This window comes from Pyrus communis, chromosome 8, assembly GCF_963583255.1.
Source record: "Pyrus communis chromosome 8, drPyrComm1.1, whole genome shotgun sequence".
Lineage (NCBI taxonomy): Eukaryota > Viridiplantae > Streptophyta > Magnoliopsida > Rosales > Rosaceae > Pyrus > Pyrus communis.
This window is the reverse complement of record NC_084810.1, coordinates 18,321,060-18,393,148: the sequence shown is the minus strand read 5'-3', so window position 1 is coordinate 18,393,148 and position 72,089 is coordinate 18,321,060. Positions and strand designations below refer to the sequence as shown.

The window sequence follows — 72,089 nt, the reverse complement described above, 5'->3', positions numbered from 1 at the left end:
AAATTCAATTCCTTTCTCTCCTACATTTGTTTGTGGCTTAAATGTCAAAATGGTCCTTGTGTTGGCCAATTTAGTCCCTGTATTTTCGGTTTGGCTAATTTAGTTCTCGTGTTTGTCACTATTAGCCAATTAAGGACATTTAATTCAATCTCATTTAAAAAATTCATAAGAAAAATTATATAAGATATATTACCCTTTCTCTTTATAGAAAAATACAAATCAATGATAAATAACACATATAAGAGATAAAGTTTCCAATCTGTAAAAATGATTAAGGTTGTGAGAAAAGAGAGAGGGTAATGTTAGGGAGAAGAATAATCAAAATTCTTTTAATTTTTAATTTTATTTCATTTTTAAATTTTTTAAATCAAATAAATATGTTTAAAAAAATTTATAAAAAAATTTGTTATAGAAATTAGATGGAAATGTCCTTAATTGACTAACGAAGATAAACACAAGGACCAAATCGGCTATATTGAAAACATAGGAACTAAATTGATCCAATGACTAAAACGCAGGAACTATTTTAACATTTAAGTCTTTGTTTGTCAAAACAAAAAATATTTTTAAAAAGCAAATGATGTCTTACACAGTGAAATAAATCAATCATATTATGCAAGTGAGTCTTTACCACAGTGGTGAAAAGGTGTTAAGCCCTTGCAAACAGCATGAGTTCAAGCCCAGTCGATGGCTGATCTAACATCTAATATAACAAAACCTATCATTTGGCAAAAAAAAAAAAATATAATAATAATCATATTATACATTTTGGTGTAAGTTCGATTCTCACCGATTTCATTTTTCCCTGCCAATTAATCATCTAACTCCGTTAATGCTAACGGTCTATTTCAAACATATGTAAAAACATATATTTCTTAATGTTTTGTTCGGCCTGTGGACCGATATGGATCGTCCATGTACAAAAACGAAAGGTCCAGAATGCTACTAAAAATGTGGAAGGTACAAATTAAAACTAACATTACACATTGGAAAACAACTCTTACTATAATAGTGACGTAAAAAAAGAGAATGTAGATTACGAGGCACACAAGCCACATGGTGAATAGTATACCAAACATATACCAAGACTTAGATACATGCCTCTCTTGTTTGATCGGAATGCTACAATGTGAGCAAGTAATTTTAAGAGTCTGTTTGATAATTATTTTTATTTTATTTCTCAAACTGAGAACTTGTCTAGTAATTATTTCAATTTTTCAGTTTTCATTTAAATAACTAAAACCAAAATCTAAAAGCTAATTTTGTGATCTTCAAAATTTGGCTACATTTTAAAATAATTTTTTAGTTTTTGGGATCTAAAAATTAAGGGGGTGTATTCAATTGAGATTTTAAGAGATATAATTCTCTGAAAGTCTAGATTCAATTAGAAATATTTTAAAGGGTTTTAAAAAGTTGGGGAATTAGAGAGATTTCATGGTGTATTTTAAGCATTCTCAAATATCACCTCTCTCCTTGGGAATTTGAGGGAATTCACTCAAAATTTTACATAGAATATCTAGAAATCCCTCAAATTTTAATTAAATACACCCCCATAAAGTTAGTTATCAACCAAGTTATCAAAATAAAAAAATGAAATGGTTATCAAATGGCCCATAAGTTCTAAAATCCGAAATATAAAGTGAGATTTTTGTACTCTCATTTTCTTCTTTTGTATTGTTTCTTGCCTTAGGATTGATTAAATAAAAGGAAACTCAATAAATTATAAAATAGTTGGATTACACTTTATGCACAACGATAAAAATATACTCAGAAATGTACATAACAAATACATTATCAACGAGTGACTCACAATTGTAAGCCATTATCATCTCTGATAATTCTCATCTCCCATTCAATTCCTAAACGAGGACGCTATTTTCATTCTCCAGCACAAATTCAAGTCTTTCTCAAACCAAGACCAAGAACACTAATCGTCGTCGTCGTCATTATACTCTTCCACTCGCTCCTCGATCGTCTCCAATTTCGGAGAGCTAGAACCCTTCCATGGTAAATCAAGAAGGGACGGTGCAACCTCAATCCAAGGCTTCCTCGTATGCACGAGCTCCTTCGGCATTGCGACCTTGTAACATAACATCATCATAGCTTCTAAGCAAATATGAAGCGAAATCGTAGGTTTTGATGTCGAATTTTGTATGTTTTTGTGGTGTGGGGAAGATTTTAGCTAAACGGATGCCTCTCTTTCTCCTTTTGGTTTTTAAGGTTGAGAAAGAGAGAGGAGGCTGGGAAGGGATTTCAAGAGATTTGAGAATTGGGGTTTTTAAGTGGATTTAGATTTGAGGGGGTTTGGGGGTTTATATACGTTTGTGTTTTGGTAAAATGGCCATGCTCTTAATTAAACCAAAAGCCCAACTTTAGCAGCAGAATTCTAAATGAGAATCTACAATCCTTTTTTTCTTCCTATTATTCGGGTAGGGACATAAAATCGCCTTTGGCCAAATTGATGCCTAACCATGAATTAGTAGGATTTCGTTTTGACTGCCTTATCTAGAAGGTTCGACCAAAATAAGCAAACTTTTCTATATGAGAAGGTATGTTTTAGGTTGGGAAATGACTTCAAATCACGTTTTCCGCTCCTTTTAAACAACCTTGTTTATTTTTGTTTGTTGATTTTCATTTTACTTGAAATTTGAGAAAGGTCCACTCAATAAAATCAAAATATGATTTTCAGAGGTAAGGCTTGATTTTACGTATCGGACACATACGTATCCATGCAAACAAGTACTGTTTCAGTATCCAATATTCCAAATCCCACCCAAAAAACAAAAACGAGATTCTAGTGCAAAGTGCACATTTGAAGAATTACCATACCAAAAACATGAATAATCCAACCATTGTCTATGGAAGTCTTATCAACTTGGATACATAACTAGAACCAAAAGGAGAAACCACATTGCCAATGAAAGTCTAATCTAATCAACTTGGATACATAGCTAGACAAAGCACCTTTAGTCTTTTTTCCTGTTGCCGACTGCTCGTTCAACTTGAGTCTCCCAAATCTACAGTGGCAAAATGCATCTTATTAGCAAAATTGTTCCAAGGGAAGATATGTTTTACTAGTGCAAGATACATTCAGCTCTTTTGTTTTTGCAGTTTCTTGAGCTCGTTGTAACTTGCAACCCTTGTAAAGATAGGCATTTCCAAGTTTTCCAAGGCCATTTCAAGGAGGGGAACCTCCATATTGGTATCTGACTCGTAAAGATCCCACAAAACCTCCAGCTTTATCATGAGTTTGCAATTCAATCTATATATTAAAGATATCAAAGCAAGAGCTAAACCAAGTGAAAACTTATACATATCTGCTAATTATTTATATGCGATTTAACCTTAACATCTCTCTGCATTACTTTTTGCTTTATTAGTAAAACTCCTCCAGCTCCATATGGTAGACCAGGTGCCGAACATAACTCAAGAGAGCAAGAAGGGATCCTTCATATCTTTATGGTTTGAATCAATAGTTCAAAATGATCACACCTGACGACCTTTTCCACAGCAGCATTAACTATGCATCTTTCAAATGATGATAACAATTTAGAATCCTTTTAAAATTAGGATTTCTCAAAAGATACCTTATCAAAGGTACACATGAATAACGTTACTCTTACCACAAAGATTGATACATCCTAATGATCAAGTACATAATAAAAATCATTAGGTCCGATCAAAGTTTGTGGCAAGAGTAACATTAATTTATGTGTCACCTTAATCAGGTACCTTTTGAGAAAGACGAAATTGAAAAGGATTCTATATTTCTATCATCATTTGAAAGATGCATGTTGATGCTGTTTTGGGAAAGATCATCAAGGGTGATCATTTTGATATAGTGAAACTAAAGGATAATAAAATGACTATATCCAAGTTGATGCTGTTTGGGAGACTCATATATGTTGAACGAGCAGTCGGCAACAGAAAATGGGATTTAATGATCATCAAGGATTCTAATCTAATCACTATATCATGTTGATGCTGTTTGGCAAAAAATAACGTACAAAGATGTTAAGGTTAAATCTTATATGTTTAATTAGCAAACATGTATAAACTTTCACATGGTTTTGTTCCTGCTTTGATATATAAAAGTTGTATCTTAAGACAAATTAAATTGGAACTCATAATAAAATGATAAAGTTGGGAGGTTTTGCGGGATCTTTATGGGAGTCATATACAAATATGGAGGTTGCCCTCCTTGAAAATGACATTATAAAACCTCGAAATACCTCTATCTTTACCAGGATTGCAACTTACAATGACCTTGAACGAGTTCAAGAAACTGCAAAAACAAAAAAAAACAGAACGTATGTGAAGCTGCATTGCATACCTACACCATTAAACATGTCTTCCCCTTGAATCAATTTTACTAATAATATACATTTTGACATTGTAGATTTAGGAGACTCATGTTGAACGAGCAGCCGACAATTTAGGAGACCCATTGTCTTGTGTATTCTCTCAACAGCATTCCAAACATGCTACCAGATGAAAAAATAAAATAAAATAAAAAACCAACATCAAATTAAGGTTATCACATCGTAAGTGGGACAGTCTAAACTAAAATTGAACTTAAAACCGACAAAGGTAACAAGGATTCTAGGTGCGAAATAAACACCACAACACAGTATAAGTACTTCTACAACATAAACAATGCTTCAAGAGGTGCTTTGCAATAGTGTACAAGACAAAGCTTTCAGAAAAGAACTTTAATATATACAGTAAATATTTAACAAAAAACAGAAATCATGGAAAAATAGGTAGGGAAATGACAAGTTGCATTTGAACTAATCAATCGTGCAGCGTTCTAGTTTAAAATACGACTAGAGGTGTAGAGAAGAGGGTTTTAAAAAATATGTACGAAAAATCTCAATGAGAGGTTCAAACAAAACATGTGAAAGCACAGTTGACAAAGAACAACACAAAGTAAGACTTAACTACGACTATAGAGGAAGGATCAGTAACTAAAAAATATAGCAGATTCTAAATCTTCGATTAAAAAAAGTGAAGGTTCATTTCCTCGACCTACAAAAGCTTTTATATACTCCGACCAAGGTTATGAAAATTCAATAACAGATTGAACACAAAAGGATGATATAGTGAAACACTACCCCATTTTCTCAGCTCAACTCTCAACTGCCAAACCCAGTTTCATGTTTCATCTCACCTACATCTGCTTTTGCAGCAGCAAACTCTTAAAATATGATTTAATCCAAATAAAACCCACATATGATTTCTTAAGCCGATAACCATTTACCAAAAGTAACATAATTTGCATTCAACAGATGAACATTCATATGGAAATCCAAAATAAAAGCGAACAAATCAAAGCATTATAACTACCAAAACACAAAAGTCAATGTACTTCCGAATCCTAACAACATCATAATCAACATACCCAACATGCTAAAAATGAGATCCAAAATCTTGCAACTCATCTAAATTACCAAACGAGTGATTAACGATCTGACCAATGTACCCAAAATTAATCCCCAAATTATCCGAAATGACATACACTTCAAAACAAAATTTTAATTCAGCTAAAGAAAAAAGAAAGAGCCTCACTGCAGCAGCAGCTCAATCGAGAGGGATTTCCACATCGCCATCGGCGATCTCCTGTTGCAAATCCTTGGGGTCCTTGCCGTCGACCGTGCAGCCCACTGAGACGCAGGTGCCTAGAATCTCCTTCACCGTGCCGGCGAGCTCCTTGGCCATGGATCTGTTCCTCATGACCTTGGCGATCTCAATGACGTCATCCAGTGAGATGTTGCCGCTGTGCTTGATGTTCTTGGTTTTCTTGCGATCGCGCTCGGGCTCCTTCAAGGCCTTGATGACAAGCGCCGCCGCAGACGGCACAACCGAAACCTTGGCCTGCCTGTTCTGGACGGTGAGCTTGACGGTGACGCGGAGGCCCTTCCAGTCCTTGGCGGTCTCCTTGGCGATGTCTTCTCCGATCTTCTTTGGGGAGAGACCGAGAGGGCCGATCTTCGGGGCGAGAGAACTGGCGGCTCCTACCTCACCGCCGGTGACTCGGACGTAGACGTCGACGACCTGTGAGGGATCGAACTTTGGCGGCATTGTAGCTGATGGTGGCGAAGGACAGAGAGTGAAAAGCTAGGGTTTCCAACAGAGGCGACAGACGGAGTGTGGGAAATTCTGTGAATTATATGCTAGGGTTTTGCGGGGATGGATATTTTAAACTCTCGGAAATGACCTTGATATTTGCGGAGTTTTACAAAGAGGTTTTTGTGTGCGAATTTGGGCTTTTGCTGCGACGGTTCGAGGATAAATTTGTCTTTAGGATATGGGCTTCTTTGTTCGTGGTATTTTGTCACAACACTAAGATTTAGTGGTATTTTTCTTTAGTTGATTCATAGAGTCTCTCAACATAAATTCTCACGCGCCTTTGTGTAGGATATCATTGTATCAAAATCATAGCTCGTCAAGCTTATTGAGTCAAAAAACATGTTGCGTTACATTTTGCTATCAGTAATGTTTTCAACCCTAAAGCGACCAAGGAGCAATCAAGTATGTCCTTTGGCTTGAATTGAACCGTGCCGCGAGAAGTCACTTGTTCACTTACTTTAGAGAGGCACATAAAATATGTTCATCAACGTAGTTTGTTCAAAGTCGTAAGTAATGGTTGGAGAAAAAACCAGTTCGAGATTCAAAGTTAAGTGTTTATTCCTAAAGGAAGAAAGTGGAAAGATACTAAGGAGAGGAATATAATCCCTTGATTTTAGTGATCACCAACAATGTATCTTTTGTTCAAAATGTACGACATTAAACAAATGTTACCGTCATGCACAATACTTTTTTTTCAAGTCTATATACGATTTTTTTCAACCTCTAATACAGATAAGGAACTCGCATATATTGTATGAGGGCCAATCAATTTGGCCCACAACTGTTGAAGTCCACAACGCAAACCCCAAATATGTGTTTGCCCTAATGATAAACCCTAATTTCATTTCCCTCCAAAAGGCTCTCACTTTACTTCCCTCACTCACTCTATAATCCCTCTCATCGGTAAATTCTCTCTGATTCGTAACTGTCATCCAACCAAAACATGAACGAAGACAATGGGTAATGTTGCTTTCTCTCTCTTCTTCAGCTTTATTGATTGCTTGATGTGATTTTATATTATTATTATTAATCTTCCTCTTGTTGTGAATAACCTGCTGAGTGCAAGAATGCTCCAGATTGATTTCTGGCTTTTGAGTTTTTATATGGATGTTTACACAAAACAAAAAAAAAAATAAAGTACATGTATGTGTATGGAGGATCGAGAGTTCCTCACATATGCGCGCACACACTCATATAGCAGGCCTTTTCTTTCCTTCTTCTTCCCTTGTTCTTGTTGGTTGCTTCTTACTTGTATTGTCATGTACTGATTTAGGGCTTACAAGAAGCCTTGTCATACTGACAAGGCTGTTAGCATCATCAATGGCAGTGGCTGTCCATCGAAATGGGCAAGTCTTCCAGTAAGCTTTGATGTTCTGGATAAGCTGGTGGAACCCATTGACCATGTTCGTTTTGCTGCCGTTTGCAAGGGCTGGTGTCTTCTTTCGAAAGAGTATAATCAAACAACGGGACGCTGGCGTAAGGTACTTCCCATGCTCATGATCCCTACCAAATCTTCTCAAGAAGAGGATAATAGCGAGACCAACCAATGCATTGTGTACAGTGTTTATGAAGGACACATCTTCAACAATATTCAGCTATCGGTTTGTGATGGTCAAAAGTATTGTGGCTCTAGCCATGGTTGGTTGGCTGTGGTAGATCAAGGACTAGATTACCTTTACGTAACTCTCATGGACCCTTTCAGAAAATATGTGGCGCCCATTAATCTTTCTGGCATTGATTATTATGACTTAAACCCTGATCAAGAAGATAACTACATGACTGAAGATCGGTATATGAATTACCTTCCAAAGGTTATCTTGTCTGCCGATCCATATTTGAAACCGAAGGATTATTGGGTTGTTCTATTTTACCAAACGAATTTGAGGTTGTGTTTCCATAAAGCAGGACAGACATATTGGTCCTGTTGCAAATTTAAGGAAATAACGTGTATTTCTGATGCTGTATTTTATAAGGGCCAGGTATATACAGTTGGAACTCGGGGAAAAATTGTGTTATTCGATATCAAGAGCAAAATTAAGCATCCACGGGTTCCAAAAGCCACACGGCTTACAGGCTCAGTGTTTGAAAGGTCTGCACGTAAGGCATATCTTGTGGAATCAACCGAGGGAGACTTGTGGCATGTTCGAAGAACTGTGAAACGAAAGGAAGGTTGTGATGGAACTTTGACTGATAGCTTCCAGGTTTACAAGGTGGTGTTTGATAAGAAAGACAGATCCATAGTGGAGCAGGTTGAGGTCAAAAGCATTGGAGATGAGGCTTTGTTTGTTGGTGACAATCATTCGATGTCTTTCTTGGCTTCAAACTTTGCTGGGTGCCAGCCTAATTCCATATATTACACATGTGATCTTCTGCATTTTCAACATCCTGAGCGCAGGCCATTTGATATGGCTGTCTACAATTTAGAGAACGAAACCATTACACCATTTTACTCTCTGACTTCTTGGCAGAAAGGCAACCCGCGCGCAGCTTGGATTTGTCCACAGTTTAATGGACTCTGCTAGGCGTAAGCTACTCTTCTATTTGCCTTTCATATTTTGCCGTTGTTACTCTCTGTTCAGCCATTTTGTGATCAACAACCTCAAATTAAGGAAGGGTAACTCTCTTTATCTCGCATCGGAGTTTTATGAGTTTTCATCAGTACTTGATAATTACTCAGTGTACTTTTGTCTATTGGCATGACTGGATATTAGCCTTGATCGTTAATCTATTAGGTACGTGCACTTGCAATCTAATTCAGTATTTTCTAATCGTTTGAAGCATTTTGCTGCATTAGAATGTTTTGAAATTTCAGTTGAGCACTCCTCGTTCATCTTGAAATTAAAATTAGAACAAATTTTGGTCTTATTACCGAACCTCACCTTAGTTGAAAGTTTTCTTGGTTGATTTGATGTCATTCCACATAGGACAGACTCTATTGTACTTTTGTCGATCAAAAAGTGAACTCATCCGCAAGAGTACACACTCACATCAGTGTTAGAAACCTGGTGCTGCTGATTTTCTAGTTGTAAATCTACAACTGTTAGCATGTCTACATAAATATCTGAGATTACAACTATCTCGGCTCTACATTTGTTGCGACTATCTTGATTTCGCAGCTGTTGTCACTACCTTAATTATCTTGGTCTTCCGCGATTATCTTTAGCTTAAACTGGGTTATCGTGTCAAGGAACTTATAGCTCGAGTGATTAAGTGCATTTTACGCTTCCGTAGTTCTTTGTTTAATTTATTCTCCTCGGTCACTACTTATATCGAAGTCCTTTCAACTCCAAAGGAATCATTTAATTGAATTTTAAAAGAGTCATCTTTCAATGTGGGACATTGGGACTTGATCGTATTGGGGTCATTTCAATTGCCAAAAACATATTCAAAGGAAAATAATTGCGGGTAAAGGAGCTTCGATGTTTTGAACGAGTGTTGAGCGAGTGAAGTGCCCCATAAGCTATAAGAGTGAGCTATATGTTTTAAGCTACAAGTTACAATTTATTTTATTTTCTTGGCTCTCTTTGTTATCTTGTAAATTTGTTTGACGATCGAATGTCAAAATTATCTACTTTTCTAGGTCATCCCTAAAAGATAAATTTTGTAATTCAATGTTAAGGGAAAAATATGGTTCATCTATTCATTAATTCAATGTTAAGGGAAAAATATGGTTCATCTATTCATTAGATAATTGTTGAATGACTAAACGATATCATATTTACCGCTTAATTATCTTTACAATCTTTGTTTTTTAGTTTAAATTGAGTTACATTAGCAAATGGCTTATAACTCAAGTAGCTAATAGCAAAATTCGCTCTTATATCCAAGATCAGGAGAAAAGAGAAATAGATTATCTTGATCATTGTGACTCCAAAATGAATCATTTTATAACATTGTTTAAAACAAGTCATTTTTAACGAAGGGGAATTTCCGCATTCATTTTCTTTCTTTGAACGCCTTTGTTCATGTTTGGCCTCATAATTGTGCACAATGACAATATGTACGTAAATCATTTACCTTTTTAAGAGTTGGAGCTAATAATATTGGGGTCATTTCAATTGCCAAAAACATAACTTTCAAAGGAAAATAATGGTGCGTAGACAAAAGAACTTCAAAGTTGCAAGTTACAACCCCACTTAAGGAAATCACCCTCCTATCACTCTCAAATAGCATTACCTATCAATCCAAAGGTCCACAACTCACATCAAAACTTTATGCTTATGAAAGTGATGTAAGGCTTATCTCACCCTTTCCCCTTCCATGCCTTTTAGTAGACATAGACTTTCAAACGTCTTGTTAACCAATAATATAGCATGACCACACCATCTCACAAGCAAGGTTCTAAAAAACGTTAGACGCTAGTTGGACGGCGAGCAGGGGCCTAGCGCCTAGGCGAGGTCTAGACAGGTGCCTAGGTGGATTTATTATATATATTATAAAATATGAGTATATTTGTAAAAATTTTAGGGTTTTTTATGTTAGTTTTATAACATTGACTCAACCCACATATTTTAATTATTATTGGACTTTGCTTCTTTTCTTGATCAAGATTGGGCTTTGCTTTTCATTTCATAAACAACCTTATTGTTGTGAATAATGTGGATGGCCCACATGAATAATTTGTTACTATTTATGCACAGTAATTTCACTATTTATTTGTGGAAAATTTGTAAAGTGAATAGTGTTCTCTTTGCTTATAAAATGAACGAGAGATGAAGAAGAGAGAAAAGAAAGGAAGAGGAGAGGAGATAATAGAGAGAGTTATTTTTGCACTCCTATTATTTTATATAATGAAAGCACCAATGTTGCCCGAGGACATACTCCAGTCACACTGACTGTAGAGGAACCTCGTAAATTTTGTGGCTTGTTTCTTTTATTCCACTGCACACACCATTGATTTTACAACACATTATCAGCACGAGAAGCTCTCATGTCAGTGGAAAGCATAACACCATAAATTCAGACAAACAAAGGTACAACAAAACAAGAAAAGGTATGTCCATTTTTCGTCTCTCCCACCGCGCAAGAAGCACCCCACCGAATTTCAGTGAGAATTGAAATTTACAACGACTTGTAGTCATCACGAGATAAGAAAACTTGTACCTGACAACTGGTTTCCAGAGATCCAGAAGAATCTCATCAGATTTGGAAACCCAAATCGCGTCATTTTCGACGGATCTCGAGAACTCCTATGAATACTTGGTTGTCTGAGATGGTGATGGTAGGACTGACTCTACACATGCCTTCCTCTCTTGTACCTCCATCAACTCCGCTATCATCTATGTCCCTATAGGGAAGTTCTTGCTTTGCGATGCCATGTTCTCTAGGTCATGCAAGAACAACACCAGTCTCTGGTAGCCTTATTGGATTGAATTGGTTCTGTGTGACCTCCACAACAACCCAGATGGCCTTGGGTTTGAGACTGGTAAAGACAGACAACGAAGAAAAAGGAATGAGAGATTATGGAATGGTGTTTTCAGGCACCGTGTGAAAAAGGATTGGTAAAGTGGAATTTTTGGTGTATGATGCTGACATGCACTAAAAGTTTATGAAATATGTATGGCACCACAAGGACAATAATAATAATAAATAATAATAATAAATAAATAAAAGGAGATGGTGCATCATCAGGTGATAAGGGAAAAAAACTGATGAGCTTGAAAGAAAAAAAAAAGGTAAAAGGCAAAGGAATTGTACAACATGTGAGAAAAGGTTTTGAAACTTGGTGCCGACAGAAAAAAAAAATAACTAACAAATAAAAAGGACAAAAGGAAATGGCAAAATAAAAGGTTCTAATACTTTTTATTTATGTGAATGGTGTTAACTTAAAACACTTTCACAAGTTTTATTTACTTTAAAGCAATTTATTTATCAGGAACGGTTTTACCGACTATTACTTTAAGTTTTGATTTATGTGAATGGTGCTGAATTAAAGCCCTTATCACAAACTTTATTTACTTAAATGCAATTTATTCATTATGGCTGGAATTACTGCCTATTGCTTTAATTTACGTATTGTACTTATCTTTTGTTACGATGAGTATATACAGGACCTGAAGTTCCTTGATCAGATCAGAACCTGCAGTTTCTTGATCCTCATCATATAAAATGATTGGACCCGAAGTTCCATTGTACAAAAAGATCGGGCATGAAGTCCCTTGATCCTCAAGATCAGAACATAATGTTCCTTGATGAGTACAGTAAGTTTGAAATGCCGCAGTGCCTCAACTTAATTGTAATAAAAGCCATAAGAGTCTCAGTTTAGAGACTATTAAATAAGGACCAGAAGTTCCTTATATCCATACTCAAAATGGTTTAGCATAAATGTTTATTAAGCGGATGAAATTGATTACCTGCGCTCTGCTCATGAAAATGAAATTGCCAAGCTTCTACATGGGGACATGTCATTTTACATGATGCAATATTAATTCGGTTGAGACCTGTTGCCAACCATCAATATCTCTCAGTACAACTCGTGTTTGGGCACCAGCCAAACATTACACATTTACGAGTTTTTGGTTGTGCTATACATGTGCCTGTTGTACTACCATAACGTACTAAAATAAGGCATCAATACAAACTGAGAATTTATGTTGAATTTGATTCACCATCTATCATTCAACATTTGTAACCCTTGATTGGGGATATGTTTACTGCGTGGTTTGCAGACTATCATTTTGATAAGACAATTTTCTTACCATTAGGGGGAGAAAATAACATCGTTTCAGAAGAACGATGAGAAAATATCATTCCAAAAGAATGATAATAAAAGACCGTTCCAGAAGAACGAAGAGAAATTGCCTTATTTGATTCATGAAGCAATCAATATAAAAACGAAGTGAGAATAATTGAATGATGCAACGATATGCAAATCAAATGCCATATACATTTAATGATGCAATGAAAGTGATGAAATCACATATACTTGTTGCAAATGTGCCTACAAGAATTGATGTCCCTGTTGAACAAAAGTAATGATGCAGTAAATGATTTATTTGTTGCAGGCCTAAAGCGTGGCAGACCTTCAGACTCTAAAGGTTTAGTCATTTGAAAGAAGAAGAATATGACACTACTGAACAATTACATTCCCGAAGCATAACTGTTGCATGCCAGAAGCATGACAGTCGCCGTGTGGATATATGTCCCAGAAAGGATAATCCGCGGACATGAGAATGTTGATGTCTCATGCATGAAGCATGATAGACATATAGGTTCCAATGACTCAACTCCCGAAGTGGAGATTAAAATCCAAGCTCTATAACGCTCTATAGGAGCTTTATGACTATCCTGGAAGAGATAGTGTAATGCCCTTGAAGAGGCAATGGATATCCAAAGAAATGAAAAGCTTTTATGCATGCGCATGCACATGAGAATATGGGATCACCGATTGATGATAACCAATGGTAATTTTGGTTTTTATAAGTAGCTACTAAATTTATCAATGAGCTGTGTTGATATTAAGTCCCGTTCTTTTTCTGTCAACAAAATTATTGGTCAAAATAGAGAAAGGCAATTCCATTACAATTTTATAAGAACGTGGAAAAATAGACTTATATACTTGAATATAATACAAATAGCCAAAAGATGTTGAACCTAGAAGGTTACATATGGGCATTTGTAATACCGTGAAACACACTCACATGATATGACGCAAAGTTATAAATGAGTTCATATGAATGGAGAATTATATACGAAGGGTTGTGAGTCGCCCACATCATATCTCCATAAGTAAATCCCTCAAGTATACATGGAAGCAAATTGCTCTGTATAAATCCCAAAGGAAAATGTGTCATGAAATGTAGAAAATCCCTGAAGGATTCAAATGGCTTGAAGTAAGCCCCCGAAGGGTAAATCATAAAATATGTACTTAATACCAATGAATGGTATAAATTGCCTTAGTGAGTACTATTGCAACATACTAAAATCTCTTGTAAGAGTCAATGACATTAAATTAGAACTCCTGAAGAGTCAAGAAAGATTATAAAGTGTTGAGAGAAATATTATCTCGAATTACAGATCGAACAATATGCCAACACGAATCTTATCCATGATGTTTATGATATTAAAGAATCATATGGATTGAAAATTATGAGTTGAATACTCAAATGATGTAGACACTAAGAATGATTATTTATCTTTGTGAAGATAAAGATAAATTGATATTTGGTCCAGAAGTACCACATTTTAAGGAAGTATATGCTTTATTGTATTTGGTACAATACATTGAATGAAATAAAGCTTATCTATTAATATCTCTAAGAAATTACATATATGTGCATACACATGAGTTAAAACAAACAAACAGGAAGAAGCCTTCACAAAGGTTGCTTATGTAAAGCATCAGTACTAGGCAATACCCCCAAAGGGGGAGGCACTGGAGATTGATCATGTAGCACCCTAGTACTTGACAAAACATCAGAAGGGGAAGACATCAGTTGCCTCCAGAATCTAGCAACGAACCTTTGGTAATCACTTTGAATTCGACTTTCAGATTCCTGTAGCTGGTCGAGATCTCTTTTCATGCTCGTCGAGTAATTATTTGCAAGCACGTGTAACACTCTATTCTTGTGCTTGAGCCATCCGATCTCTTGTTTAAAATTTGCCACCTCAGCCATCAATGATTCAACTTGGTGAGTTCGAGCAAGTAGGCGTTGGCCTATATTGGATACAGAGCCCGCACATTGAACATTGAGAGCCAAAGAATCTTGAACGGCCGACTTATCAAACCGTTTTCAAAGGATTCTGTTATCCTTTGGGGTGAGAAAATTCCTAACCACCACAGTAGCGATTATGTTATTCTTCATCACAGAGTCCCCAACTGTAAGGAGACCATTAGAAGATAAGAAGGACGCGCGCCATATATTATCCTGATGCTGCTCGTTTGTATCACTCATAAGACTCAAATCTAAGGAAATGTTAGATGGGCAAGCCATTTTCAGAAATGATGAAGGAAAAATGAGGTCAAATAAAATCTCAGAAATGCAAGAAAGGGAAAATTTCTACAGGTAGCAACTTTCTGAACATACTCTTGAACACAATTGATGTCTCTATAAAAGAAGAGGCAATAGAGCCACTTATTCAGAGATCGAAGAGGCACCGCTTTCCGAATTTCAAAAGCCAGATTTTCCTGAATAAAGTTCGTTAGCATTTTTCAGACGCAATCTCAGCTTTTCCGAATATCGTGTGCAACTTTGTCAAAGATATCTGACAAAGTTGAAAACACGTAAATCTTACTATTCTAATTACACCACAATTGCTAACAAGAGTAAAGGCATAGCACCACTACTTGCTATTAAAAAATCTTTATATATGTCGAACTTCGTTCTCCATAACAAGGCACACTTACAAGAATACCTAACTCTTCCTCATCTCCGAGAATGCATCTTCAATAAAGCATTTCGAAATACTCAGTTTTCTTCCTCTCCGAGAATACCTCTTCAAAACCAGTCACACCAGACCAAGATTATCTCATATCATCAGGGATGAAAGTAAAAGTATCTCATATCATGCAATCTCCTTGTCCTTTCCTTTGTCCTTGTTCTCACCTGCAGGATAAAGAGAAAGAGAGCAATCAGTCGCCACATGGAATCAAGCTCATGATTTGGAACTGATTGCCCGGAACCTTTGCCTGGTTGCTTACCTTGCATTGCTCTCGAATACTCTTCTTCAACTGTTGATATGATGTTGGCTATTTACACTGAAACTGCCACGCATGGATAAGTCACCAAGAAGTGAAGGATCATTCAAATGCAAGGTTTGCATTCCACTCCTGCATCGGAGGACAAATACTACAAGAAAAGATGTCAAACCTGCATAGGGAAAATACCATTTCTGCAAGGGGAACAGATAAGGCAAGTGAAAATGATACATTGAAACATGTGGAGACAAGCACAACAAAACACGAGCCAGTTCATCCCCGACAAAGCCTAAGATCACTTGTCACATGAAGCTCCTCATGGTCCAATTTCATTCAAGATCAAGCCTAAACGATCCTTGAAGAAATCACAAGTCCGATTCAAGATCAAGTGTCCACCACCCTTGAATCAAATTCAGCTCCAGATAAAAGTAGTAAATTCTGACATTTAGAGGAAGTCTAGCAGAAGACCCTTCCCAGTTCAAGAACAAGCCTGTGGAAAGTTAACAACAAGTAAAGCACCTCTTTCAGCAACTCTTCTCGCTAAGAGACTGAAGCAGAAGGATCAACGATCAGCCTAAATGATTTGAAATCAGGGGGAGATACTTATCAGGGGGAGCATCCAAAACATATCAAGATTTTAACGAGTCAATCGAAGACTTGTGGCCATCCAAAGGGGAGTGTTGTGAATAATGTGGATGGCCCACATGAATAATTTGTTACTATTTATGCACAGTATTTTCACTATTCATTTGTGGAAAATTTGTAAAGTGAATAATCTTCTCTTTGCTTATAAAATGAATGAGAGATGAAGAAGAGGTTCACGGAAGAAATTGTGAAAGAAGAAAGAGAAGAGAAAAGAGAGGAAGAAGAGAGGAGATAATAGAGAGAGTTATTTTTGTACTCCTATTATTTTATATAATGAAAGCACCAATGCTGCCCCGATGACGTACTCCAGTCACACTGACTGTAGAGGAACCTCGTAAATTTTGTGTCATATTTCTTTTATTCCACTGCACACACCATCAATTTTACAACACTTATTTCTTTATATAAAAATAAATTTCTTATTCCTTAGTGACATAGACGTGGCAAATAGACATCCACATCTCTCTTTCCACAACTATCTTCCCACTTTAATTTCCTATCAGCCCGTGAAACACAAAATCCCATAAATCTCTCTCTCTTATTTCCTATCAGCCTATGAAACACAAAATCCCAGAAATCTCTCTCTCTCTCTCTTTTTCCAGAAACCTTTAGCAAAGCAACCATGGCTATATTCAAATGCGGACGCAGATGGGAGTTTCGATGCAAATGCGAGAGTTAGAGTTGCAGATCCGATGAGAGTTCGAGACATCAATAGTTGCAGAGCCGTCAACGCTGGAAAGAATTTCAAACCGCCTTGAGCACAGCCTAGAGCGCCTAGATACCCACCGACTTTTGTAACGATTTGCCCCAAATCGGATCGGGAGACCTCCGCCGAACGCCTAGGCACCGCCTAGGACGATTTTTAGAACACTGCTCACAAGTAATAATTGGAGTTGAAGGGTGATAGTTTTATTTTATTTTATTTTTTTATAAAAATCATCAATATTTATTTAAAAGCAAAATTAATAAAAAGGGTTTGAAAACTTTGAGTTTTAACCAAAAACCATGTTATAATTTTATTTAATAGTTAGTATAAAGCTCAATGCTAAATCAATCCAACTAATGGCCCAACCAAAATAATATCGTTACTTGTCGATTTTACCCCTAACGTTTTAGGTTAAGTTAGTTTAGTTTTGTTCGATAAGTTTAATTTTGCCCCTGTCAGAAAGCTGAAAAAGTTGAGGTCTACGAGGGTGTTGAATTTGAGTAGTCTAAGGGTGGTGCGTCATCACAGGAGAGGGTTTGTATTTCAATTTGGAGGGAGGGAGGTTGATTCAGTGGAACTGGATTTGTCAAAGTGGGTGATTAGTTTGGATAATCATATCAGTGAGGAATCCGACGAGAAAATGCTTGAGAAACCACTGGTGATTGGGGGCTCCAGCGATGGATTCGCAATGGCAACAGAAACTAATTCCCCTTTTTAGCCATCCCCTCGATCAAATAAAACTTCCTATCCTCCTTTTTTTTTTCTTTTCCTCCCATGAGGACAAAAAAATTACTTTGGTAATGCAGGTGGAATCAAAGCCCCTTGTTGTTTTTCTCACAGATAGAGAATCGCAGACCTTTCACCTTCCTCATCCAAAAAAACAAGAACAACTTTAACGAAAAACTCTCAGTACTGTTCATTTTAACGAAAATCATATTTTTACATTAAAAAATTAATCTTGATACTATTCACTTTACATTTTATTTTATTTTTATCGTTAAAAATCAAATTTTCTAACTTTTTTCATTAGTTTTCCTTAAACAAAAAAAAAATAAAAATAAAAAAAAAAACAAAATTCCCTTGTTTTTTGGTTTTGCATTTTTGGACGCAGTGGGGTTGATAATGGATTGTGCGCCAGTGGCGTTGGTAGGTGAAGACTGGGTAATGGGGTGGTGTTTTCCTTTTTTTCATTTTTTTTTTCAGAGTTTTTATTTGGATAGTTAACAGTGTTATATTGAATCAATTGAGGGACGAGTGTAAATTTTGAGGGAAGCCAATGAGAGGCCACATATGATTTTCGATGCAGAAGATCTGCACTCCTGATTTCTATTTGAGTAATTAGTTTGATTATTGTGTTGGAAATTGTAATGTTGTTCAAATTAAAAGCTAGGGTTTGTAATATAAGTCTGGTGGTGGCATATGCTTTCTTTATTTACTCAACATGTTGTATGTTTCTACTTTATTCTCACTTCAGGAAAAAAAAAATGGCACGTTGTTCGTATTTAGTATATTTTTAGTTTCATAAATAATACTCGTGTTCAATTTTATAAATAATTCTCGTGTTCAGTTTCATAAATAGTATTCATGTTCAATTTCATAAATAATTTTTATGTTTTGTTTCATAAATAGTTTTCGTGTTCAGTTTCATAAATAGTACTCGTGTTCAGTTTCATAAATAGTTTTCGTGTTCAGTTTCATAAATAGTATCCGCATTCAGTTTCATAAATAGTTTTCGTGCTCAGTTTGATAAATAATTTTCGTGTTCAGTTTTATAAATAATTCTCATGTCCAGTTTCATAAATAATTCTCATGTCCAGTTTCATAAATAGTTCTCGTGTTCAGTTTCATTTATAGTACTCATATTCAGTTTCATAAATAGTGTAGTACTTGTGTTCAGCTTAATAAATTGTTAGTGTTCAGTTCCAGAAATAGTGATAGTATCCATGTTCAGTTCTAAAAATAATTAGTGTTCGGTTTCAAAAATAGTTTAGTACCTGTGTTTAGTTTCATAAATAGTCAATTTAAGAAATAGTATGAGACCTCGTATTTTTAAAATATCTGTTTAAATAAAAAGAGTTTTATTGAGTTTCTTTTATATATTTGTGGGGGAAATGTTAATTTAGTCACTGAACTTTCACTCCATTGAAAATTAAGTTCCTGAATTATTTTTTTTTGGTAAAATAAGTCCTTAAATTCATTAAAAATTGCTAATTTCATCCCTACTATTATATTCAAAGCTATTTTATCTAATTTTTCATCAACTTAAGTCACTTGACACACTTTAGAGTTTAATACTGTTATTTTCTCACCTATAAGCCCTTAATATTTCATATAGGTTGCAAATCTAACGTGTAATTTAACCTCCAAAGTTAACTTGCACTATTTCTTATGAAAAACTACCAATTTACTCTCCAAAGTTAATTCCATATGCTATTTCTTTATGAAAAACTACCAATCTACCCTCTAAGGTATATCATATGCAATTAACGTGACTTAAATTGACTGAAAATTGAATAAATTAGCTGTGAATATAACCTTCAGGATGTAATTGGTAGATTTTTATAATTCAATGACTGATTTTTTTGAAAAAAAATAGCTTAAGGACGTAGTTTTCACTAAGTGATAATTCATGGGCTAAATTAGCAGTTCATCCTCTATTTATATGTATCAATGAGAGTATATATAAATAGATATACATATATTATAATCATTGCATTTTTTTTTTCAACGTAAACCCTATTATTTTCTATTAGTATCATAGTTTTGTGAGCAGTGTGGTATCTAACGTCTTGAAGTCTATTCTTAGAGCAACTCTAGCATTGCAAAGGCCCCCTAGGGCAACTCACTGTTGAATAGCCTCCAATGAACAGTAATTGTCTTTTGCATCTCCACCCCTAAACTGAATAACCATGGCAATAGGCAATAAAATATTAGTACTTTTTATTTTATAAAATAATACAAAATAATTTTATTTGTAATTTCGGATAAGATTTTTAATCGTTCTCGTTGCGCCATATGTCATTATCCGAAAAGACAATTTTGGTGATAGATTTCAATAAGATATTTATCCAATGTCGTTGTGCCACGTGTCGTTACCTTTTCAGAACCGTTGAGGATAGATTTTCGATAAGATTTTTAACCAATCACATCGCGCCACATGTCACAATTTGTTTACAATCTTTGAGGATAGATTTCGATTAGATTTTTAACAAATGACGACATGTCACGTGACATTATCTAATACCTAATCATTTCTTTTACCTCCATATAACTCACCATCAATCCTAAGAAATCACATACCAAAATCAAAATCTCTATCATTATTCATAGTTTCCGCTTCATTCTTACAATGTCTTCTTCAAGGATGTTGTGAGAAATCGATGAGCAAGAGAAAGAATTATTTAAGCAAGGGGAAGAAATGTTCAATCTCCAGGTGGGCGAAAATGAGATGGAAGAGGATGAGGATGATGAGCGTATAAGGAGAGATGACGAAGCAAAAAGCCAAATAGCCACACATGCCCATCGAGTCATCCAAGCTGTGGCTCAGTTCTCCAGTCCCAGCAGTTCTGCAAACATTGAAAGAAGCAGGCAACGACGAGGTACATATCTATTGGACGATTATTTTGTCTGTAACAGTGCATTCCATGTGCTTTAGACATCGTTTTAGAATGGAACGACATTTGTTCAACAAAATCATGATTGCTGTTTGCAACCATAATTCTTACTTTGTGCAAAAAAAATGATGTTTTTGGTGTTATGGGTTTTCTTCCTGAGCAAAAAATTATTGATGCCTTGCGGATGCTTGCATATAGAGTATCTACATACCAAGTGGATGAGATAGCGAAGATGGGGAAATCAACCATTCTTGAGTCCCTGATAAGGTATTGCTCCGCAATCAAATCTTTCTACACCACATAATACATTTGAAGACCTACTAAGATGGACTTGCAAAGGCTTCAGAAGAAGAATGAGATCGTCGAGATGCGAGGTTTTCCTCGGACGATTGGAAGCATCAACTGTATGCACTGAACCCGAAAAAACTGTCCACATGCATGGCAAAGAGCTTATAGGGACAGAAAATGAGCAAAAAGTATCATTTTGGAGGCGGTGGCATCATTTGATACATGGATTTGGCACACTTTTTTTGATGTTACGGGGGCTCAAAATGACCTTAATGTCCTCGCCCAATCCCCAATGTTCAACGATGTCCTGCAAGGAAATGCCCCAATAGTCACTTACTGGGTCAACGGACATAAGTATCACGGGCCATACTACTTAGCAGACGGCATTTACCCAAGGTGGTCATCTTTTGTCAAAACAGTGCCACGTTCGCAAAGTGAAAAGAAAAAACACTTTGCAAGCTATCAAGAGGGGTGTAAGAAGGATGTGGAGCGTTATTTTGGTATCCTCCAAGTTTGTTGGGCGATTGTCAGGGGTACTGCCAGAATGTTTGATTTAGAATCGCTTCGATCCATTATGATGACGTGCATCATTCTTCACAACATGACTGTGGAAGATGAGTATGATTATGATGCCGTTGATGAATATGAGTCAGACATAATGAACAATTCCTTAACACAAATATATTGTGCTCATGACACTACCAAAGAACACGTGCAACACGAGCCAGTACAATGGGATGGACATTACAATGAAAGGTTCATTCAACGATATACTGCACTTCAGGACCCATATATGCACAATGTCTGGCAAATTGACTTGATAGGGCACCAGTGGGAATTGAAACAAGCTCAAGAAACTTAAGTTCATTTAGTGTATTTGTTTTTATTTGGTGTGTTTATTTAATTTTATATGTCTTTTAAGTTCATTTAGTGAGTTTTTTTTTTATTTGGTGTGTTTATAATTTTATTTGGTATGTTTATATAATTTTATTTGGTGTGTTTATGCCCTTTGAATAAAGATTCTCTTAGTTTAAATAAAAATTACCAAATTAAATAAATATACTCCTAATTTAAATAAAGTACTAAATTCAATATATTGGAAACAACATAAAGTAAATAAATCAAAAATTACAACCCAAAGTGATTGGAAAATTATGGGCTCCGATTAAAAACAAATTCCCTAATCCCTCGTGAATGGAAAATCATCACCTAACCAATTTGTGGTGCTAGGATCATCTCCTATTGTGGTGCTAGGACCATCTCCTATTGCTCTCACTTCCCTTGCACGTCTCCTTCGCACCACGTCCGCTTTCTCTGAATTCCAAAAATATTTAGAATTCGGTGACTTCCCCTCTACAAGCTCCTTCATAATGTCACGATCTTGTTGAGCCATTCTTTCTTCTTTAAGCTTTTCCCTTTCTTGCCTAAATAGCTCTATTTCTCTCTCATTAGCTTGAAATAATCTCACAACAGCTGCAGCTTTTGCCTCCTCTCTAACCTTATCAACCTCAAATTTAACCATTTCCCGTGCCAAAGTCAATTCACCTTGACGAGCAAGTTCTTCCATATATTTTCCATAATCATTCTTGGAAGCACTCCCTGTTCTCTTTGAAGTCTTCTTACCTGGAAGCCTAATAGGATATCGGGTCAACCCTGACACTTGTTCAAGGGGCGTTTTCGGCGTTTCTTCTGTTTCGGTTTCATGAACATGCGAGTCATGAACGGGCGTAGAATGTAAAGGGGTTCTGTTCATGACAACATCTTGACCGATAGGCACAACTCTAAATTTAGGACAATCTTTGACAATATTCCAACATTCCCACCGGGTGAATGATTTGTTTTTGTTTTTGGTTTTGGCATTATACCAAGCTTGTACTTGAAGTATCTACACAATGCGAGAGAAAAAATAATTATAATCAAAATAGCTAACAAATAAATAATAAAAACAAATAATTATAATGTAAATTTGGGTATAGTAAAAACAAATAAATAATATATTGTTACCTGATCCGCTAAATTTTCCTCACTTCGAAGATTAGCACCAGCTTGTGCCAAGGAGTCTCTCCAAAGACTAAACGATTGGCTGATTTTTCTCCAGCGACTGGACATCGATTCTTTGGTTCTTTTCCCACCTATTTTCTTAAGATAATTGGTATGAAAAAGACTCCACATTTCTCGCAACTGCATCTCATTACCCGTAATCGGATCATGAGTAACTTCAACCCAGCTAGAACACAACGTAACATCTTCAATAAGCATCCAATTCGTACCTGCATCATTAGTCATTTTGTTGGAAACCAATTGGATTGAAACTTTGAGAGAAATATTGGAATGTGGTTGAAAGTATTTGACAAAATATGAAATTGTGGTGTAATGTAGAAGATAATGAGAAGGTATTTATAAAAAGGTTTTTTTTTTTTTTTTTTTTGGATTTTTTTTATTAATTTTTAACATTTTTTATTAACTTAATCAATATTTGCCTTTGGATTAAAAAAAAATTGAAATCCAACACTCCAGATTGTGCCATGTGGCACAACGGTAACATTTCAAAATTTATTAATGTGAATTTTTTTTTTTTATAAAATCGAATAACGTGGACCGTTGATCTCAAATCCAATGGCTGAAATTGCAAAAGGTTTCAATTTTTTTTTTTACCGTTGGAATCCAACGGTCCAAAAAAGTAACCGTTGAAATCCAACAAACAAAACAAAGCCACGTGGCCACCAACGGTAACATTTCTACTGTCTGCACCACGGGCCCTAGAGCCTGAAATATTGTCGGGGACGCGCCCCCACGCGCTTGTTATGCACGCGCAAGGCCTGACATCAGCTGGCCCTCAGGCTATCGGGCCACCAATTCGCGCCAGGCCTCTCACTCTGGCCCCCCTCCCCAATCGCCCGCATGGGCTAGAAGTTGTCACTAGGGCTACTGGGTTGCAAAAGTCGCCTATCCATCAGGCTCCAGTAAACGCTGGAGCTGCTCTTATCTCTAGCTCCAGTTGAAGGGAAACTAAGTGGCAGCCTGGCAGGTGGCTTACTTTAAGCTAGAGGTTTTAAACCTATTCGTGATGTGTCAACCCTATTATTAGGATGTGGCATGATCAGGATCGAGAGAGGATCCATCGTCGGTCTTTCTTTGTGAAGATTCTGGGAATCCTTCAATCACATCCGTTCATCGTATATCGTGCGGTCAGTTTTTGTCAGGTACTGTTTATATTCAATTTTAAATTAAAAAAATTTGCGATAATTTCTAATCGCACAATATACGATAAACTGATATGATTGGAGAATCCCCAGGATCCTCACAAAGAGGATCCGGCGAGGATCCTCACAAAAATGATTCGACGAGGATCCTCTGATGATCTGGAGCCAACCATGTCAGTCACCTTTTCATTAGCTGGAGGTGGTCTAAACTTTACATGCAAATTACAAAGGTAGCAATTGAGTGGAAAGGGATCCGGGATCCCTTTTCACTTAATTCACCTAGTTCGAAATCTGGGTCGTTGAAATTTGACACAAATGCTACAAACAGAGAATCATTTGATCCAAATGCTACAAACAGGAAGCTCTTTAAAAATGATAATAATTGTATCCGTTAGATCAAATTTCAACAGCTTGAATCCCAAATTAGATGGATTGGATAAAAAGGGATCTGGAGAGGATCCCTTTCCCAATTGAATTTGCATGCACGAGCTGGAGGTGGACAGTCAGCTACATAGATTGGCATGAATTCCTTATCATTACCTCTACAATCAAACTTTATCGTGTTTCTTCTTGACATGTGTCCGCCTAGTAATCTTGGCTAAAGCTGAGATAGCTTCATTAGGTTTGCTAGTTTTAGCCGCCACATTCTACTATAAACAGGGCGTTTGCGGTGCAACTTTAGGTACAACAAAACAAAGGAAAATATTTTATAAACAAAAAGTTTAAGGAGTTTTATTTATTTTGTACGTCCGGTAAAATTTTTAAAGTTATTTTATAAGAGAAGGTCTTTTTTGTTTTTATTTTTACTTTAGTCACGAATCGGCTGTATGATCCATTTTGCCATTGATACCAGGTTCAGGGCGTGACAAATAGTCGGTGCTCAATTTAAGAAATAATGATGAGACAAATATTCGATGTTCAGTTTAAAAATAGTAATGGTACCAGTTTAAGAAATAGTCAATGTTCAGTTTAAAAAACAGTGATAGTATCAATGTTTTGTTTAAGAAATAATGATAATCCCGTATTCAGTTCTAAAAATAATAAGTGTTCAATTTATAGTTGATAATTTTTTTACTTGTGAAAATATAATTTTAGCTATTTGATTTTTTGTTTTACTTGAAAATTTGCATAAGTATCAAATTTCTAGTTGTAATTTTAACGTTGTTTTGGAATTAACCAATGCGGAATGTAATACCTATATACGGTTGGAAGCTCCACACAGATTTTTAGTTATAACTTTAAAGCTGTAAACAATTAAAAAAAAAATAAATAAATAAAAACAAAAATCCAATCATCCCTCTCCTCTCACTTAAAATCTGGTCATCTCCTCCGAGAACCTCAATTCCACCACACTCACTGCACAAGGGCATCTGAAACAGAGACACTCAGCAAAGCAGCCTCCTTTCTTTCAAGCGGAAGCAAGAATGTCTGCGCAAACGTCGATGAGAACACAATGAACAAGTAGTCGTGTCCTTATGATTAAATATGAAGTTCTTTTGATTAAATAATAGTATAGGGTGATTTTTGATTAAATTGAACTTAGTCCAAGCCCTTTTAATTAAGCTCCCTTATTTAAATAAACTTCGACCTTGAACACTTGTATAAGACAAAAATTCAACAAGACAACAAATTGAAAAGGCAAAAATAAAGCAAATAAAAATGGCATAAACAACTCTATAAAAAAATAATAATAATTAAAAAAAAAACTCAAGATACAAGCCGTAAAAACAATTAAAAATAGTTTTTTTTAGCCAAAATGGTCTCAGAATTTTGTATGACTCCTCACTTTAATCCCTGAGATTTGCAATCGATAAAAGTGGTCCCTGAGATTGTCCACCGTCAATCATTTTGGTACTTCTATGAAAAATGTCCGTTAAATTGAGGGTATGTTTGTCAAATCAACAATTTCACTTGAACTGGTGATTTCTTCAATTTAACGGAATTTTTTCACAGAAAGACCAAAATAATTGACAGTGGACAATCTCAATGGCTACTTCTATTGATTTTAAATTTTAGGGAGCAAAGTGAGGAGTTATGCCAATCTTAGAGACCATTTTAACTAAAAGGCCAAAAACCAATATAACTTGTATCCATATGGGTAGTCCTACTCACACGCCCATCTTTACTTCTCACGCACCTTTATCAATTTTTGTTTATTGATCTTTTTCAATTCATTCGATCTGATATTCAAAAATTGAAAAAAAATGTGTTAGAGATAAAAATGGATGTGTCGATAGCATTACCCATAATTTGGGTGGAACTTTGAATCTCAAAGTAGAAGTAATGCCTTTTAGTTGTTGATGGGATAATCTGTTGTAGGGTTGGTTGTTTTCCAAGATCCTATTTTGATGCCATTTTAGTCCTCATAAGGTAATCCAATACCCACTACCCAAAAGATCACGTTATTGTTGTCCCTCATGATTTTTATTTCTTGCACCTAGGTGGCTTTAACAATTCTTTGCAAAAACAAATTACACAAAAGATATAATTAATTGAGGGCTTAAAGATTTTAGATAAGTCTAACATGATGCTTGATTGACTATTGCCCCCATTCGGTCCCCTTACATGCATATCTTATGATTTAATTAGGAGAAAAAATATGTTCAATTTGTACAAACTCGTATTAAGTTATTAAATCGTCAATTTGAACCACTAATCAATCATTAAATGAACGATTTGTTCAAATGTGTTGCACTCGTATTTCTTTGCAGCTTAAATATGGAACATATTTTATTCCAATCAAAAAGGAAAAGTTGGAGCACAAGTACTTCAACAAAAGTAATTCTCTTTTATGAAATTGCACTTACTTTTTTCCACCGAAAAAATTTATAGCAAGTGGCTTAAGTCTTAAGATGCTTGATTTAATTTGTTATTGGCTTATTGCTAAATGTTCTTTAATTAGTACATGAAATGATTTTGCAGCTGTTGTCGCTGCCTTAATTATCTTGGTCTACCGTGATTATCTTGGCTTAAACTAGGTTCTCGTGCCAAGAAACTTATAACTCTGAATGATTAAGTGCATTTTGAGCTTACATCCGTTCTTCTTTGTTTAATTTATTCTCCTCGGTTACTACTTGTATCGAAGTCCCTTCAACTACAAAGGAATCATTTAATTGAATTTTAAGAGTCATCTTTCAATGTGGGACACTGGGACGTGATCGTATTGGGGTCATTTCAATTTTCCAAAATCATATTCAAAGGAAAACAATTGCGGGTAGATGAGCTTGGAAGCTGCAAGTTACAATTTATTTTATTTTCTTGCCTCTCTTTGTCATCTTGTAAATTTGTTTGATGATCGAGTGTCAAAATTATCTACTTTTCTAGGTCATCCTTAAAAGATAAGTTTTGCAAAAAATTCAACAAAACTAGAAATTGTTGAAAAGTTTGGTTAACATTGCCAAAATTCAATGTTTAAGTGAAAAATATAGTTCATCTATTCATTAGATAATTGTTGAATGACTAAACGATATCATATTTACCACTTAATTATCTTTACAATCTTTGTTTTTACCTTAAATTGGGTTACATTAGCAAATGGCTTATAACTCAAGTAGCTAATAGCAAAATTCGCTCTTCTATCCAAGATCATGTGTTTAACATTCACTATTGCTCGTATCACTCACAAGAGAAAAGAGAAATAGATTTTCTTGATCATTTTGACCCCAAAATGAATCATTTTATAACATTGTTTAAAACAAGTCATTTTTAAGGAAGGGGAATTTCCGCATCCATTTTCTTTCTCCGAACGCCTTTGTTTATGTTCGACCTAATGATTGTGCACAACGAAAAAATGAGTTTACATAAATCATTTAGCTCTTTAAGAGTGTTGGGAGCTAATAATATTGGGGTCATTTCAATTGACAAAAACATAACTTTCAAAGGAAATTAATGGTGTGTAGATAAAAGAACTTCAAAGTTGCAAGTTACAACCCCACTTTAAGTAACGAAATCACCCTCCTATCACTCTCAAACAGCATTACCTATCAATCCAAAGGTCCACAACTCACATCAAACTTTATGCCCTTGAAAGTGAAACGTATTTCACCCTCTTCCCCTCCATGCCTTCTAGTAGACATAGACTTTCACACGTCTTGCTAACCAATAATATAGCATCACCATCTCACAAATAATAAATTGGAGTTGAAGGGTGATAATAGTGGAATTTTATTTTTACAACATCAACAATATTTATTCAAAAAAAAAAAATTTTGAGCATATTTTTTTTTTTTAACAAAAAATATTATCTAAACTAAAAGATAAGAGGTGGGTTTAGCCTCACAATGAGTTAGCAATAATTTGGTTCAAATTCGCCTTTGGTGAGAATCGAACCTAAGACCTCTCACTTACAAATGAAGAGGAATACCACTAGACCATACTTTAAACATTTGTATAAGACACAAATTCAACGAGACTGTAAAATCAACAAATTGAAAAGGCAAAAATAAAATAGACAAAAATTGCATAAACAAATGAAAAAATTCATGACACAAGCTGCATAAAAAACTAAAAAACATGGTTTTTTTAGCCAAAATAGTCCCAGAAATTGGCATGATTTCTCACTTTGGCCCCTGAGATTTGAAATTGATAGAAGTGGTCCATAATATTGTCCATCGTCAATCATTTTGGTCATTCCGGGGAAAATGTCCATTAAATTGAGGATATTTTTGTCAAATCAACGTCTTCACTTGAACTGGTGGTTTCTTCAATTTAATGGAGATTTTTCCCAAATGACCAAAATGATTGACGGTGGACAATCTTAAAGACCACGTCTATTGATTTTAAATTTCAGAGACCAAAGTGAAGAGTTATGCCAATTTCAGATACCATTTTGGCTAAAAAGCTAAAAACTAATATCACTAGTATCCATATGAGTAATACTATTCACACACACATTTTTATTTCTCACACACCCCTTTAATTTTTATCCATTGATCTTCTTCAATTCATTCGATTTGTCATCTAAAATTTGAAAAGAGTACTTTAGAGGTAAAAATAGATGTGTCGATAGCATCACCCATAATTTGGGTGGAACTTTGAATCTCAAAGTAGAAGTAATGCCTTTTAGTTGTTGATGGGAAAATCTGTTGTAGAGTTATAGATGTTTTCCAAGATCCTATTTTGATGCCATTTTAGTCCTGTTAAGGTAATCCAATACCCACTACCCAAAATATCACATTATTGTTGTCCCTCATGATTAATTAAGGGCTTAAATATTTTAGGTAAGTCTAAGATGATGTTTGATTAACTATTGCCCCCATTCGGTCCCCTTACATGTATATCTTATGATTTAATTAGAAGAAAAAAAATTGTCCAATTTGTACAAACTCGTATTAAGTTATTAGATCGTCAGTTTGAACCACTAATCAATCATCAAATGAACGACTTGTTCAAATATGTCGCACTCGTATTTCTTTGTAGCTTAAATGTGGAACATATTTTATTCCAATAAAAAAGGAAAAGTTGGAGCACCAGTACTCCAACAAAAGTACTTCTCTTTTATGAAATTGCACTTACATTTTTCCAGCGAAAAAGTTTATGGCAAGTGGCTTAAGTCTTAAGGTGCTTGTTTTAATTTGTTATTAGCTTATTGCTAAACGATCTTTAATTAGTACATGAAATGGCTTCCACTTCGAAGAGAAAAAACGTAGCTATTAGTATACAAAGGATAGTAGGATAGGGATGGTTGATTAGTATCTTATATAATATGACTTGATCATCATCAGATCGTAGCCTAAATAAACAAGTCTTGAATTAAGGTCATCATTATTGGAGTGTAATTATTTTTTAATGAAAATTGTATATAGTATTCTAATTATTATATTGTGATTGAATATGATAAACAAAACATCGCATAATTAAAGACAAGACGTCATCACTTGCGGCAAATTTTAAAGTCTAACAAGTGGACAACACAAATTTGGTAACGTGGAGCGTGTGTGACCATTGGACTTCACATGTGGGGCAACCTGGTCTGGTTCCATGAAGGAAATTAAGGTTTCGCTATAAAATCAATTACTTATAAGTACATGCAATGTCTATACTTTAAAAAACGTGAGATTCATATTCTCAACATACTGAAAAATTATTAGCATTGAGTGTCACATCCTGGCCCGGGCGGGACCACTTCCCGACCCTGACTCCACCGTAGCACGATATTGTCCGCTTTGGGCCCCCAACACACCCTCACGGTTTTGTTTCTGGGAACTCACACGAGAACTTCCCAATGGGTCACCCATCCTAGGAGTGCTCTCGCGCGCTACTCGCTTAACTTCGGAATTCTCATGGAACCCAAAGCCAGTAAGCTTCCAAAAGGCCTCGTGCTAGGTAAGGATGAAAATATACATATAAGGATCACTCTCCTGGGCGATGTGGGATGTCACAATCCACCCCCCTTAGGGGCCCGACATCCTCGTCGGCACACCACGGCCAGGGTTAGGCTCTGATACCAAATTGTCACATCCCGCCCCGGGCGGGACCACTTCCCGGCCCCGACTTCACCGTAGCACGATATTGTCCACTTTGGGCCCCCAACACACCCTCACGGTTTTGTTTCTGGGAACTCACACGAGAACTTCCCAATGGGTCACCCATCCTGGGCGTGACCTCGCGCGCTATTCGCTTAACTTCGAAGTTCCCATGGAACCCGAAACCAGTGAGCTCCCAAAAAGCCTCATGCTAGATAGGGATGAGAATATACATATAAGGATCACTTCCTTGGACGATGTGAGATGTCACATTGAGTGGCTTGGTCTTATTAATTGGATTAGTATAAATGCAAGCAATGGAATGATGTATTTAATAATTGTTTTTTTTATTTATTTATAGGAAAATAAAATTACAAACAAAGCCTTTAGGATAAGAAAAATTTACAAAAATCCCAGAAGCGACATCTCCACCAAAAACAACCATCAGTAGACCAATGTCCAACAAGGACATCAGCCACAAAATTAGCTTTCCTAATAATTGTTTCAGCTATGCCTTGCAAACCAAGCCATGGACACAAACGAACAAACCTCAAAGGAAATAAAACATTTGATATCAATCATCACATAAAATATTTATATTGACAACACACCAATTCCAATAAGTTAAAAATAAAGATTGTCCATCAAAATAATTCACCATTTATAACATACCGTCCAGGATATTAACGCAACTCTTATCAAACAATACCAAACTCTATATTATAAACTATACGATGCTAGAACAAATTAATTAAAGAAATCGAATCATACATGAAGTTACTTTGCAATGCGAAATGTTGTGATTAATATTAATAGATATGATAACACCATGTTACTAAAGTACGATCTTATTAAAAAATTATTCCACTATTAAATTATCAGTCAATAATTTGAAGTCACATTCCTCAAATTGGATATGTTCATATCTTTTCTGCGAACTCCAATAAAGTTAAACAACAATATTGTTGTTAATTTGACGATTTAGACCACATTTTAGTCATCATAATATAATAGTCTCACGGAAGCCACCCGGAAGGCCGTAATCTCCCATTGGTTATTGTGTAACTCAAACGGTCGAATCAAAATTTATGCTTCCGCTGCTAGAATTTGACTGCATTAAACCCAACTTTATTCAAATTAATTTGGTAGCTAAACAAATTCAATACAAGTAATGTGAATAAGATCAATTGACTAAATTAAATTCAACTTTATCAAAACGAATTTGGGAGCTAACTAACTTAGGTACAAGTACATATGAGTTAGATTAGCTGACAAGGATAATGCAATTGGTTAACTTACGCTCGAGTTTGAACTTAGTTAGAGTAGTTTAAAAATATCGTGTGATAAACAAAAAACGTTAGATACAATAATCAATAAAAATGATTTCTACAAACTAGGTAAAACGTTTATGTTTATTTTCGTTTGTTAACTTAGTTTATTCAATCCATGAGTTAAAAATAAACAGAAATGTGTAAAAAAATCATCTTAGCAATCAATAATTATGTATTTATTTTATTTCCACAAAGAAAAAGACTGCTTGTCCTTCTTCCCTAGTTCCTATCGCTTTTCATAAGCAAAGCGTGAAGTTTGCTTTGCCGTTCAACGTTCAATCAATTTTATAACTCCACGTGTCCCCCTCAATTATAATAATATCGCGATACGTGCGGGGAATTTTTCACATTTTATTGTCGCGTTTCGGGAGGGCATTGGGCCAGCTGGCAAGAGACGCGCAAGATCGGAGCAGTAGGGGCCTAGTTCACGTGCCAGCCTGCTCCAGCATTAGAGTGAAACCAAACCGCGCCACGTGGCTAGACACAAGTAGTGGGACACGTGTGCAGTTCCTCGAACCTTCAAACAGGCCCACTTTCGGCCTCTTCATAGGTGAACCCCTCCCCCTAATTCATGTCGCGACAAAACTTGTTTTGTTCTCGTTTTGTGTCAATCCGTACTTTCTATTATATCCCTCTCTCTCCGTCTCCGATTTTTTCGGTCTTGATTCGATGTTCGATTTGATTTATTTGGGTTTTTAATTTTTGAAACCCATCCCTAATAATTCCCTCTATGCACGTGGCGGTCATCGACGGCTTGGAAACAAATGGTATTTGGCTAGATATGAAGTTTTTATGGACCAACCATAGTTTATTTACTAAATGTAAGTAATAGCATTTGGAGTGGTGGATTCATGTGAGAACCATGCATCTAAAATAACTCGCTTTTGCATGAAACTAGCATAACCTTTTTCGTAATCCGTTAGAAATAAATAGAATAAATTGTGAACATGGACATCACATTTACATAATATTTGAGAAAAAAAGTCATCCATACATACACACATAATATTGAAGTATCAATCATGATATCCTAATTGATCAAAAAAATAAAAAAATAAATCATGATCTCCTAATACAATGGTGATGTATTTAACGTATGTATTCCTGTATGTCATAATTCATAAAATCTAATGATTTCTACTATGTTCCGACATAACTTTTGTTTAAAACCTATTAATTTATATATATATATATATATATATATATATATATATTAGAACAATTAACAAAAGTAAAATACGATCATTTTTTTTTCCCGAACAAATAAGATCCTATTCCAAAATGCGTGTAAACCTTTTTTATAACAATAAAAGCAAATGATCGAAAACAAAAATATATTCAATTTCCTTTTTTTCCATCTTCTGGTTTACAGTTACGAAAGATCAAATATGTTAGTTGGGCTAACAAAAAGGATCAAATACCAAACAGACCGCTACGCAAACAATCTGTTGCCCCGGAGTCCTATACCATCACATAGCGATTCCAGTGGGTCCAATAAAAGGAAAGGGATCCTCTTTATGTCCCTTCTTCCTAATTCATCAAGTTTGGAAATACAGGTCATTGAAATTTGATCAAATAGTTACAAACATGGGTTCACTTTAAAAGTTAGGGTAAATTAGATTTTACCCCCTTAGGTTTCGGTGCAATTACAACATCATACAATATCTTTAAAACATTTCAATCTCAAACATTTAGTATTTCTTTTTTTCAATTTCATACAACCGTTAAAAAATCTGTTAAGTTAACCGTTAAGTGATGATGTAGCAAATAAAGAGGCCCCATTTGTGCTGACGTGGCTGCCACATTTGTGTCACGTGACTAAACATTTAATAAAAATTTTAAAATTTTAAAATAATTAATTAAATAAAGGTTTTTTTAAATAAAAAATAAAATAAAAGCCCAGAAATCCCTTGTCTTCCCCAACCCCCTTCTTCGTCTTCCCCCAGCCACCTCGAGCCAACCCTTTTCCCTTTCCCATTACTAACGCACCTCTTCACCAACTTGAATCCCAAATTCCTTATTTATGCATCCAATTTATCCAAGTTTCATATTTGCAATTAAACCTAAATCCCTAATCCAAGTAATTTAATTCCATGATGGGTAAGGTTGAAACATCTAGGCTCTGTCTTCGTCTTCCCCAGGCTCTGTCTTCGCTTTCATCCTCGTCAAGGTTCTCGTTGGCTGGGTGGGAGATGAAGATGATGACTAATTTGGTGGAGATGGAAGAACACGAAGAGAGAGGAAGTAATTGAAAAACACGGTTGTATGAAATTGAAAAAAAAATAATATTAAATGTATGAAATTGAAATGTTTTAAAGATGTTGTATGAGGTTGTAATTGCACCGAAACCTGAGGAAGTAAAATATAATTTATCGTAAAAGTTATAATAACTTTAACCGTTAAATCAAATTTCAACAGTCTGGATATCTAGATTTTGTAGATTAGGAGGATCCCTTTCCTGAGTAAAAACCTCCATCATTAGAATAGTGTGAGGATAAGTTTTTAATTATGACGGAACCTAAGTGTTACACTACGTATTTTTATGTAAATAACGAGAAATTTTATTTTTTAAGTTATTAACTTTTTAACATACATATTTTACTATTTAAATAATAACACGTGATATACTATACTGATCATATTGAAAAATCTCTGCAAAGAATGCATTCCGGGCCCACCCTTGAGATCGAACCTAACCACCTTGAGTGGATAAATCGAAAATCCTACGTGTCAATTTCCCATAATAATTGAAGGGGCCAGTAAGGTAATTTTACCATGATTGAACTCGAAGATAGAGGACAGTCTTATCCACTTGCGCCAAAGCAGCAAGATGACCTCTATAAAAGCCAATCGAAACGCCTTCAATTCTCAGAACCAAAATCAACAAACGCAGAAGGAGACCGAGGGCTTCGAACCAAAACGCAGTGATTTGATCCTCCTCCGAATGGCGACTAGTGAGAGCTACTACGCTAGGCCGAACTACCGTTACCTCTCCGGCGACCACCACCACCACCAAACCCTAGCGTCCGATTTCGAATTCGACGAGTCGGACATCTACAACTTCGGCCGGTCCAACTCGCCGGAGTACCGCAAACCGATCCCGAGTTCCCGCGGCGTCTCGGCAGCGAAGAACCGGCGGGGAGATTCCGGACACCGCACGGACATGAACGGCGGCAAGGCGGCGTCGCTGCCGGTCGGCATTCCGGACTGGTCCAAGATCTTGAGAGGTGAGTACCGGGAGAACCGGAGGAGCGACGATGACGAGGCGGACGGCGATGACGACGTGGAGGGAGGCGTGCGGATCCCGCCGCACGAGTTCCTGGCGAGGCAGATGGCGAGAACGAGAATCGCGTCGTTCTCGGTGCACGAAGGCGTCGGGAGGACGTTGAAAGGGAGGGATCTCAGTCGGGTCCGAAATGCAATTTGGGAAAAAACTGGGTTCGAGGATTAATATTTATTTTTCAGAAACAGGAAATACACAGAGAGGGGGTTGGGGGTGTACGGAAATTATTGGTTAGATTCTTTTTTTTCTTTTTTTTCTTTTTTAATTTTATGAATTTTGTGCTTCTTTTTTTTTGTAATTTGTGAGATCAAGATGATCGTTTTTACGAATGTAATCCCAAATTGGAGAATCGTCCTCCAATTCTCGGAGCTTTTAACGGATCAATGATGAAAAATATAACGGATGTATTATATTGAAATAAAATAGTACCTGAGGTATAAAAGTGAAATGTTTTGAAGATGTTGTATGAAGTTGCAATAGGTCTCAAACTTGATGTGATAAAGTGTAATTTACCCAAATTTTAATTAACATTAAATTTCAATTTCTTCTTAATTTAATTAAGTTATTGGGTTGTTTTAAATTTCGGATGAGATGGAAGTGGTTGATTTTTTGGGTTTGAGGTTTGAAAACGGTAGGTGAGAAATGCAGGTGGTGGGGCCAAATTGGTAAATAAAAATGGAAAGTAAATGGTTGGTGGGTTTTTTATTTTTAATTATTTGAGTGTTGGTGGGGTTGGCATGATATAGAAAGCAGAGAAAAGAAATTGGTGAGAACGACTTGTATTAAAAAATAATGCATAATAATACAAAGGTGTCAAATCTACGCCTTTTCCTTTGCCTTTCAAGTTTTGTCGGGAGTCGATTTCTTTGTTGAGGTAAGTTTTACGCATATGTACGTATATTTAAAAAATGTTTGTGTTTGCAATTTCTGCGAGGCTTCTTAGTTTGAAGGGAAATTTGGTCTTACGGTTACTCGTATTTATAATTAGGTCAATTGGATTTCCTTCAGTAATTTACGCACAAACAACAATTGACAATTGTGTATATGCTTATGAGACGACCAACAAAAGAAAATATTTTCCAATGCAATTGCTATGAGGCTTCTTAGTTTTGTAATGCAAGATATTCAAACCATATGTAATGCATGTTTTAAATTAATCTAATCTACTGGAATGAAAAATCTGAATTATAGAGATATTCTAAACTACTCGGAAATTCTTTAACCTATGGACAACCTTAATTATTTTTGAAATATTCTTATAGTGGGAAATAGACTTCTTTTTATGAGTAAACTTGGTATAAGTCCAATTATGCAAGTCATTATTGGGTTCAGTCCACTTTGTTGGGTTAGTTTCATTCGTTGATTATCCACATCAGTTTAGTTTTATTATCTTTAACTCAATTTTAGGATTAACTAGACAAACTAAATATTGTTTCTCCTACTCCCAGTTCCGTATCTCAAGTTTTTCTTCTAGCTCCATCATAGGTTAAGTGTACTAACTAATTTATGTTGTAAGTACTATATATATACACATCATCAAATACAATGGCTAAGCCAAAAATCGAAGCCAGGAAGGGCTTTGAAGCCATATGAAAGAAATTTGACAAAAAGTAATATCACGAATGGGAGAAAAAAGGTTCATTTTTTAATAGTGCAAAGAAAATTTTTAATTAAAATAGAGTAATGGAGTCACGAAAAAATAAGATTGAGATAATTATATCATAAGTACCAAACTTCTTTATAAGTTCCTACATTGACGTTGAACAAAAATTAATAATCATGGTTCAAAACTGCAGCTATATAAAAAAAAATTAATAATCATGGTTCAAAACTGCAGTTGAACTTTTTTTTATTTTTTTTAATCGGGATTATTATTTTGTTAGGGTTTAAAGTGTTACAGGAATAATTTGAGGTTATTGATTAGTGCACCATCAAATTAATCTAATGGTTCAAATGAAAGAGGACCTTGCAGGTCTTCAAAATAAAGAACTTAGGTGAGCATTAATATATTGTTGATATCATACGATGACATATAAATTTTCTTTTAATTTTTTTTTTTTTTTTTTTTTGTCAAATGATAGATTTGTTAGATTACGGAGCCAACGGGGTCTGATGTGACATCCCACATCGCCTAGGAGAGTGATCCTTATATGTATATTCTCATCTCTACCTGGCACGAGGCCTTTTGGGCGCTCACTGACTTCGGGTTCCATGGGAAATCCAAAGTTAAGCAAGTAGCGCGCGAGAGCATTCCCAGGATGGGTGACCCATCGGAAGGTTCTCGTGTGAGTTCCTAGAAACAAAACCGTGAGGGTGTGCTAGGGGCCCAAAGCGGACAATATCATGCTACGGTGGAGTCGGGCCTGGGAAGTGGTCCGTCCCGGGCCGGGATGTGACATCTAAACTCACGCCGTAGTGCAAGGACATCACTCATCTCCAACATCGTAGTAAAGGACCACTTGCTTCTTTTAATTATTTTAAGAAAAGTAATTAGATCTTCATAAATATTCAAATTAAAAGCCACTTAGTATTATGGTACAATGATATTCCTCTTCACTTATAAGTGAGAGGTCTTAGGTTCGATTCTTGCCAAAGACGAATTTGAACCATATTATTGCTAGCCCATTTTGATGCTAAACCCACTCCCTTCTCATAGTGTAGATAATATTGTTTGTTCAAAAAAAAAAAATATTCAAATTAAAATGTGAATAAAGATGCATAACTCAAGAAGTTTAATTCATGATTCTAAAAAACATTAAGCACTAGTCGGACGGTGGGATGAGGCCTAATGCCTAGGCGGATTTAAGTAAATTTACTATATATCATTAGTACTTTGATGGATTTGATGAAATAAAATACAAGTTCAAATGATACAAATCTGTGGTACTTTAGGAAATATTTTTCAAATATTATATGAATTTATAGTGCATTTAAAAGGGAATAAAGGTGCCAAATATATGTTTAGAAATCATTTAGCTTTGAAAACAAAATATTTGACCAAAAAAAGAAAGTATTTAATCAACAATTTAAAACAATTACATAAATAAAATAAAATAAAATAAAAGGGAGGGTGGGAGACTGGGATGCATAGAAGGGAGGGAGGTGGGGCACCATTAATAACATTCAGTTTTTAAGGTGCTATGTCCCCTCTTTTATACGCGTACAAGCAAATAGGATGCTAGGTGTCCCATTTTAATTGGACAATAGTTTAAAATATATTAAATATGAAAAAAAATGAGACCTAACAATGGGAAAGGGATGGTCACGTGGGGTTTAAATTGAAGAGAGAGAAACTCAATTTTCTCTCTTCTTCTTCCTCTCGTCTTCTTCGCTGGAACTCAAAACCCAGAACACAGACAGTGCTCTGCATTCCTCCTTCCTCACTTTGAAAACAAAAAAAGGAAGGGAAACGCCCAGACCGCCTAGGCCATCCAGTCGCTCGCCTAGGCCGCCCAGATTGCCTCAGTGCCCGCCTAACGCCTAGGCGGCTGCTAAGCCGATTTTTAGAACACTGGTTTAATTAAAGAAATTTAATTAGATGAAAAATAGACACTAAGCACTACGGTTTGGTGGTATTCTTCTTCACTTGTAAGTGAGAGATTTTAGGTTCAAATCTCGTGGATGGCGAATTCGATATCCAATTAGGTTGCCCATTGTGTGGCTTAACCGAATTCCTCCTCCTCTTAGTGTAAATATTTATATTGTAATACTAAAAAAAAAAAAGTTGAAAAATAGGACACACTAAATCCGATTACAAATCAATTTTTTAGACCTAGATCAAATGCAATTTTTTTTTTTTTTTTATCATTTGAGTAATGTGCAGACTGTCCACCATTACATATATAGTTTTTTTTTATTTATTTTTTATTTTATCTATAAATCTTTTGCTTTTTCGATAAGGTTATTTAGTGGATGGTTGCAAGGCATCCCAATTATCCATGTTCAGATAGTTGGTTAGGTTTTTAATTCAATCCGACATCAGATCTTGACAATTAAGAAGACACAATTTGATCACACCTGAAATCTTAATCCCTTCACGTGAAAAATGTATAAAAAAATATTGAGAAAAAAAAAATACCTCCAACAATTATTTTCTAGAGTTGCAAACTCCAGGAAGGAAGCTTGCCTACCAAACAAGTAATGGCCACCCAAAAAACACTATGAGGAATAAAAATACCTACATGAATTTAAAGTTCAAGCTTGGAGGCATTAATTGGTTCAAGTCGATGCAAAGACATATTCGTGCTTGTGTATTTTTTTTGTAGCATAATTTCGTCTTTGTAGTTTTTTTTTTTTTTTTTAATGTTATATATTCAATTCATCAACGAAGTTGAATTTAATTTTTATTTGATTCATACGCATCTTCTCATTTGAACAACCAATTGAATGAAGTAATAATGCTAACGAGATCAAATTTGAAGAGCAAAAATGCAATAAACAACACTTTTGCTTATAAACTTTATTGTATCTAAATTAAACTACAATACATGAACAGTTGTGTTTTTTTCATTTATTTATTTATTACTTTCACATTCATAGATATTAAAATATAAAAAAATAAAAAAAAAGTCAAGAAAATCTCAACCATGCTACTAAAGCCCACCCCCTTTCCGTATCTCCCCACCCCACTTATTTTGTCACCCACTATTAAAAGTAAAAACAATGAAATACAATCTCAACCATGTTTAGATGGGTAGTTCTGTCATATTATAAATTCCTAACAATAAATAAAAGATAAAATAACAATTAATTTTTTTTAATTTGTGGAAAAAAAAAATCATGAATTGGGCCTAGTAATACTTATCAATGGAAATTTTTTGGTGATACCAATGGGAAAGTTTGAGATGTCATTTTGTATCCTAGTTGGAGAAGTTTGTCGTGGGTTGGATTTGGACGAGAGAGTATGTCGCATGCACGGTGTATGAAAAGGCAACACGTTCCAGTCGGGTTGCGCATATGGAGGAGTGGCATGGGTCGCCTCTTCCCGGATCTGCAGGAGGCTGGCCTGCAAATAATGGGTTTGTGGGTTCGTAGTGGGTGTTTTAGCCGTGAGTTTTTTCTTCGCATGAAAGAAGTGGAGGACGACGATGAGCACCACTACCAAAGCAGTGGTTGTCCCGGTGGATATGGAAGAAGAAGAAGAAGAAAAGAATGGAAAGGGATGTAGGGGACGATCTGGGCAGGGTTCTGCTAGTATTCTTCCTCCTTTTTTTCTCTATTTTTTTTTATAAATATTTGATATTTAAAATTGAATTTATATTATCTATAGAAAGATATTTTAGGTCTTACTTTGTCAAAATTCTTTTTTTTTTTTAGGTCATTCAAAGTCATTTTGCAAGAGAATAAAGAGTTTTTATCACAAATGGTCCTTGAAATTGACCCTCACCATCAAGATGGTCCTTGAAATTGAAAATCAATCAATGTAGTCCCTGAAAGTAGATGTCGCAAATCAATGTGGTAATTCCGTCACAATTCTGTTTAAAATTATGTTAAGTGCTGATGTGGCACATAAATGAGCCCCACAAGGTATATGAGTTTTTAAAACAATAGTCTCTGAAATTGACTCACACCATCAAGATAGTCCCTAAAATTGAAAATCAGTTAATGTAGTCTTTGAAAATAGGTGTTGCAAATCAATATGATCATTCCGTCACAATTCTGTAAAAAAATTTATTATGTGCTAATGCAAGTTTAGTAATTAATTAAAAAGTTGTCTAAATACCTTTTTGCACAATGAAATTTTTTCTCCTAGTAGGACCTACTTCAAAGATTTGGGACACTTACTTGCGGGACTACATTGATATACTTTCAATTTCAGGGACCATTTTGATGTCGCAAGTCAATTTCAAGGACCATTTGATGTTGTGGGTCAATTTTAAGGATCATTTGTGAGAAAAAAAAAAAAAAAGACTTATGGGATCTATTTATGTGCCACATCAGCACTTAACATAATCTTTAACAGAATTGTGACGAAATGATCACATTGATTTACGACACCTATTTTTAGAGACTATATTAATTGATTTTCAATTTCAGGGACCATCTTAATAGTGATGGTCAATTTCATGGACTATTTGTAATAAAAATCCGAGAATAAATTTGTAAACAAAATATTTAATTTGAAGTGGTGGAGAAATAAGACATTGGGATGGAAGCAGCAACACTCATAACTAATAGACAAATAAGGACGGAAGGCGTTGAATACTTGGTGAATAAAGCCAAGGACTATTTCATCATTAAGCGAGCGTTAAGAACGAATCGACGTTGTCTTGACACAAATGAATGGATGGCTAAAAAAGCTTGGGCAACAGTTTCCTTTTTGAAAAGAAGATTGGAAAGATCTCAACCGTTGATTATTTAGTGGTGGGACTACATATATAGGGTTTACTTTATACGAGCCCCCGCACCCGTTTTATTTAAGTTCCCGCGTTCTCCTAGCCTCTAGTCTCTTTCATTTTTTTTAAATGTCTCTTTCATAAGTTTTCAAGTTGGAATCATTTGATTAATCAGCTAACACTTTACTGCGATAGCGAAAATTAATAATATTTATGTATTTTGGTTCAAGTTTAAACTCTACTGAATTCTTTTTCTCAATAACTAAATATTTAACTTACTAATGTTATTGCTATTAAATGAGAGATCTTTATGCGTTGTGTCATATACTAGTCAAATATATACCTACAGTTGTTTGGAACCCTATTAGGGCCTTTATTTACTATTCAATGAGATAATTACACGTGGATTAGGAGATGTCTTTCAACGAGATTTCTCATCGAAATCTTGCGAGAAAGATACGAACCACAGGCTAGCAATCATTTGTTGGGCTCGCGAATTACACATGCTCACGGCAAGCATGGCCCAACAGCCTCATTAAGCCCATCAAGGCCTATTATGGAAAGTAGCCAAGCAATAGCTTGTATAGAAGATCCAGCATGATGATGGCACTATTACACCTTAACATGTCTCCTCTTCACTTATAAGTGAGAAATTTTAGGTTTGAATCTCCTGGATGATGAATTTGATATCAAATTAGGTTGCCCATTGTGTGGCTTAGCCGAACTACCCTTCCACTTAGTGTAAAATATGTCGTTGTACTAAAAAAAAAAAAAAATTGTTGTAGACAATATATGAAGTTCATGTCCAAATCCTAAAAATGGAACGCTGACGGTCTAGTGGTATTCCTGTTCACTTGTAAGTGAGGTCTTAAGTTTGATTTTTGTCAAAGACGAATTTAAACTACATTATTGATAGCTTATTGTGAGGTTGAGCGCACCCTCTCTTCCTTAATGTATGTAATATCGTTTGCTAAAAATAATAGGAGGGCTGAGGTTTGTTGTAAATGGGGCACGGGCACAGCACATGTGCAGGAGAGAAAACCTAATTTATTAGTTATCATTGTGAGGCCAAGCCCATTGTGTTAAACTGATTTACAATTTTGAGAAGCTTTGGGCTTGGTCCAAAAGTCCCTTCAACCCGCCCCAACCCAAAACGTATAAAGTCCGAACTTTCTAAACCGACCCGTATCAGTACGCGCCAGGCTCAATTCGGATCTCGGAGCCCCCCACCTACTGGTCAGTGCCGCGTTGGAAATGGAGTAATTTGCAGCAGAGGACACGACAGAACAAACGACTGGTAGACGAACCCCTCTCTCTCTCCTCCCTCCCTCCCTCCCTCTCTCTCTCTCTCTCTCTCTCTCTCTCTCTCTCTCTCTCTCTCTCTCTCTCTCTCTCCCCTCCCTCTCTCTCTAAGCACACTCGATTGGAGCCCTAATTTCTCACTTTAACCAAAATTCGCAAAAATTCACCAAAATTCCCAAATCCTTTTAGTTCTCCATGTCCTCCGAATCGGGAACTTCGACCTCCGGCGACGAAGCCTGGGAGCCAAACCCTAACCCTATCCCCAAACCCCCGGAAGACCAATTGGCCGCCCTCGCATTGTCCGAGGCTGACAGCCATGCAAATTGCGTCGCACATGGATCGGCCGAGGAGAACAACCGCCACGAGATCGAGAACGAGGAGGAGGAAGTCCGGGCTAATTCGGTTGCTCCTGGTTTAGCTGAGGTGGAGGAGGCGAGCGAGGGCTTGCCACGTGGCGAAATCGCCGGTGGTATTGTGTGGGCGAGGACCAATTCGGAGCTGGAGGTTGATGGGCCGTCGAGCCCCAGCAGCAGTGGGTATGCTGGGGAAAGAGGGAGTAGTAGTGCCAGTAGTGGTGCCGGCTCTGGAGTTGATGAGATTTTGGAAGTGAGAAACGATGAGATTGCTGATGGGTTTTCGGATTCGCAAACCCCTTGGGTGCCCGGGAAACGACATATCGATGAGGTATTGCGTTCTAACAACTCCTTGGCGGTGTAATTTGTGTGACAATTATTGCATTGGTTGAATTGCTTGGTCATTATGAGACATGGAATGTAAAGCGAGTTTTAATTGTGCATGAAGTGTAGTATTGAAAAATAAAGTAATGATTGAGAGAGAAATTGGGAAGAGAGTTAGGTAATTTCCCTGCGGACTTCTTTCGGAAATGGTATTGGAAAAAGCTCGAGACTTGATTCATTTGTATGTTTGTGTATTTCACTAATTTCAAACTGTTAGAAGATTTGTATGGTAGGTGTGTTGTTTCAATTAGTTGCCTTAGACAAATGTAGGATATACGTTCCTTTTGCAGGTGCTATGTATCAGACATTGTTGTACGGCTACCTTGGTGCTCTTCTTGACTGAAATAGGTGTAAATAGATTGTTTATTGCTCAATTTTAGATATTAGCATGTACTTATGCACTTGATTAAGGCATACAGATGTTGAATGATAACTTTTTCTTGTCCTTATGATCTTAGTAACTTTTTGGTCTATATGATCAAATATGTTTAGTGTGAGAATGATAGTTGAGTCACAGAGCTGAAAGCCTTGGATTCGAATCAGATAGAGAAAGAGATTGCTCCCTAGCATGGTTAGTGACATAACATAGCGTATATATGTGCTGAGATAATTAGTAATAGGTATTGAATGCAGGATGGTCCTATATGCAAAGTGGGGTTCAGGTCTCTTGTGTATTCGCTAGATTTGTCATACCATTTTCAGATTTTTGTCAAAAGATTAATGTATTTTCCTTGGCTTTTTTTTAATGCAATTCTTTGATTTCTACTGTATATTAGTATGATATATTAATCAGGCATTCTAGAGTTCTAGGAGATTGCAAAACAAAAGCATAATAGAGAATATTGAAAGAGAGAAAGGAAGTTAAAATGCTTAGTGTATTGCTCATTGTTGTGGTATTTTAGTCCTTAAAGTTTGGTCATCAATTATGCGATATTAAAACACATCAGTGTCTTCTTTTCTCTTCATAAAACAATTCAGCCCCATACCAATCCCTTTAATTTCACTGCTATTTTGGATGACAAAGTGATTTTCATTGATAACTGCAATGTTTCTGTTTGATTTATAATTGAAGTGCAGGATGATGCTTCCATATCATGGAGAAAGAGAAAGAAGCACTTTTTCATACTAAGTCACTCTGGCAAACCAATATATTCCAGGTTTGTCTCAGGTGACTCGACTATCTGTTTCAAGAAATGCAAAATTTACATTAATGTCTATGCAAAATAGAGTGCAACTACCAGTCTATATTCTGCATTCGTGATATATTTATGTCTTCTTTTGAATTACTTGCTTAATATCAGATATGGAGATGAACACAAGCTAGCAGGATTTTCAGCAACATTACAAGCCATAATTTCCTTCGTGGAGAATGGGTACGTGTCTCAATCATTCTGAATCGAATCCCTCCTCCAATTTCTTAAATTTTGATTATTTGTCTACTCTTGCAGATGTACTTTAGTCGAATTATGTAGAAAACGTCCATTGATTTTGTTCATTAATTGTTTTACAGTGGGGATCATGTCAAATTGGTTAGGGCTGGAAAGCATCAGGTCTGCTTTGTTACTTTTTTTGCGAAATTTTGTTCGTCAAGTTATTTCTTCTTTAACAGTCCATGATTCCGAGGATGATCATAAGAACTGCCTTCTCATTTTCCTGGTAATATAATCCTGCATGAGTGCTTGTGTATACCATCCCTGAACAGATAACTTTAATTTTGAACTAGTTGATGGAGCTGTGTTGTCCATCCTGACAGTCTTGGGCAGATGTTGAAGTCTTAGTGATATTTGCATGTTATCCTATAAAAACATATTTGACTAGGGACGTTTGGCTTGTATTTTTTGAATTTTCTCATATGACTTGAAATATGTTATGTTTTTGCTAAAATATATATCTTAAGTGTTTGAAAATAATGTTCATGTGCGTGAAAATACCTAGGTGTTACTTGTGTGGAGGTCTAGAATGACATTATTTCACTGTACATCAACTCACAGCTGTAGGCCTTATCTTTATGGAACCAGTTAAATTAAATTGGCATAAAAATATTTGTATGTTCAGGTGATTTTTCTTGTCAAGGGACCAATTTACTTGGTGTGCATCAGCTGTACAGAAGAGCCTTACGAGTCTTTGAGGGTGCAATTGGAACTTATTTATGGTCAGGTAGCATTGGATCTTCCCCTTCCGCAAAATTCTTTATGCATTAATATGTTTGACTGTTAGGTCATATTTGTTAGTGATTTATTGAATAACCAGAATATTGTTTATGTACTTTCCCTTTTATAGAATAAAAATAGCCTATATTAGTAACTGCACTTCATTTAATTAGTCACGGTATGTGGATGCAGATGCTACTTATTCTTACAAAGTCAGTAAATAGATGTTTTGAGAAGAATCCGAAGTTTGATATGACACCTTTGCTTGGAGGAACAGATATTGTCTTCTCTTCCCTCATCCACTCTTTCAGTTGGTTTGTTTCTCTGCTCCCTTTGACATGCCTAACTTGGATATGAATTTTCTTTTGGTGTGAAAAACCATCCAATAAACTCATATGATAGTCCCTGTTTTTAGATGTTTAGATGTTTGCAAGAGCACAAGTAGTATCCCTACATTACAGATATTGTTATTTTGGTGATGAACTATTGTAGTAGTGATAGTAACAGATCATCCAATGTATGTGAAGGGCTGCTTCCCTGGCTGAATTTTATGATCATTTCTAACCTGGTCTGTTTTAAACTGATTGGTCACTTTGAAATAGTATAAAAGTTCTGAATAAAAACCTTTTGTTCTAAAAGCATTTAGAAAAAAAATTGGTAAAACCAATATGCTCTTTAATATGAAGTTTACATAAGCAAAGTCATTCGTATCTTGAAATTATGATATATATCTGTTTTTTTCTCATTTATTTGTTTGTGTTATGACTATTAATGTTTTCTACTTGGTCCTGTTATTACAGGCTGCCAATGTAATTTCCGTTCACACATGCCAAAAATTAAAATTACAAAACCTAAAGCAGAAGATGCTTATAGTACTACTACTTGTTTCTGTGTTTTCAGGAATCCTGCCACATTTCTTCACGCATACACTTGTCTTCCCCTTGCTTTTGCGACAAGGCAAGCTGCAGGTGCCATATTGCATGATGTTGCCGATTCTGGTGTTCTCTTTACAATACTGATGTGCAAGCACAAGGTTCTGTCCTTATGTTAATACTTGAGGAAATCTCTTTTTAAGAATATTTTTTTTAAATATTTTTCATGGCGCAGTTGAAAAATCTTTTACAACTTAGTGCACCGTAACAACTTGAAATGGATTGCAGGTTATCAGTCTTGTTGGTGCTCAAAAGGCCTCTCTTCATCCTGATGACATGTTGCTGCTTTCCAACTTTGTCATGGCATCAGAATCATTTAGGCAAGTAGATTAAATTGAATAGGCGTTATGTCTTCCTTTTGGAAACTTACAGGGGATCTGGGATTGAAACTAGTACGATATGATACACTAAATACTAACCAGCTACTAGTTTCAATTTCCAATCCCATGTACTAGTGTCAGTTTCCAATCACGAGATGTCCCATTTTAAAGCACAGGATCATACACAAAAAGTATATGGTACTTTCTTTTCTACTACCATGGTTTCAATTGTGGGTGATTATGTTTTATAGACATTTTCTGCTGCAATAGTTGTATTAATTTCTTCTTTTTGTCTTAATGCAGGACATCTGAATCTTTCTCTCCAATTTGCTTGCCTAGATATAATCCCATGGCATTTTTGTACGCTTATGTCCATTATCTTGATGTGAGTCGCACTTAGGTAGATGACTTGTGTAAATTTAAGTGTACACATTATATACTTTGCCTCATGTTAAGCTTGTCTACTTAAAATATCATGACAAAATACACTTTCTTGTGGCAGGTTGATACATACTTGATGTTGCTTACTACTAGTTCAGATGCCTTTTATCATCTCAAGGATTGCAGGTATACAATAAATTTAGTTTGAAAAAATGATATTTGTGCTGTAGGAGTTCTTCATGTGGCAACATCCTAGCCCATTTCATAGATTGGTAACTTTTTAGCCCAGTTTTTTTTCTCCCTGCATAATTTTGTCTCTGATCTTTTAGGATTCGGATTGAATCGGTCCTTTTAAAGTCCAGTGTACTAAGCGAGATTCAGAGATCCATGGTAGATGGTGGGATGCGTGTTGAGGAGTTGCCTCTTGATCCTTTGCCACGTTCTGGATCTTTTTCTCCTCATTTGGGTCAACATACAGTTCCAACAGATTCTCCTGACAGATTCAGGGAACCATATATTGGCGTAGGCGGTCCTGCTGGACTTTGGCATTTTATATATCGGAGTATATTTTTGGATCAGTATGTATCCTCTGAGTTCTCACCACCAATAAGTAGTCCTCGTCAGCAGAAAAGGTGACAGCTGAATCTAACAGTACATTTAAGCATAAAATTGAATCTCCCACAATGAAGTCGTATGTCACTTTTTGTTGTAGAAAGATAATTAATTCTTCTTCTTGCAGATTATACAGAGCGTACCAGAAGCTTTATGCTTCCATGCATGACAAAGGAATTGGGCCACACAAAACCCAGTTTAGAAGAGATGAGAACTACGGTACTTTTGAATATATGCTGCTTCATACAAATGCAGAAAGGAAAAGTTGAAACACTGAAATTTTTTGATTTTCTTGACTGAGTCTCATTGCTACATAGTCCAAACTTTGGTGTTTTAAGTATGATTGTACTATTTCAAACTTGAATATTGATGTCGTTTTTTCAAAAGACCAGCATCTAGTAGGCCAGTACTCAAGGTATTTTGAAGTCATAGTTTTTCAGCTAGCCGTTTGTTAGTTGATCCCTTGACATTTATGACTGTAATTAATAAAAAAACCTATGGTAATCAAGCTTGACCATTACTGTGCGTCATTTTTACTGTTGCACATTACATTTTTATATAGGATACCATGGTTGACATTTGCTTCGATTACATCAAACTTGTGTTGACATGCTTGATGATGCTTACCTGATGGAGTTATATGATCATTTGTTTTGTCAGTTTTACTATGCTGGGTCACCCAGGACTTTGAGCTTTATGCAGCTTTTGATCCACTTGCAGACAAGGTAAGTTTTATTGTTTCCTACCCTTTTCCACTATGCAATTCTTGTCCACTTTTACATCTGCCAAAGGGAATAAAAGGGAAAGAATTGATGCTTTTTACTTGCCTTGTTTGGTTTTATTAGACAAAAGGGAGGGAAAATTTTTTAGTAAAATTCGTGGGTCCCAGTTTATGTTAAGTAATATAATTTGATCACCCCCTCCCGCTCCCCCCCCCCCCCCCCCACCCTTCCCCCCGCCACCTCATTTCTCGGCCAAACCTCCCATGTTGAGTGAATTGCAAATCGTTGGCCCAGTGAAGGGGAATAAATGCAAATCCTTGCCCTTCCGTCCTAATTTGTTCGTTTTCCCATTTCTATAAACCGAATATAGATTTAGGGATGAGTTGACAAGAAAGGGGTTTTTCTGAATGAGGTTTATCACTTGTGGGAACCGTTGGGCTAAATGCAAGGCCAGAAAGATGATTGCTTATCCGAAGGGCATTATAGTGTTTATCTCATAGGATAGGTGTTGAAATGTGTTTCTGGTTAAGCAGCAGAATAAATGGGCAATGCTAGAGCTTGTCACAAGTGTAATCAACTCATTGGTTATCAACGTTTGGTATGCCCTGCTTATTACCAATAGGCCAACAAAATCTCAAACCGAGTTAATGGGATTGGAGACACTCATAGACAAAAGGAGAAATCATGAAACAGAACACCTTAGAAGATACGAACTTGTAGCAAAGTAATAAATAACGGCAATAATGTGAAATGAAGCCGGTGAAAGAATTTGAAGAAAATGAATGTCAGGGCTCCTGGGAGAAAATTGGCTAGGACTTTTATCCTTTGACAAAAGATTTTAATCTCATGTTATTTTTGTTTTGGCTATAATTAATATTTCTTGGAGAAGCCATTTCAAGCTGAATTGGATTTATCCTTAGGTGCATTTTGTTTATTTTCTTTAGATGCCTTCTCAACTTATATTCGTACCGGTTTTCAGGCATTGGCAATAAAGACTTGCAACCGGGTTTGTCAGTGGGTAAAAGATGTGGAAAACGAGATTTTTTTGCTAGGAGCAAGCCCCTTTTCATGGTGATATCCCTTTATATTCTGTAATACTACTGCCTGTACCATAGTTCTGTTCATTTAATAAAATTCAAATCGTCATTTTTGTCATACGCATTTGAATTAGCAGGTGATGTTGGCTCGTAACTTACCACTTTGTTGCTTCAGCTTCAAAAGGTTTGCATTTGCATTTGTCACAGATGTAAAAGCAGTTGCATAAAGAATCCTTTTAACACACGGTTATAAGTTTTTTCACACGCAAATGGCTCCGTTCCGTCTCCTGATGTTTTTATCTTTCCCGGATTGAGGTCTGAAATGTTTGCAAGACCTTTTAGGATCATTTTGTCCGTGTCGCTTGTGCCATCCTGCTATCACAAATTGAGCCCTGTTTCTCTTCTCGTTTAGTTTGTTTGGAGAAACCTTGTTTTCGTAGATCGGTTTAGGGTTAACGTATTAAATTACCATGAACAATGCCCTAATCAGCTCTGCACATTTTGTACTCGTTGCGTTGTATGTTTTTGTTTCTTCTTTTTGTTCTTCTGGTACACAACAGGCATTCCTTTTAGAGTATCCAGGATCATGATCCTTGATTGCCATTCATTTCCAAAGCCATAGTTTATGTATTTAGGGTCTGTTTTGCACTCCTTCTGGAAGGGCTAAAAGCGTTTTCTAGATGAGTGAAAGTTTTTTAGCATGTGCTTTTTCACGAAGCATTTTCAAGTGCTTTTCTGCGAAGCACTCAGTTTATAAAATGGCATATTTGCTTTATACATAAGCATATCCCGGAACCCGTTAATCAATCATAATTAATGCCGATTAACTATACTCGCCTTCTTTAATTAATGTTAATAAAATCACATTATGTGGCAGGTGGAGTTCATCTGTAACAAGAATTATCGCCTATCACATTAGGTTATGCAATACCAATATGCTTATATTTAAGTCCAGAAATAGTGGTGAGTTAAGCCCAAGAAGCACCGATACATTGGAGAGGTCCAAACTTTCGAGTGCATTGGAGATGGCCTAAGAAGAACCGTGTCGATGTCCTAAGAAGCACCGACACGGTCGGAAAATGTGATCTTTTTGGTCTTATTGTTGTTCCTCTTTGAAGACGCTGTGCTCCATACAGAACTTGCTCCAATGACCAAGAGGCCCTCTCTCCTCCTTTTGCATTGACTCCACCACGCGTGGTTTTTGCAGCGTATTTCCTTTAACAAGGTCTGATTTTTCTTTCTTTCTTCTTCTAGCAACGAGTATTTATCAAATATAGCAAAAAATTAACTCCTAATTTCAAAAATATCATTTTTTATAAATAAAAAAAAATCAAATATATCCAAAATTTCACTTAAATAGACATAAATACTCTCAAATTTAACAATTAAATAAATCAAAAGCCTTTTAGTTACTGTCGCCTCAAACTCCGGTCCAACTTCACCTTCGCTTCTACACTCCACCACCACAATCCTTTCCACTTCGACCCTCTCATCATCGACATTGAGCACTACTACGGTTACCGTAAGTGGGAGCAATAGAATTTCAATCATGCCTTCAACGCTTTTTTTTCTTACTAATATCATTTTTAGTTTTAAATATAAAAATCGTTTTTAAAGTTAATCCACATGTATTGTGAGACCCATGTGGTGCCATATCATCATACTAACGTAGCAATTGACAGAGTTTTCATGAAAAACCTAAAATGATCACGATGGACAAATTCAAAAAAAACTAAAATGGTTCACGATAGACAAATTCAAGAACACTACTATTAATTATCATTAATTGTTAAAAACCAGATTAAGGAGTTATATCAATGTCACGAATCATTTTGGCTAAAAAAACCTTTAATTTATTTGATTGTTAAATTTGAGGGTATTTGTGTCTATCTAGGTAGAATTTTAGATATATTTGATAGATTTTATAAGAAGTGGCATTTTTGAAATTAAGGATTAATTTTTTGTTATATTTGATAAATACTCTTTTTTTGCAACAGCAACTTAAACAGTAAAGTAAGTAAATTAATTAATTAAGGGTGTATTAATGGAGGAGGAATGGTCGTTCTGTGAAAAGGAAAGGAATCCTCTCTAGATCCTTTCCACTTAATCTTCATCATCAAACAATCCGGGCCTTTAAAATTTGATCGGCTAAAATTATTATAATTTTTAAAGTGAGCCCATGTTTTTAGCCATTAGATCAAATTTCAAGGACTCGAATTGTTTGATAAGGATGATTAGGTGGAAAGGATCGAGAATCCCTTTCCTTGTGAAAATTGGAGACTTGAAAGCTCCTGTCATCAATTAAAGTGGTCCACTTGAATTCTACTCATACCCTTCTACTCTCTCTCTCTCTCTCTCTCTCTCTCTGTGGGTACTTTTTTTAGTGGGTGTGATGTAAATTGTGTAATGAAGTGGTTGTGAGGCCTTGTGCCTTTGACTATTGTTTAGTGAGAACAATATGTTGGATTCACATCATTAAGTAGGGTTTTGTTAATTAAACATTTGTATTTAGGCTTCACAATAAATGTTAATTAACATCTTGGACTTTAATCCAACAACTGCGAGACATAAATTGATCGATCCACGTTAATTGGTCATACAATCAATGCTACCTGACTAAACAATCGAATCGCTCTATCAACAGTTGCAGTGACAAAATCGCGCGACTAAAGCTTGCTACTTAATTCAAAATTTGTGTGCTAAAATTGAAAGTAGTCATTTTAGTTTCAATGGAAAAAATTTATCCAAAAAAAAAAAAGAAAAGAAAAAAAAGTTACCTTTCACACGTTGAGTTTTAACTTTTAACAAAAAGTTTAATGGAATTGGTAGTAGCTGTCACAATACAACTTTATAAAGTGTGACAATTCCAACTATTTGATAGAGTCAAGAATGAGACTGATGATGCATAAGGGCATTATTCCAGTAATTTTAAAGTGAAACGATAACAATTTTATTAGAATATTAAGAAAAGAAATAAACTTCAAGAAAACATCTTGGATTAAATTTGAGGGTCCTAAAATAAAGACAAAAGCAAAAAATAAGGTCAGCTTGTTCAATCTAATGACGCAACATTGGTTGATATACGGGCATGAGAAGCAGCAAAGGAATACAACCAGCATTCCAAAGTCGAAAGAACTTCAATCATCGCAATTAGAAATTTAATCACTTTATAATCCGCCACATGAAAGAATCCGCACACAAAACCATAAAAAACAATTAGTAAAAAATAAACACTATTTCAATTGGTACTATAACATGGTGGTATGATCATTTTCTAGTTTTTCTTTCCTTGCATGCCTGTATAAACAGACTCCATTGACTTTTGATCAAATCATCAATTCATCTTACCTTCACCAGATTCAACAAAATAATTTTATTAAAATTATCATTTTATAAATTTCGAAGATGACACATCATTAAATGCGTAATTAAATTCCATGATCATCTTCCAACAAGAAGAAGATTTAAAAGTTAAAGAATTTAATTGAGTGGGAAGGCTTTTTCAAACTTTTTCATTTACTCGACCCCATCTTCTTTGTGGACTTATTTGGTATTTTGGGTTCGAACCCCGCGTTTTCCAACTCCCTTCGTCAAACGTATTATTAACTCGCCAGTGGCATTTCCGTTATTTCACGTCAGTCAAACATCATCAATTTCGGAGATTAAACAAGTTTTATGTTTTTGTTTTGTTCCCCGCTTTTACTTGTCCGTGTACCATGACCATAACACCCTTGGACAAATGGCACAACTTTGTAAAAATTCAGGGGTATTTTGGTCATTTGACAGCACATACATGCATGCCATGAGTGCACCACCGGCTGGCCGGTGTCGACTGTGGAGGCCACACATATACTCGGTTTCTGTTGTTTTGACACGGAACAATTGGGAGTAACGCTACATGTATCATATTTTTATTATTGTATAAAAAATTATATTACCTAACAAATGACAATTAACGCGTCATTATCAACACGAAAATTATAAATAAGAACGGATGCATATAAGATAAGAAAAGAGATGTCCGAAAATCATTTTTCAAGAAATAACTTATACATGGATGCAAAATAAAAACAAAAGGATTTTTCTTTCTTTTGTTTAAAAGTCTGAAGGGAGATAGTACATCGTGTTGTTAACAAGGGCAAACCCGATCCTCTTGCCCAAGGATCCTAGATGGAACCCTAGGAGAGCCGCCTGCTCTACCTAATGACCATGTACTATTCACACTAAATATGGTCAATTGCACACTCTATCTTCTCTACGTTCTTGACAATCAGTTTTTGTCTTAGTAAAGTCTTCCAGTTGCATGCTATGGCCAAAAAAAAACTAGTATCATATACTGTGACCAATTGTTACAATCATAAAATATGGACACTCCCGTTACCTAAAATCAGTCATTTTTGTGTTTCTAACATGTTGGCATGTGACTGATTTTTGCAAGAAATTTCACATATATGGAGCATGGAAGACACATTGATGTTTTAACTAATAAGATTATGAAACCAAAAGGTACAATGTTAGTGATGTCATAGAAGAAGTGAGGAGTAGAAAGAGTATCACCATTGCCAAGAAATTTGGCCATTAAAGTTGCCTGAGTAGTAGCATCTCTTCTCTGGATATGCTTTTGATTGATGCAGCTGCATGAGGTTTAAATGCAGAGGTTTAATGCCTGCAGGGTAGCAAATACTCACAAATTAAGTAAAAATCTCATTTGCTATTTTCAAAAATCGAAACAAACAAATAAACTTATTTCAAAAGAAAACACAATTTTAGAGTTAATTAAGTCAACTAGAACAATGCAAGTGGCATTTTACCACAGTGGTAGAAAGATATTGTGCCCTTACATGACGACATGTGTTCGAACCCCGTCAGTGATTAAGCTAACATTTACTTACTAATGTTATAGCTCGACTCACCCAAAACAAAAAAAAGGTTGACTGCTCAAGGATAATCAAAATACAAAATAAAAAAAATATGATAAAAAACTTATTTAGACACATAAGTTTAACACACTTGCTTGCTAATACAGTCTATTATAGAATTGGACGTAGACTTCACATGTATTGCAGAGTGTCAATAAATGTATTAATTTTATGTCCTCAAATAACATTGCTCCGAACAAAACTAAAAAGCGAATTCAAAAAAAGGAAAATGTGTTTTTTCAATGAACACTTAATAAAGGTATGCTTTCCTCTCCACTCGTTTATGAACTCAAATTACTCCTCCACAAAATCAAAATGTGATAATTTTTCACTTTTCAAGTCCTTCTAGCTAGAAAAGGGAATATAATAATTTAGAAATGATAATTGCCATTGTATTTGTACTCATATGTAAGAATAAGGATTCTCTTAGGATTCTCTTTGTGAAGATTCCGGAAATCCGTATATCATGTCTGTTCATCGTACATCATGCGGTCATAAATTATTTTAAATTTTATTACTTAAAATTAAACACAGACAAAAACTGACCATACGATGTACTATGAATGGACACGATTCACGAATTTCCGGAATCCTCACAAAGAGGATCCGGAGAAGATCCAGATTCCATATGTAAGATGTTTCTCATGTCTTCGCACAAAAAGTAAGAAAAAAAAAAAAAACTAATCGTGTGTGTGTGTGTGTATAAAAGTTGATTGATTACAAATATTATTCTAGGTTTTTTAGTTAAAATAATCTTTAAAATTATTCTAAGTCCTCATTTTGGTCTCTGACAATGAAAATATATAGAATTCATTCCTGAGTTTGTCCACCGTAAATTATTTTGGTTCTTTCGTAAAAAAATTATCAATATTCTCTTTAAGTAGAGGGGTTGGTTTGACAAAAATAGGCTTTTAAAGATCGTCACGTGGTCGTTCACATGAAAATTTAACAAGAATATTGATAGATTTTCACTAAAGGACCAAAATGGTTTATAGTAGACAACTTCGAGAATCACTTATACCAATTTTCACTATCAGATATCAAAATAAAGAGTTACACCAATTTCAGAAACCATTTTAAATATAAAAAAAAATACCTTTCGTATTTATTATGTATGGCCCCAATATCTATAATTGTTAACCAGGGACCAATTTGGATTGGTCCATAATATTAACCTACACGGCAAAAGGCTTTGATCCCCAACACATTTCGCCGTATCGTAATGCCAATATTTTTAAGAGTAAATTGTAACAATGGTTCTTCAACTTTAATTAAATTAGAGCAATGGTTCATCAATCTATTACCATTGATCCCCCCCCCCAACTCATCAAAACATGTAGTTATGGTTCTTTTCGTCAACTCCGTCAAAATTATGTCAAAATGAGTTATGTTGGAATAACCATTGTTACAATTGGGTTTAAGTTGAGGGACCATTTCTCTAGTTTGATTAAAGTTGAGGGACCATTGATACAATTTTTCTCATTCAATTTTCCATATTTGCCCCTTTATTCAGCCTCACGTGCATGGCACATGACTCATTTTGACGGAAGTTCTAATGGAGTTGACGAAAATGACTATAGCTGCACGTTTTGATTAGTTGAGAGACCAATGGTAATATGTTTTTAGTTGAGAAACCATTACTACAACTCTATTTTTAATTTTATTAGAAGAACATCATATTTTTATTTAAGATTACACCACCTTATCAAGCAAAATACAAAATTATACAAGAAAATGGAAGGGAAGGGTCGCACATTTAACGTATCTTAATGCCAATATTTTCTTTTTGGTCCCTTTAAAACTATCTTATCCTCATCACCTCTATACAAAAAGATCGGTGTCCCTTGACCATAATGTTATTGACCAAATACGTTTTTGTTCATAACAAACTTGACATTGGATAAACTTATTCATATTGACCTCTACGAAGAAAAGTAATACTAATTTTGATTATATCATTTACAAGATGGAACTCATTTGAGATGAATTTTTTTGTGTAGAACATTGGTTATTTGTTAAACGATGGAATTAAAGCTTGAGAAAATATCACTTATGCTCAATGTTGTTGAATTATGGTATCATCTATTAATATAATTGATTACTATGAAGTATAACGACTATTTAGAGTTAAAATATTACGTACATTTTAAGGAAAGCAGTGGATTACCATGGTGATTAAGATATTCATCTTCAACCCACCGTGAATGTCGTATTTAAAGATTAACATATGTCTTATTTAGAGAATAACACCTTATTTGAGATCCATCTATATAAACAAGTCTCGAACTCAAACGAAAATTATCATGAGTAATGTGGCTTGTAAATATGATTCGTGTACCATTCCACATCCATTTGCCATGGCAATTGAAAAGTGTGATTAATTGGGATTAGATGCAAAAGAGGAAAGGGAATGGCACAGGTAGCTATTGTTTTCTCCAATCAATGCAGAACAGGTAGATATTGTTTTCTAATCAATGGAGTTAGGATTTATCGAAATAAATTGGGTGTATATGTTAGCAAGCTAAACCTAAACCACGGGGAACAAATTGACGTATAGCTGAAATTAAGGCCATCTCCACCCGAAAGATCCAGACGGCCAGAGGGCCGAAAGTAGTCCAAAAACCGTCTCCAACCGAGGGTTAGGCCAAAGGGCTTGTGGGCCCCAGGAAATCTGAAAGGGCCAAAGGGCCAACTGGCTGGCCCAATTCAGCCAGCCAGCCAGCCTTAGGCCGGGCTGGATTTTGCATTATTCTTGTCGGTTATATCCGACATGAACGCTAGGTATTCCTGTTGGTTATAACTGACAAGCATGGTAGGCCAAAATTTAAAAGTAATTTTTTTTTTTTTAACAAAATTTGTTTTGAAAATTGTAAAAATTCTTTTTTTCCCCCCTATAACTTCTAAACCATTAAACATTACATGACATTAAGTAACATGAAACAACATGAAACAATACTAAACAACATTAAACAACATAAAAATAAAAAAAACATTTAACAACATGAAACTTAAACAACATTTTTAAAAACATTTAACAATAGAAAACTTAAAGGCCTACTCCATGCTATTTTTGGCCCAAAGTTGTGCAACAAGATCCTGTTGTAGGTACTTATTTGTGGCATGGGAATGTATCATTTTATAGCGCCTCACATACTCATTTATAGAGATACTACTAGTTCTTGGGTTTGAAAGGCAAATTAGGCCCATCATATATTTTTGCATGAGCCCTTCTTGACCTATTTGGATCATCTTGATTGTCATCGAACTATCCATCAATATACATATCTCGCTCATCCTCCACCATCATATCGTGTAATATGATGCAAGACATCATGATGAAGTCCAAATTTTCTCGACTCGACACTCTTGCCAGTTCGCTGATGATCTTCCACCGTGCTTGTAGAATATCAAAAGCTCTCTCAACATCTTTCTGGTATACCTCTTGGTCTAAGGTAAACAACTTTTCCGCGTCACTCCTAGGGTTTGGAATTGCTTGGATAAGTGTTGCCCACTTTGGGTAGATGTCATATGCCAAGTAATACCCCATATTGTATTGACGGTCGTTGATGTAGTAGTCAAGTTGAGGTGCTTTACCTTCCATCAGGTGATTGAAGAGGGGTGAACGCCCAAGAACTGTAATGTCCTTTTGGGATCCAGGGACTCCAAAGAAAGCATGTCAAATCCATGTGTCATATGAGGCAACCGCCTCTAACACAACAGTTGGCTTTCTAGACCTTCCGCAGAAGCCTCATTGCCATCCGATGGGACAGTCCTTCCAATCCCAATGCATGTAGTCTAATGACCCTGTCATGCCCGAAAACCCACGGTCTTCAGCTTTGCGAATGAGCCGATCCAAATCTTCTTGATTTGCCTCGCGGAGGTACTCGCCTTTGTAAACCTGAACAATTGTGTCATAGAATTGTTCAAGAGTATCAAGGCATGTAAACTCAGACATACCACGGGTTTCATCCATTGAATTAGCTGGGGAGCCATATGCCATCATTTAAAGTGCAAAAACCAAGGTGGCTTGCTCTGTCCCACTTCTGTCAAAAGTATGGATTGACTTGCTGGACATCACGAAGTAAACGCTCGAAGACATGATGCCTCATCCGGAAGCAACGTCTGAAATCCTCTTCTGTGTACACTGAGTTGGGGTTGAAGTAGTTGTTCATCAGATTGGCATACGTCATCGCTCTGTTTCGTGGTTTGTAAGAGCGACCAGCAACAAAGCCACCCTATTAAGGTTGTTCCTCAGTTGGCTGACACACCATGGCCGCAGCTATAGTCGCTGCTCTATTTTGTTTATTGCGCCTTACTTCAGCTTATTCATCAGACTCCTCATGTCACGCCCCAATCCCAATATACGTCTAGGATCGACATGTGACGTCACCCAATTACTCGTATCTCTCACATACCCCACCTCAGGAACATGGCGAATCAAAATCGAGAATCGAATCACATAGCAATTTTTTTTTGTATACTTTATGGCTACATCTAACCTCCTCGTTAGACTACCTACGTACCTTCAATAGGGATCAAGTCATTCGTAGTTCACAATTCACTATACTCGAACATTCATCACATAAATCGTTATGTCCCAACAAAATATCACAATGTATTTCATGCAATCCTTCAAAGAACAAACGACGAAGCACAATCATATTCGCTCGCCATATTTATCAACAAGTCTAGTCATAACCATAACAATGATATCCAACATAATAATCCCACAAGACGAATAACATTTCCACCTCATCCATCACATAAATCATCACGTTCCCACATAAAATCACAATTCATAGTATGTAACATATTAAAGAATTACAAAGCACAATATTATTCTCTAGAAATTTAATCAACTAAAATAATCATAATAACAACACTCATATCCAACGTCATTCCACAATTCCGTCAATTAATCAATTCGTGAATCAAGATGTAGAATCTTAGCATTTAATTACGTTAATCAAGCAATGCGAAACAAAACCTTTCACGAATTTAACTAAGGAACTCTATATAATCCCCCACTTGGATTATGAGTAATAAACATGGTAATTCTAATTTATATTCACAATATCTATTGTGGGTAATTCTCATCCACTCGAATTTAGGACTCTAAGATCCCCTTAAGGAAATGAACAAGAGCAAGGATTCCTGACCACTCAACGAAATTCAACAACATCGAGTTCCGAACCAATCAATGGAATCAAATATCAAGCGGTTTCTCGTAATCTACCCAGAACTGTCATATGTAAAATCAATGCCTACATTATGGGATTGGTGCACTGGAAAATCAGGCACTCAGATAAGCTGCGAGACTTGGGTAAGTGACAATAATATAAGCATGTGATACAACAATAAAACCAACCATCAATCACAATTTATAAACCTTGAATATAAATCATTCATAAGAAATCAATACCAAACTTTTGAAAACTCTGAGGGAGTCACCCAAACATCCAACGATTCGTCTAAAACAATCACAACTTCTCACAACCATATTCTCATACACACAATGAAAAGTAGGGTTAGAGCGACACAGTTCGGCTAAAGTCTACATCTTTGAAGCCATCTCAATCCAAACTCAATGAAATCCAAGGGGGATGCGATCCCGGACCATCACTCAACGAAATCATGGAGTGAGAGGGATTCCGGACCATCACTCAACGAAATCCAAACCATAATATGATTCTGGACCATCACTTAACGGAATCCAAACCAGGACACGATTCAACGGAATCCAAACCATAATATGATTCTGGACCATCACTTAACGGAATCCAAACCAGGACACGATTCTAAACCATCACTCAATGGAATCGTAGAGCACAATGCATAACAACTAATTAATGAAACAACCCATGAATCAAGTTACTCAAGTCACAAATACTCAACGAAACAAGAATGAAATAATGACACAAGCGTTGACACATGTTTCGAAGCAACAAACCCCATGACAATGGTTAACGGTCCACTACTAGCCCTCACCTTTCATTAAACCAAGTCAATCAAACAAAACAAACCCTATTTCATATTAACTTATATTAAAGTCACTCACATTTCATCACATTATACCATCTATGCAAATCAACCACCCTTCAAATATGCACGTAAAATCACATATCACGATCATCATCAGTACACAAGCCGAATCATGTTTAATGAACATAGGTTTAAGGCTATATATATATATATATATAATCACATCTTAATAGAAGCCACATTATAAAACCAAGTCATATTCACAGATGATACCAATATAAGAAATCAAGGTAATAACCATATCACATATGTTAAAGTTTGGCGATGATCCAACGGTCGGATCATCGATTCACACTTTCACCAATTAACGTATCGTAGAGAATTTAGGTTCCAACCATCAACCTAAGTCATACAATTACCAAAATTGAGCTCAAGGCATCTAATTTAGCCTAAGAGTGACATCGACGGCCCCTTGGCCATGCGCCGCCGCGGGCGGTGATCGGCCGCCCTGACTCGTCGAAAAAATCCAACTATTTCCAAAATTTACCAAAATTTACAGGAATGAAGATCTCAATGAGTAGAGTAAACTTTATACCTTCGGCCAAGGCCAATTTGACCGGAAAACACCCCAAACTGGCCACGAACCGCCGGAACCCTAGAATTGGGGGTTTCTTGACTTGTCCTCAAATTGACTCCAACGCTCCAACCAATGAATGGGCATTGTTCCTGAGCTCCAGGGAAGTACATTGGTGATGGCAATTGAAAGAAATCGTAGCAGGAATGGCGAATTCTCCGCTGTGGTGTCCCCGGAACCCACGGTTCCGTTCTTCATGATATGGGGCCAAAACCCAGTTGATCTTTGGTGTAAAATGGAGAGTAAGGTCCGAGGTGATGAATGGTGGTGGTAAATGTTCGCAATTCGTCGGAAAAACGGCCAAAATTGCGTCGAAAAACGAAAAGGGACCCGGACCAAAGTCGGGTTAGGAATTGGGTCGAAAATGAGGGTTCGGGTTGGGTGCCCTTCTTTCTCTCATTTCCCATCCTTCCCTTTCGTCCCTCTATTGGTTCGTTCCCTCCTTTAACTAATTGGCCCTTAACCCAAATATCTGATTGGCCTCTTACCCACAAAGTGGGAATTAATTAATTCCTAAAATCTATAGTATCACAACTTCAAACGTCCGTAACTATACCGTTATAATCCAGACTTACAAACAACCTTCGCCTATGCGTTCGTGGGATCGAGCTATATTCATAATTAGAAATTGTGACCTCGAAAGATCTACGGATTTTAAATAACTAATTTCCAAACTTCAAACTTCGCAACTGGTTTAATTAAAATCTAAATTCAAATAAATTAATATAAATTCCCGAAAATAACATAAAATTTCAATAATAACAATGCGTAGATTATAACAGTGAAATCCGGGAACGGAATTTCACACCTCATCTTCTCGTCTCATATGCGCCCATTTTTCTTCCAATTTGGAATTGGATGAGGACCCCCAGTTGGAATCCGAACAGAATCCAAAGTTAGAATTCATTGCAAACTTGAATTGAAAAATATTGAATTGAAATAGATTGAATTCAAAGTTGAGTGAATTATAATCCAATATCCACCCTATTTATAGATTGAATTCAAAGTTGTGTGAATTATAGTCCAATATCTACCCTATTTATAGCAAAAAAAATAAATAAATAAATCCAACGTGTAATACCCTGAAAATTTAAATATATGAATTTTATATTCATAATTGTGAATATGTGGGAAAAATCGAAAATAAATCGATTTATGGTTATGAAGAATTTAATCGAGAACTTTTAAAGTTTTGTTTTCAGAAATTATTATAATTTACGGTTTTGTATTATTAATATTTTATGTTATTTTTTGAAAAATTATATTAATTCATTTAAGTTTAGTTTTAAATTAAACTAGTTATGAAGTTTGGGAATTAATAATTTAAAATCTATAGGTCTTTCGAAGCCACAATCTATAGTTTTGAATAGAGCTTGATCTCACGAACGCGTATGTGCAAACCGTTCATGAAACGGATTTATAACGAAGAAGTTATTAACGTTTAAAGTCATGGATATTTTGGTAATTTTACTTCATTTTAGAAGGCTCCAGAAAATCTGGAGCAATGAGTTGTGCCACGTGTGTGGCTGGGATGAAGGAAAAAATGAGTGATGGACGGCTATGATTGAAAGGAAAGAATAGGAAGGAGAAAAGGAAAAAAGGAATTAGATGGAGGGGGGTGACCAATCAGAGGAGAGAACCGGGAGAAAAGGGAGAGAGATGGGGGAACACCGGATCACACGGACCCCGCGACCCGATCCATTTTCCTCATCTTCTCCAGTGATTTTCATTGGTTTCCCGATGAATCATGTCGATCAAACCTTGGGAAATCATTTCAAGACCTCCCCTTTACCCAATCCATCCCAAAAACTCAAGATAAAAAGGTGTGGAAATCATGTAATTGGCACGGTGGGTGCGGGGTGCGCCAGAGCTCTTGGCGGCGATTCCGCCATTTTCTGAAGCCAAATCCGACCACCACCACAATCCATGGACTCCTTGTGAACCCAAGAACATGTCCTAAGCCTTGGATGGGGCGGTGGAACACCAGAGGACATGGATCGAGGTCACCCAAATTATAGGGTTTCCGGTAGGTTTGAGGCAAATTGAAGCCTTTCCAAGTCAAATTGGACTTGGCCGCATGTATAAAGTTTGTTCTACTCTTTGAGATCTTAATTTCTATAATTTTTGAGAATTTTTAGAAATAGCTGAATTTTTCGACGAGCCGGGACGGCCGACCACGACCCACAGCGGCGCACAGCCAGGGAGTCGACATTGTGTTTTTAGGCAAATTTCGTTATTCTAATTATACTTTTGAGATCTAACTGTTGTGTGTTTAATATTAAAACGATTGTGGTATAAGTTGGATTAAATGAATATATTTGGATTTGGTTTGAATTTTTGTATATGTAAACTACGAATAGCTTGATCCCTGTTTAGGGTACATAGGCAGTCTAACAAGAAGTTAGATACAGCCATAAAACTAAACGAGATTAAATAATCGAGAATTACAAATTCGTTAAGAACTATTCTTAGTTTGGAAAAATTGATCTAAGAGAAGTAAAGGGTAATGAATCGGGAATAAAATTGTTATGTTTTGATAAGAAAATTCAGGTTATAGAACTTGTGGAATTAAGGAACTTAATTAAAGGGTCGTGAATATTGGCGGCTAAATAAACAAGAGTTTTATTTTGGGCCTATCAACAAACTTAATTCCCGAAAATAAATATTTCGGGGCTGGGGTGTGACACAACAGCTAGCTGAAGTCATACTGACGTCACTTAGCCGTTGGATTTGAATTTAAGTTGTAGTTTTTAAATAATAAATTATGTTTGGCCGTATGGCCCTCAGTTGGAGACGGTTTTTTGTGACAGGGCTAAAATAAGCCCTATAACCCTTGGTTGGAGATGAATGCAAATATGGCCCTATATTGTTCATTAAAATATTAATTTCTTGGAGGACCAGATGGCTAAAACGAGCCATCTGGCTAGCCTTCGGTTGGAGATGGCCTAAATTGTTGTGCAACATTCAGGCTCTAGTTTTTATTTTATTTTATTTTATTAAATTTTTTTAAAGATATTATATACACTAAGAGGACGGAAGAGTGGGCTAAGTCTCACAATATGCTAGCAATAATGTAGTTTAAATTTGCCTTTGGCGAGAATCTAATCTAAGAGCTCACACTTACAAGTGAAGATGAATATCACTAGATTGCAATACTAAGTGACCAACATTTAGCCTCTAGTCTGATTTGAATTTTTTTTTTCTGTCAGACGATAGCTTTATTCAATTAATTCAAATATCAATATTACATTCTCAGCAAGAACATTGAATAAAAATTCAGGAAACAAAAATCCGCATCAATGAGAATCCCCTTTAGTATTAAGTGTATGAGGCTGTCAAGTGAGCCGGCCTGTTGCAGCTTCCAGGCACGAAAGCATACTCAACAGCACTCAGAACTCTAGTTGCATTTGATCAACCAACTATTTTCTGCTGGAATGTAAGGAAAATTAGAAATCCAAAACTCAAGACTAAAATAATTGATAGCCCTCATCAGCCACTTGTTAAATCGTTAATGCCTACGAGTATTATATGGTTAAAATAAAAGTGTTAATAACATATTTACCCTTTTAGAAAAATATTTTTAGCCCCTAATTTATAAACGGGTAACGTTATATTTTTCTCTCTTTATTTTTCCTTTGAACAGAAGAAAGAACTCTGCCTCGTGAGCACCGAGCAGACGCAGATCAGTCGACTCCGATCTTGAACTCAAGAAGAATTGGAGATCCTTGTATGTTGAATGAGATATGGGTTTTTTCCACCTTACCATTTTTGGCAATTAGATGAACGAGTTCAACGATTGGAGTTTTTTTCCCTTCTAGTTTCCTGGAGATATGGGTTGAATAAATTTGGGGACTTTTTGCTCTTGAAGAAGTCTGTTTGTTTGCATTTTGATAGTTATTTGATTGTTCTTTTCGAATGCCTTAGTCGTGTGTTCATCGGACTCCATTAAAAAAATAAAAAAAAAGATGAAATCTTACAAACAAGGAGACTAAGTGCAGAGGTATATATTGCTAGAGTGTGAAAATTGCTAAGCATTGCAAATACTATTCATATACTAAAAATCATTAAAAGTTTGTAACAATAATATTGAAAGATGAATTGATTTTTCTACATGTTGTGGACCACGAAAGGAAATATATTCACTAGTCATAACATTTTTACGATCGTCAAATTGCAACTAACAAGTGTCAAACATGCGTTGGCCATCGAGAACAAACAATAAATCTTCCCAGACACAATTGTATTTAACGGGTGTGTAACATGCACTGATTATAACTGACATATTTATTGTTCGAGTATAGATAAAGGGTGTTTAACATGCACTGGTTATAACTGACATATAGTCATTTTATTGCTTACAACGAGTGTCTCATATGCAGTGGTTGTATCATCACATAATCAACTGGTGGGGCCCAAAAATGTCACACACCAAGCCAGCCAAGTATCAAGGTCCAATTGTCATGCAAAGCCTACGTTCAAGCCCAAACACATGCCAAGGCACGAGATCAACGAGGGATATATTTACAAACATGCCATGTCACGGTGATTAAGCCAGATATTCACACCATGCTCATGCCTATTCATCACGCCATGCTTCCTTAGCCACAATTCATGCGAAGCCTAAGTCACTTATTCGGGGCTTGTCAAGTGGATTGTGGGGTGGATGGTTACGAAAGGTTATCGGGCCTACGTGGAATTGGGGTTATGGAAGACTTTGGGCTACTTAAGGGCCCAAATATCCAAGCCCATACCCTTTGTATTTCACGCAGGCATCATTGAGATAGAATTAGCTTAGTTTACCCCTTTCCCTAGCAAGCTAACTCCTTTAGTTAGGATTAAACCAGATTCTTGCATTAAATGCATGCTAAGCCCAGCAAGTCAGGCATTTAATGCAGATTTTCCCTTCCCAGTCTACATAAACAACCAAAGCGCAAAAGCCATGAGGCACGCTACCAAAAGTAGTGCATGCGGAAGGCCGCCCTGGGAAAGCCGACTCTCGAGATGAAGCAAACTGCTAGTCTCAATAGTGCAACTATCTTACACCAAAATGGGAATAATATGAGGGCTAGGGAGAAAGGAGGGGAAGACCAAGCCACAAAGGGAGATTCCTTTGAAACTTAGAGAAGAACCCTTCACTTACATAAGAAGGGAGAAACCATTATAGAAATGGAGATTGGAAGAACACATATATGGAGATAAAGAAAACATAGTGAGAGAGAACCACCCAGGAAGAAGCCCGAAAAGTTCCACTTAGCCCATAAGCATACTCCAAGCCCCAAGCATCACCATCTATGCAACCTTAGTAATAGTTTTGCATTAAACATCTCAGCCATTAGAAACCTTACTATCACCATAGGAAAGCCCAGATTATCTAGCAAAGAATGCCATGCAACCATGCAACCATGCAAATCCCTTCTCTCTCATGTAAACTGATAATCATCTAGCTTCCACACTACGCTTCACTTGAGCAAGTCATTATCTTGATCATTCATGCTAGCTTTGAGTCGTTGATGTTACCGGAGTATTTCCTAAGACAAGCTAACTCTTTCGAGATATCCCGGGACTTGTTACGAATATGTACCAAGGAAGTCAAGAGGATGTTCTCAAAGCCCCAGTCCACCTTGATCTAAAAGTGCCCCAACATCAGCATACAGTGTATATGAATCATGTAAGACACTCATTGAGTGCAACGAAACGACTATACGTTTTCACTCCCTTTTAAGAAACAAAATTAAATGTTCTTGAAATATCGTTGGTAAATAATAATAAAATAATACAAACTTAATTGAGAGTAGTGAAAGAGAAAGGATAACTGCACACAATTTTTTCTCTTCAAATAAACTCTTTTTTTATTTATGGTTATAAAATTAAATAAATCAAATAAGAACAACGTACAAAATTGAACAAAAGTGTGTACGAAAAAAATAATGTGCAATTATCATTTCTTAATAAAGTATCTCAAACAAATAGTTACGATGTACATGTAAATTTTTTGTTTTTATTTGTGTTTTGGTGGTAAATTTGAAGTTATAAGAATATATAAAATGAATATGTAAAATAGGAAAAAGAAGGAAAACAACAAGAAATAAGAACTAAAGAGAGAAAAACAAGAAAATATAGAAAAAGAGGGAAAACATAAAATGAATGTACTGTATTGGTGGCTGAAGCGCCACGCTTAGAGATGCACTCAACTTTGCAAAATAGAAGGGTTTCTTTAAAATTTATGTCGAGGGATACTCTAAATTAGTTATTGATCCGTGGAATATAGGGGTTATATCCCTCGAAGAACTCAAGACACGATTGAAAACATTCGTTAATTGGCTTCATCATTTCATTATGTAACTTAAAAGCATATTTATCAATAAACAAACTTTATGATTGATATCGTGGTTAATGTGAGTTCATCCCCCTCTAAAGTGTATATTCGGGATATGACTATTCTCTTACGGGCTACTCCTAGTTTTATTTTTCATTGTAATGGTACTGGTTATTTGCGAGGTTTCTCGCTTTAGTTGATTCAATTTTTGAGAGAAAAAAAAAAGAAAAAAAATGAACCCATGCAGCCTAACGTTCGGTTGACTAACAGTAACAAAACCCCACTATTTAATTAACTCCCCCCCCCCCTCTCTCTCTCTCTCTCTCTCTCTCTCTCTCTCTCTCCCCCCCCCCCTTTTTCTCTCTCCCCAATATTTTATAATTACCTTCCAAAAAGAAAAACTCCACTATCCAGAAATATTACCCCCACCCCCTCCCTTTTTCTCTTTTCTCCATCTATCCGTCTCTCCATTTCTCTCTCTGCTTTTTGCAGCTTCACATCCCCCAACTCCAAAGTCCCAACCTCCCTCTCTCTCTTCAAACTCAATTTCACACCCCCATCCCCAAAAAACCCTAAAAATCTCTGATCTCAACCCGACCCATTTCCTGCCGGCCCCAAATACCCAAACCCACTTTCCACCCGACCCAAAATCGGCGCCGATCCGATCTTCCCGGGCTCCTCCCATTACCAGAACCCAACTTCGGAGCTTCGAGAACAGTTGGGTCGGGCACAGACACGCAGAGAGGGGGAGAGAAGAGTACAGGGGAGAAGAAATGTACAAGAACCAGCTGCAAGAGCTGGCCCAAAGGAGCTGCTTCAACTTGCCTTCCTACACGTGCATTCGGGAAGGTCCGGACCACGCGCCCAGGTTCAAGGCCACCGTCAACTTTAACGGCGAGATCTTCGAAAGCCCTCACTACTGCACCACTCTCCGCCAGGCCGAGCACTCCGCCGCCGAGGTCGCCCTCAACTACCTCTCCAATCGCGGCCCGTCTCACTCTCTTGCCGCTAGGATTCTGGTTAGTTCTCTCTCTCTCCTTCTCTTCAAGCTGTTAGGGTTCCTTTAGGGTTTTTGCGCGCGTGGTCCTCGGTCGCCGCTCGGTTTCTCGCTGATCAGTTACTGTGTGAACATGATGAGCTCTGAAACTGAATTCGGTAATTAAAAAAATTAAAATTTGTTTTCCGTAATTTCGAAATTTAGGGGTTTGCTATTGTGCGCCGTGTAAGTGATCAAGCCTGTTCTGCGCAATGATCACTGGCCGGCCAGGATTAGGTTTTTGAGGTTGGAAACTGGGGTGAGGTTGACGATATGACCGAAATGTCCCTCTTCATTTTGTAGTTGATAGCGTTGGGGATTTCTTAAAATCCAGTTTGGATTCTCTGAATTCTGAAAAAGCTGACGACCCTGCGAACTGGAAATGTCAGTAATTAAATACTTCGGAAAGGGGTATTTTGGTCATATTAAATCGTGGGTTTCCAGAGTCAACTATATGGAACCTGTTCTTTCTGGTTGACCGCCTGATTGGTTGCCGGGAAAACAGGGCAAGTCATTTTCTTTTCGCAACTTGTCTTGTGTATTGGTGAAATTAGGAGGAAATTTGATCTCATGAAACTTGATTGTCTAGTTTTTTATGGAAATTGAAATGCATTCTAGTTGAGTTAATAGGCATCGAGGAAGTTTTAGTTTTCTTGCTTAATCTACAGTTTTCGGGTTGGTTGCGAATTGATATGACACCTGAACAGTCCTCCCTTCCAATAATATGTTGGATACATTGGCAATTTTGTTGTCGAAATTCAAATTTTGCTACCAAATGTAATTAGTTTAACTGGGTCGGTGTAATTTTTACCAATATCATTATCGCTTTGATGTGTTGGTGTCCAATGCGTTTTGCGATTTGTTTTGTTGTCTTGATTCTGATAAGGTGTTTGTTTTGCTCAGGATGAGACGGGGGTTTACAAGAACCTCTTGCAGGAAATTGCTCAAAGGGTAGGAGCTCCGTTGCCGCAGTACACAACCTTCAGGTCTGGCCTTGGCCACCTACCTGTTTTCACCGGGGTAGTTGAATTGGCTGGAATCACATTTACGGGGGAACCTGCCAAGAACAAAAAACAAGCAGAGAAGAATGCAGCAATGGCAGCTTGGTCGTCTTTGAAACAATGTGAGTCCCTGTGTACTAGTCAGACTTATATCTCATCGCTTTGTAATTTCAGATCACAATGCTTGCCCCTTTGCTTGAATTTGGTTTTAGTTTAGTCTCCATCTTAATCAAATTAGTTGAACTAATGTGATGCATTAAACAACATTTTGCATCTGTTGCTTGCATTTTAATGTTCTCATTGGCGACATAAAACAGTTTCTGACTTTTTGTCATTTCTTTCTGTATGATACTCGCTATTAAATTAATGCGATATTGCTTTGAAGTTATTCTTACATATTATGTTCTCGTTAAAAAATATATATGGACTTGGTTAACTTTATGTGTTAAACTTGGTGATGAATTATGAGAGTCGAGGTCTAAGTTTAATAATTTTGTGTTTAACTTGAATCACCTGTTTTCTATTGGACAGTGGCAAAGGAAACTGCAAGCTCTTCGTCTGAGCCAGAGAACAATGATGAGCTGGAACAGATCACTATAGCACGAGCCTTGCTCAATTATCGTATAAAGGAAAAGATGACGATGGCAAATCCAACTGCTCCAATTCTATTTCCAAAGAAGTTTCCAGTTCAGAACCGTAGACCTACAAGTCCACAACCTCCTCCTGCTCACACCTCAAAAATACTGCCCTTAATTTGCCAAAAGCAAGCTTCCAGGAGCAGGTACCAATCAAATGCAACACATGATAATCGTGTTACTTCATCACAGGCTTCTCCACTAGACAGCCGTGTGATGCGTCCCCACAGATTCCCTGCTGCAGGAGCAGCTCCTTATGTACCCATTAGACAATTGAGGACTCCTTGCCATGGAATTGCACCACCGGTGACAATAAGAACAGCAGTGCCTGTGTTCTCGGCACCACCACTTCCGCCACCTCATGCAATGCCCTGCCAAACAATGCGTATTCCACCCGTACGTGTGGCTCCTCCTGTCACAATGAGGCAGGCTGTACCTGTATTTTCTGCTCCACCGGTTAAGAAAGATGATCCACCGACCACTCGGAAAGAAGAATCTCCAGTCATTGTGAAAGAAGATCCTCCAATCATTGCGAAAGAAGATTCCCCAATCATTCTGAAAGAAGATCCTCCAATCATTCCGAAAGATCCTGCTGCTGTTATTGCTCCCGGTGTGCAGAATAAACCCATAGGTCAAGTAGAGGAAACTGTAAGAGCAGCTGCCGATGATTTGGTGGAATCGAAGACAGTTAAAATCTTGGAACAACTAAAAATTTGATGGTCGTCGGGAAGAACTTAATCCGTGGGAGGTATAAGTGGTTGTGTTGGCCTGAAGTTCGTCCTGTCATATTTCTCATCTTATTATATGCTTGTTTTGTTGCTGTTGCCGGTCTTTTCGCTATCGTCTACCCTTTTTGTTCTGTTAAAACTTCAGTTGGGAGGTTGGTTTAGAATTAGAAAATCTCATATCTATGCTCTTCAAAAGTATCTGTGCCCGTTACTTAAATTACTAATTCTGCATAGGGAAGTGATTTCCGCATTCGCATGATATCCCCTGCATTCCTGTTTCTTAAAGCCTTTAGATTGAATGAATCAAATGATCGAAACACGGAAATAAGTGCAGAGAAAACTAGAGTGAAAATCAATACCCTTCGTATAGCGTTGCCATTAATGTGACTGCCTTCGTCTTCTGATGTCACTTGAGACGTTTTTTTTAACGTGTGTTAATTTGAAATTCAAGTATATAGGGAAAGGAGAAAGGCTTTTCATGCCCTTTTTCTCGCTACACACTCTTGTTAATTTCGTAGAATTAGATTGAATAAATAAAAAAAGAATCACGGGACATAAATGAACAAGGGTATGCGGAAGAAGAAAATGCATTTGAAAATCATTTTTCTAGGGAAAAAAGAAGAATTGACGCCGTCTAGTAACTTTTTACGGGCTGTTAAAAAACTATTTGTTGGTACTGCAGCTGGATTAATGCTCTTTTCTTATAGTCGCATACCAATGTCCAAGTGAATCAAATTAATTGTCATAATACGGTCTAGTGGGATTCAATCTTCATTTTGTCGGAAGAGGTCATGAGTTCTGATCAATATTTTACTCCATTCTAATCATTTTCTTAATGCAACTGCACTTTTTTCCATGAAATTTTCTTTTTAGGTGACTCTTGTCATGCTTTTTTTCCATTCGAATTTGAGCGTTGTGAAAAAGGACTCTAAATCGTTCACCCAAAAAAAAAAAAAAAAAAATCCTTTCCTGTAAATTCGTCTTCTCCCGGCTAGGCTCTCCCACAAGAA

At 36.3% G+C, this 72,089-nt stretch overlaps 6 protein-coding genes across 6 annotated transcripts; 4 read left to right on the top strand and 2 right to left on the bottom strand.

The window, feature by feature from the left end:
- Window positions 1-4,130: 4,130 nt before the first annotated feature.
- Window positions 4,131-6,156, bottom strand: LOC137742227 (large ribosomal subunit protein uL11). The gene is made up of 2 exons (XM_068482038.1): window positions 5,569-6,156; window positions 4,131-4,484 (listed from the first exon to the last, which is right to left on the bottom strand). The coding sequence occupies exon 1, from the start codon at window positions 6,079-6,081 to the stop codon at window positions 5,581-5,583; it is 501 nt and encodes a 166-aa protein (XP_068338139.1). The 5' UTR covers window positions 6,082-6,156; the 3' UTR covers window positions 4,131-4,484; window positions 5,569-5,580.
- A 929-nt stretch (window positions 6,157-7,085) lies between these two features.
- LOC137743064 (F-box protein At4g35733-like) lies at window positions 7,086-9,020 on the top strand. The gene is made up of 2 exons (XM_068482982.1): window positions 7,086-7,135; window positions 7,403-9,020. Exons 1-2 carry the CDS (start codon window positions 7,086-7,088, stop codon window positions 8,649-8,651), a joined length of 1,299 nt encoding a protein of 432 aa, XP_068339083.1. The 3' UTR covers window positions 8,652-9,020.
- A 25,878-nt stretch (window positions 9,021-34,898) lies between these two features.
- On the top strand, window positions 34,899-35,721 carry LOC137743635 (protein S40-4-like). Its single transcript, XM_068483562.1, has one exon. The coding sequence runs from the start codon at window positions 34,962-34,964 to the stop codon at window positions 35,466-35,468; it is 507 nt and encodes a 168-aa protein (XP_068339663.1). The 5' UTR covers window positions 34,899-34,961; the 3' UTR covers window positions 35,469-35,721.
- Window positions 35,722-43,009: 7,288 nt separating this feature from the next.
- LOC137742775 (vacuolar fusion protein MON1 homolog) lies at window positions 43,010-50,098 on the top strand. The gene is made up of 14 exons (XM_068482723.1): window positions 43,010-43,621; window positions 44,752-44,831; window positions 44,976-45,047; window positions 45,185-45,224; window positions 45,730-45,831; window positions 46,017-46,138; window positions 46,725-46,857; window positions 46,985-47,076; window positions 47,380-47,461; window positions 47,579-47,643; window positions 47,787-48,089; window positions 48,197-48,288; window positions 48,730-48,794; window positions 49,771-50,098. The coding sequence occupies exons 1-14, from the start codon at window positions 43,133-43,135 to the stop codon at window positions 49,864-49,866; spliced, it is 1,833 nt and encodes a 610-aa protein (XP_068338824.1). The 5' UTR covers window positions 43,010-43,132; the 3' UTR covers window positions 49,867-50,098.
- Window positions 50,099-58,495: 8,397 nt separating this feature from the next.
- On the bottom strand, window positions 58,496-58,937 carry LOC137743063 (uncharacterized). Its single transcript, XM_068482980.1, has 2 exons — window positions 58,826-58,937; window positions 58,496-58,728 (listed from the first exon to the last, which is right to left on the bottom strand). Exons 1-2 carry the CDS (start codon window positions 58,935-58,937, stop codon window positions 58,496-58,498), a joined length of 345 nt encoding a protein of 114 aa, XP_068339081.1.
- Window positions 58,938-68,098: 9,161 nt separating this feature from the next.
- Window positions 68,099-71,340, top strand: LOC137742268 (double-stranded RNA-binding protein 2-like). Its single transcript, XM_068482092.1, has 3 exons — window positions 68,099-68,698; window positions 69,619-69,838; window positions 70,248-71,340. The coding sequence occupies exons 1-3, from the start codon at window positions 68,453-68,455 to the stop codon at window positions 71,066-71,068; spliced, it is 1,287 nt and encodes a 428-aa protein (XP_068338193.1). The 5' UTR covers window positions 68,099-68,452; the 3' UTR covers window positions 71,069-71,340.
- The last annotated feature ends 749 nt before the right edge of the window (window positions 71,341-72,089 follow it).

What these genes read in the sequence shown, in the direction of transcription:
- LOC137742268 (XM_068482092.1), top strand. Translation starts at nt 68,453, where the DNA reads ATGTACAAGAACCAGCTGCAAGAGCTGGCCCAAAGGAGCTGCTTCAAC. An exon ending in CTCTTGCCGCTAGGATTCTG is followed by an intron (nt 68,699 to 69,618) that starts GTTAGTTCTCTC and finishes TGTTTTGCTCAG; the next exon opens with GATGAGACGGGGGTTTACAA. An exon ending in TTGGTCGTCTTTGAAACAAT is followed by an intron (nt 69,839 to 70,247) that starts GTGAGTCCCTGT and finishes TCTATTGGACAG; the next exon opens with TGGCAAAGGAAACTGCAAGC.
- LOC137743063 (XM_068482980.1), bottom strand. Translation starts at nt 58,937, where the DNA reads ATGACGTATGCCAATCTGATGAACAACTACTTCAACCCCAACTCAGTG. An exon ending in TGTCTTCGAGCGTTTACTTC is followed by an intron (nt 58,729 to 58,825) that starts GTGATGTCCAGC and finishes ATGGCTCCCCAG; the next exon opens with CTAATTCAATGGATGAAACC.
- LOC137743635 (XM_068483562.1), top strand. Translation starts at nt 34,962, where the DNA reads ATGGCGACTAGTGAGAGCTACTACGCTAGGCCGAACTACCGTTACCTC.
- LOC137742227 (XM_068482038.1), bottom strand. Translation starts at nt 6,081, where the DNA reads ATGCCGCCAAAGTTCGATCCCTCACAGGTCGTCGACGTCTACGTCCGA.
- LOC137742775 (XM_068482723.1), top strand. Translation starts at nt 43,133, where the DNA reads ATGTCCTCCGAATCGGGAACTTCGACCTCCGGCGACGAAGCCTGGGAG. An exon ending in TACTGATGTGCAAGCACAAG is followed by an intron (nt 46,858 to 46,984) that starts GTTCTGTCCTTA and finishes AATGGATTGCAG; the next exon opens with GTTATCAGTCTTGTTGGTGC. An exon ending in AGTCCTCGTCAGCAGAAAAG is followed by an intron (nt 48,090 to 48,196) that starts GTGACAGCTGAA and finishes TTCTTCTTGCAG; the next exon opens with ATTATACAGAGCGTACCAGA.
- LOC137743064 (XM_068482982.1), top strand. Translation starts at nt 7,086, where the DNA reads ATGGGTAATGTTGCTTTCTCTCTCTTCTTCAGCTTTATTGATTGCTTG. An exon ending in AGCTTTATTGATTGCTTGAT is followed by an intron (nt 7,136 to 7,402) that starts GTGATTTTATAT and finishes GTACTGATTTAG; the next exon opens with GGCTTACAAGAAGCCTTGTC.